This window comes from Mesoplodon densirostris, chromosome 5 (genome assembly GCF_025265405.1).
Source record: "Mesoplodon densirostris isolate mMesDen1 chromosome 5, mMesDen1 primary haplotype, whole genome shotgun sequence".
NCBI lineage: Eukaryota > Metazoa > Chordata > Mammalia > Artiodactyla > Ziphiidae > Mesoplodon > Mesoplodon densirostris.
In genome coordinates, this window is record NC_082665.1 from 10,872,697 (window position 1) to 10,935,662 (window position 62,966).

A 62,966-nucleotide genomic window follows, 5' to 3' on the forward strand; every position below is an offset into this window, starting at 1 on the left:
AGTCCTTGGGGATAATGACTGAATTCAAGAGCTCTCAACAACGAAAACATGCTATTGAAATATCCAATCCAAGAGATGGATGCAAATATAATACAAAAGGCACCTAGTGACAACCATTCCTCTGAAGTCATCATTAAAAATCAAATAGTTGCTTATTGAGTGTTTCAGTATTTGCACTAAATGATTTGAAAACTTCCTGGTAGACAGAGGAGATAAAAGCAAAGGGAAGTGTGTCAAAACAAAGAAGATACAAAGTTTAGTAAGTGAAAAGAGTTTAATGAAGCCTCAGTAGTTTAAAGGAAATTAAATGGAAACTTTTAATCCTAACTGCTTTTTATCTGACATGCTTTAAGGAGTCTTTTAAAACTGATAAGAAACAATGAATAGGAAAAGAAAACCTGCTAAAATCTTTTTAGAATTTACATGATTCTTATTTTACTACAAGAAAGCATTATTGGGTACAAGGTGTGTTTGTGGATGTACATGAACAGTATATATACTTTCCGGATCATGTTGTGCTCTATACAGGTCTTTACAATTCTTCCTGAAAGTTAAAACAGTTCTTTAGAATTCAAAATGCGTAATCATCTGTAAGTTGGCACTTGTTAGGCTCTTGTCAGCATTGATACTGACATGATTTATTGCAGCCCAGTTCCAGCCAGTGTTTGCCAAATTCTTACAACATAAGTCCAGCAATAGGTGGGTAGAGTGCAGGAAAAACAGTGCCATGTTTCTCAGTCGGAGCTCCTGAAATGAGTGAAGTTACAGCTGTTGAATAAATGTCACTCAAAAGCAGTCTCTTGCTTTTTCTTACACAGCGGGCAACTTTCCTTTTGAATTCTCCATTTCTGTCTTCCCTCCATTCTTTTGCAGGATCAACATTAGCAGGTGAGTCTCCATTAGGATCTGGCAGCATAGAAATGACACTAATCATGATGGTTTCCACGGAGTGAATAGGCAGCCAGTGTTCCTCTGGCTTTTCATAGCCATATTTATCTTCCCCTGGCTAGTGAAGAATAGAAATGCATGCATCACCATTTTTGTCAACATTTGGGTGCCAGATTTCTGTAACGAATTTCATTTTAGGAGGCCTAAGGGGATAGTCTTTTGGGAAAGTGAGATAAGCCTGAAAAACATCGCCTTCATAAAATGTATCTGGAGGACCAATAATGACTTTCCATCGATAGAGATCATTGTCATCTATTCAAGTTGCTGAAAAGCCTTCCACTGGATTTTTATTGAGTTCTGCCAGCTGTCTTTGCAGTAGCAGTGAAGACTGCAACTCCGTCAACCTCCCCACCAAGGGCCCGGGCTGGCGTCGGGGCTTCCGAAGGACTGGGGACAGGCTCTGGGGCTGCTGGACCTGGGTGTGCTGAGGAACCCAGGCCCACACGACGGGAGCGCCGAAGGCGACAGAGGCTGGGCTGGGGCAGTGTCTCGCTGCCCGTGGAGTCCGCTTGCTTCTGCTTTCCTCACAGCGCCTCACACCCGGAAGGGGAGGGTGCCCGTGCCGCCGCGGTGCGCATAGGGCAGCATTTTTTTCTCTTAAAGAATATTCTAGATGTTTTTGTGCAGATGAAAAAGTTCACATATTACATGGGTCTGTGCTCTCTTCGTTTATGTACTCAAATGTTCCCTCCCTGCTGTCAATTCTGCACAGAGGAGGCATGGATCATTGCTCTGCAGCTGCACTAACGCTCCTATCTCCACGTCGCTGCACTAACGCTCCTATCTCCATGTCGCTCCATAGTTTGGTAGCCTAGAACCATGGTATGATTTCACTTTATAATGCAACTGGAGCAACTGGAAAGTTCTGAATTAAAGTCTTCAGACCTTTTTTGAGTGCCTACTCTTAAATCACCAGGAAATGCTTCCCACCAGCTATCTATTTTACGTTTGGTAGTGTATATATGTCCATGCCACTCTCTCACTTTGTCACAGCTTACCCTTCCCCCTCCCCACATCCTCAAGTCCATTCTCTAGTAGGTCTGTGTCTTTATTCCTGTCTTACCCCTAGGTTCTTCATGACATTTTTTCCCTTAAATTCCATATATATGTGTTAGCATACGGTATTTGTTTTTCTCTTTCTGACTTACTTCACTCTGTATGACAGACTTTAGGTCCATCCACCTCATTACAAATAGCTCAACTTCATTTCCTTTTATGGCTGAGTAATATTCCATTGTATATATGTGCCACATCTTCTTTATCCATTCATCCAACGATGGACACTTAGGTTGTTTCCATCTCCTGGCTATTGTAAATAGAGCTGCAATGAACATTTTGGTACATGACTCTTTTTGAATTATGGTTTTCTCAGGGTATATGCCCAGTAGTGGGATTGCTGGGTCATATGGTAGTTCTATTTGTAGTTTTTTAAGGAACCTCCATACTGGCTGTACCAATTCACATTCCCACCAGCAGTGCAAGAGTGTTCCCTTTTCTCCACACCCTCTCCAGCATTTATTGTTTCTAGATTTTTTGATGATGGCCATTGTGACTGGTGTGAGATGATATCTCATTGTAGTTTTGATTTGCATTTCTCTAATGATTAGTGATGTTGAGAATTCTTTCATGTGTTTGTTGACAGTCTGTATATCTTCTTTGGAGAAATGTCTATTTAGGTCTTCTGCCCATTTTTGGATTGCGTTGTTTGTTTTTTTGTTATTGAGCTTCATGAGCTGCTTGTAAATTTTAGAGATGAATCCTTTGTCAGTTGCTTCATTTGCAAATATTTTCTCCCATTCTGAGGGCTGTCTTTTGGTCTTGTTTATGGTTTCCTTTGCTGTGCAAAAGCTTTGAAGTTTCATTAGGTCCCATTTGTTTCTTTTTGTTTTTATTTCCATTTCTCTAGGAGATGGGTCAAAAAGGATCTTGCTGTGATTTATGTCATAGAGTGTTCTGCCTATGTTTTCCTCTAAGAGTTTGATAGTGTTTGGCCTTACATTTAGGTCTTTAATCCATTTTGAGCTTATTTTTGTGTATGGTGTCAGGGAGTGATCTAATCTCATACTTTTACATGTCCCTGTCCAGTTTTCCCAGCACCACTTATTGAAGAGGCTGTCCTTTCTCCACTGTACATTCCTGCCTCTTTTATCAAAGATAAAGTGACCATATGTGCGTGGGTTTATCTCTGGGCTTTCTATCCTGTTCCATTGATCTATATTTCTGTTTTTGTGCCAGTACCATACTGTCTTGCTTACTGTAGCTTTGTAGTATAGTCTGAAGTCAGGGAGCCTGATTCCTCCAGCTCTGTTTTTCATTCTCAAGATTGCTTTGACTATTCGGGGTCTTTTGTGTTTTCATACAAATTGTGAAATTTTTTGTTCTAGTTCTCTGAGAGATGCCAGTGGTAGTTTGATAGGGATTGCATTGAAACTGTAGATTGCTTTGGGTAGTATAGTCATTTTCACAATGTTGATTCCTCCAATCCAAGAACATGGTATATTAAGAAAATGGGAATAGGAACACACATATCGATAATTACTTTAAATGTAAATGGATTAAATGCTCCCACCAAAAGATACGGACTGGCTGAATGGATACAAAAACAAAACCCATATGTATGCTGTCTACAAGTGACCCACTTCAGACCTAGAGACACATACAGACTGAAAGTGAGGGGATGGAAAGAGATATTCCTGCAAATGGAAACCAAAAGAAAACTGGAGTAGCAATTCTCATATCAGAAAAAATAGACTTTAAAATAAAGACTATTAGAAGAGACAAAGAAGGTCACTACATAATGATCAAGGGATCGATCCAAGAAGAAGATATAACAATTGTAAATATGTATGCACCCAACATAGGAGCACCTCAATACATAAGGCAAATACTAACAGCCATGAAAGGGGAAATCGACAGTAACACATTCATAGTAGGGGACTTTAACACCCCACTTTCACCAATGGACAGATCATCCAAAATGAAAATAAATAAGGAAACACAAGCTTTATATGATACATTAAACAAGATGGACTTAATTGATATTTATAGGACATTCCATCCAAAAACGATAGAATACACACTTTTCTCAAGTGCTCATGGAACATTCTTCAGGATCATATCTTGGGTCACAAATCAAGCCTTGGTAAATTTAAGAAAATTGAAATTGTATCAGGTATCTTTTCCGACCACAACACTATGAGACTAGATATCAGTTACAGGAAAAGATCTGTAAAAAATACAAACACATGGAGGCTAAACAATACACTACTTAATAACGAAGTGGTCACTGAAGAAATCAAAGAGGAACTCAAAAAATACCTAGAAACAAATGACAGTGGAGAGACGATAACCCAAAACCTATGGTATGCACAAAAAGCAGTTCTAAAAGGGAAGTTTATAGCAATACAATCCTACCTTAAGAAACAGGAAACATCTCAAATAAACAACCTAACCTTGCACCTAATGCAATTAGAGAAAGAAGAACAAAAGATCTCCAAAGTTAGCAGAAGGAAAGAAATCATAAAGATCAGATCAGAAATAAATGAAAAAGAAATGAAGAAAACGATAGCAAAGATCAACAAAACTAAAAGCTGATTCTTTGAGAAGATAAACAAAATTGATAAACCATTAGCCAGACTCATCAAGAAAAAAAGGGAGAAGACTCAAATCAATAGAATTAGAAATGAAAAAGGAGAAGTAACAACTGACACTGCAGAAATACAAAAGATCATGAGAGATTCCTACAAGCAACTCTATGCCAATAAAATGGACAGCCTGGAAGAAATGGACAAATTCTTAGAAATGCACAACCTTCCAAGACTGAATCAGGAAGAAATAGAAAATATGAACAGACCAATCACAAGCACTGAAATTGAAACTGTGATTAAAAATCTTCCAACAAACAAAAGCCCAGGACCAGATGGCTTCACAGGAGAATTCTATCAAACATTTAGAGAAGAGCTAATACCTATCTTTCTCAAACTCTTCCAAAATATAGCAGAGGGAGGAACACTCTCAAACTCATTCTATGAGGCCACCATCACCCTGATACCAAAACCAGACAAAGATGTCACAAAGAGAGAAAACTACAGGCGAATATCACTGATGAACATAGATGCAAAAATCCTCAACAAAATACTAGCAAACGGAATCCAACAGCACATTAAGAGGATCATACACCATGATCAAGTGGGGTTTATTCCAGGAATGCAAGGATTCTTCAATATACACAAATCAATCAATGTGATACCCCATATTAACAAATTGAAGGAGAAAAACCATATGGTCATCTCAATAGATGCAGAGAAAGCTTTCGACAAAATTCAACACCCACTTATGATAAAAACCTTCCAGAAAGTAGGAATAGAGGGAACTTTCCTCAACATAATAAAGGCCATATATGACAAACCCACAGCCAACATCGTCCTGAATGGTGAAAAACTGAAAGCATTTCCACTAAGATCAGGAACAAGACAAGGTTGCTCACTCTCACCACTCTTATTCAACATAGTTTTGGAAGTTTTAGCCACAGCAATCAGAGAAGAAAAGGAAATAAAAGGAATCCAAATCAGAAAAGAAGAAGTAAAACTGTTACTGTTTGCAGATGACATGATACTATACATAGAGAATCCTAAAGATGCTACCAGAAAACTACTAGAGCTAATCAATGAATTCGGTAAAGTAGCAGGATACAAAATTAATGCACAGAAATCTCTGGCATTCCTATACACTAATGATAAAAAATCTGAAAATGAAATCAAGAAAACACTCCCATTTACTATTGCAACAAAAAGAATAAAATATCTAGGAAGAAACCTACCTAAGGAGACAAAAGACCTGTATGCAGAAAATTATAAGACACTGATGAAAGAAATTAAAGATGATACAAATAGATGGAGAGATATACCATGTATCTAGCAATTCTGCATCTATTTTCAGAAGTGATATTGGCTTGTGATTTTCCTTTTTTGTCCTTTTTTATCCGGTTTGGTATGAGTGTTCTAGCTTCATAAAATGAGTCAAGGATTTTTGACTGTCCTTCATATTATATTTCTTCACATGTTTTAGAGTTTTGATTTTTAGGCTCATTTTGAGTGGGTTTTTGTTTTTATTCTTTTCATTTTTCTGCTCACCTGCCTCCACCCCACCCAATGAGCTTTTACCTGATGATCATTTTGTGATAGCTTTCACCTTGACTCTGTGACTTCATTCTGGACCAGTTTTTATAAAGGCAGTTTGGGGTTTCTGTGCCATACTGATTGTGTGGACACCCATGCCATCATGAGGCCAGCATGTGACTAGGCTCAGTTTTTGGCTGGGGCTTGGGTCTCCAGCCCCACATTCCTAGACTCTTATTCTTCTAAAATATTGGTCTGCAGGAAATGGAAAGCCATGGGGCTCCCACCCCAGTTCTTGACTTAAGCAATGTACTTAGTTTCTGTCTGCCATCTTGGGTGTTTGTGTCTTGGGTTTATCCATAGGAGCAAAACTCCCTGCTGATTTTAGACAAAGAGCCCCCTGGGTCAGAGGCTTCCAGGAGTTTTCTTCTGCCACTGTTGAGCCAGATATCTCTTTTTAGCTTTCTATTTTTATACCTTATCTGTCATGGCTTTGTGTTCAGGCTAAAGGATGGATCAAAGCAAGAACTCATTGAGCTGCCTTGTTCAAAACACTCTTCCCTATCTTTCTTATTTTCAATTTACTGCCTTGTCTCACAGGGATTTAAAGAAACTATTTTACTTCATGATGCCAATGCAATGAGTCAGATAGAGCAGGTGTTCCTATCACCCCGAGTGACAAATGAGCAAAACAAGAAACAGAGAGTTCAGGTGCTTTAGTTCAGGTTTAGGGAATAGCTGGTTACCTGCAGAGCCTGTTCCCCCAGAGCCTATCCCAATTTTACTCTTTACTCAACCTTGCCGCCAAGAGAAATAGAACACTGAATGATCACGGCATTCATTAAAGACAATTCCCTTGACCAATTTTTCAATGTTTTTGATACCTTGAGGATTTTGTAATTTCAAGAATAGTATCAGAGGAGAAAATGTCCGATCTGCTGTCACGGCACTGGATTTTAATTTAGATCGTGTCGTTCCCACTTATTCCTCCCATTTACTTTTCTAGAACAAATTTCCATGCTCCAAAGTTCAATTCCATTCAGTTCAATTCAGCAAATGTTCACTGAGGCTCTGTCGTGCTCAGACAGCACCAGGTGGTATGGTCTGGTCCATGACTGGTCCAGAAAGGGGCATCCCCCAAATCACGCACAGATGAGCAACTCGTTTTCCACTCAACAAATATCTAGGAATCTCTTTCCACATGCCGAGCTCCTTGCTGGTCGTAGTAGATGACTGAAAGGCAAGTCCCTTAGTAGAACCTGTCCCTTGGTAGAGCTTACTGCTGGAGGACAGCCGACGTGGTCATTGATTCTGACATGTGAGGCAGAAAATGAAGAGTGGTGAAGTGGACCATGCAAGGATGGATGAAGAGGGCTGGACTGGGCCAGGAGATCAGCCCTGAAACTCTTGTGAGATTCCTGGTAAAAGTCGATACAGACTTGCCTTTGGTAGGGGTTTCAGAAATGAAAAGAAGTCCTGAGATCACTGCTGGGGGTGGAGGACGTAGTCATAGGTGACACCCTGGTGCTGTTGGAACCTGCACAGCGGTCCCCAGCAGAGAGAGAAGATCACTTCTGCCAGAAAGTCTTTGTGTGTGTTGGTGGGGACATGGGGGAGGTTAGCAAAAAAAAAGGATATTTTAGCTCTAATCTGCAAGATGGGTGAATTTGAACATACATTAGATTGGGCGCTCTACAACCTACCCATAGAGGAACTCAATAAAGACTGAGTTGAACTGACTAGTCATCCAGGGAAAAGATTTATTTATTGGGAAAAATTGTAAGGAAAGGGATCCGAGTTTAAACTAGGACACTACTTAGAATAAGGATTCAGTTTGAAAATCAAGATTGTTATCAACCAACAGGGACCTACTGTCTAGCACAGGGGACTATGCTCAGTATTTTGTAATAACCTATAAGGGAAAAGAATCTGAAAACGAATATATAAATATAACTGAATCAGTGTGCTGTACACCTGAAACTAACACGATATTATAAATCAACTTTACTTCAATAAAAATTTTTTAAATAAAATAAACAATTTAAAAAATTAACAAACAAAAGACTGTTATCAAAATCTTTTCACTGTTTACAAATTTTGCACTTAAAAATGAACTTTTTGGCCAACCCAATATTTTGGAATTTGCTTTTCTAAAGATTTCCTTTGAATATTCTTCCTCTCATCCCCTTTTGAGTCATGCTGGACACCACCCCTGATTTCTTCACTTTTTCTTTCAATCCCCGTGGAGGACCTGCAGCAACCCACATGAATCCAGACTTCCAGGCTGAGGTCCTGGTTGAAATAACACAGAAACCATGACAATGGCTGTGGACAGTCCGTTTCTAAAAAAAAGTGACCTTCACACACATTCCCAGAAAGGCTGTCTGCACTGGTTTTAAATTCAGGCTTGCCAATGCATTTCCATTTCAGGCACTTTGGCCACAAGAGTGCTTCTGTGTTATCAGGAATTGGAGGTACACTGAAATAATCTCAGACATGCAAAGAACTGAAGAGATGCTAATCTCACTCCTGCGTCTCCTTGTTCTCTGGCTGAGTAGAACAGCCAGCATATTGTTACCTTCGTGATTTTTAAATCCATAGCATTTAAAAAGATTAGACATATGTCAGTGTAAACTGGACGGATTGAGGGTTTTTGTTTAAACATAAGGACTATGCTTGTATTCAAATGTCAAACAATGCATGTGTAGGTTTAGTGTTCTTTCTTAGCCATAAATAACATTCCAGGCTGTAATTAATTTATCCATGTTCCTATCAGCACAGCATTATTCCAGGACATAAAGGGGTGGAGAGAGGCGGGGGGCGGGGGCAGAAAACAACACTGTTATTTCTTTTGGAAAAGCTTTCTTAATTGGATTTGTGCTCTTTTCATAACAAGGTGAAGGCTGTGGTTATTTGTCAAATGCAAGGGCAGCTGGGATGCCTGAATCCATGGGTCTGTAGCCAGATGCGTCGTCTTCTTTGAATGACTCGAGGGTGACAAAAATTAGTGCAAGTGCCCCTGAGACCTGGGCAGAGGCTGCTTAAATGACTATTTTAATGGACAATCTTGCCATCCACCCACCAGGCAACACTCAGTGGCACCATGCACTGCAGAGCCCCATAGAATTGATGCCACAGAGTTGAATTTGTTTTATGGGAAAGACAGTCCTTGCCCTAAATCAGCAGTTCCTAACACAGCAGCCAAGAATCATCTAGCACATCAGGGGTCCATAAGTCTGCGGAATTGTAGCTAAAATGTTGCACGTGTGTGCATTTGGGGTAAGGGTTGGGGAGAGCCATAGCTTTTCTCAGATTCCCAAAGGAATCCTGAAAAATCCAGAACCATTGCTCTAAAAGGACAAACAGAAGATACACATCTGAAACAGCCAAAAAGCACGTGCAACACAACATCTGAGCAAGGCCAAAACAAGTCAATGAGGAAGTGAGTTCCCAGGTGTGCAAAGTGAAGGAACAGCCAGAGAAAGGGCATTGCAGGAACTTTTTCCTGGAAGGGAAGGGCCTAGAATAAAAGTGACAAACTCAGTCCCTGCAGAACCAGGCAGGGCATTCCGTAAGCAGGGCCTGCTGAGTGTCCTTGTCAGGGAGAATGTGGAGTTTGCATTTTTCTGGAAAGGGGCTGGTGCCCTCAGCTCCTGCCTCTTGTTCTGTCAAATATGGGCATAAGTTTATAAATCCACTGGGTTTTGTGAGAGAAGCCAAAGTCTAGGTATTTAGAATAAGAGCTCTCAATTTTTTTTTTTTTTTTCTTTTTGCGGTATGCGGGCCTCTCACTGTTGTGGCCTCTCCCGTTGAGGAGCACAGGCTCCGGATGCGCAGGCCCAGCGGCCATGGCTCACGGGCCCAGCTGCTCCGCGGCATATGGGATCCTCCCAGACCGGGGCACGAACCCGTATCCCCTGCATCGGCAGGCGGACTCTCAACCACTGCGCCACCAGGGAGGCCCTAGCTCTCAATTTTTTTAATCTAAAAACCAATTCAAAATTAAAGCTAACAGGGACTTCCCTTGTGGTCCAGTGGTTAAGACTCCACACTTCCACTGCAGGGGGCACAGGTTTGATCTCTGGTCAGGGAACTAAGATCCCACATGCCGTGCGGTGCAGCTAGTCTAAGACTAGCATTCCCTAGTCTTAGACCTTTGCTGAAGATCTGGGATTTGAAAAAGTCCTGAGCTCCAGCTGAAGGATTGGAGATTCAATGACCATCATCAACCTCTGGTTTGTTAAGCTGGAAGCAGAGGGCCGACACCATGAACAAGGGCCTGGAGCAGGGGGAAAAGATGGGCAGTGCCCAGGGGATGGAGGTGCCTCGTTTGCTGGTCGGGGAACTCAGAGGGGCAGAGCCCTGGGAAATGAGCTTGGGAACTGGAATGGCCTGTAGGGTCCCAAGCAGGCTGAGAGTGTTTTCTTTTTGGAACAAGATCAGCCCTCGAGGGGGTTTTAGGAGAATGCCAGGAGAATGCCGCGTTTGGGAAGGATGCATCTTGTGTGCAGGACTCCCACCTAAAGAGGAGTCCTGGGAGGAAACTGAAGCTGGCCTCCTGTGACCAAGTGAATCAGGTGGGAGCTGTTGGCTAAGGAAAGGGGACAGAAAAGATGCGAGCATTGAATGGCCAGTAGAGAAGACGCAAACACGTCCAGCCACCTGCGTGGGATGGTGATGGAGCTGGGGCGGCCGTGGGGGGACCACACCCGAGGCAGCGCGGCCGGGCTCTCTTCCATCACTCTGTACCTCCTCACCCGTCACCGGGGCCAGGATGGGGACTTCAATGACCTTCCTCCTCCTTGTCTTTCTCGTGAGGAGGAAGTACTGCAATTTTCGCATACTACGGCACCCAGGTTATGCTCTGTGGCTGCTCCAGAAAAGTTGCTGGCTTTCCAGGTGTTTCTCACCGACAGGTGAGAGCTGCCCTCGAGGGTACCAGAAGCTGTGCCGTAAGGGTCAACAAAAAAGAAGGAAGGGGTCCTAAGGGAAAGGAATGGTCCCCAGGCTAACACAGGGGCATCTGGATGTCAATGGAACAGCAGCCAGAGGAAACGGCAAAGAGCTATCTGCACGATCCTGGGCTCCGTATGTGCGTCCTGGGTGGGTTACAATGAAGACAGTCCTCTCTGGGGACAGGGACTCTGTTTCTCTGGCAGCCTGTGGAAAGGGTTAGAAACTTGAGCAGGATCTCCGAGCTGCGAGTTGAGATTTGAGATCTTCCTAAGGAAGAACGAGAAGCGGCTGGAGCTCTGGCTTTGGATGTCACCTGCATTGAGGGGGGAGCTCGTGGAAGATGACGATAAACCCACCGAGAGGAGCAGGGCCCACATTTGCCATCCCCTCTCCCAAGGGACAGTTCCCAGTGAGGGGACCAAGAGGAATGGAGAAGGTGGAGGAGCCAGAGAAAAAAGGGAAATGACTCGAGGACTTTGTCGCTCTGTTGTTATGCTTGTTTAAGACCAATCACACCTGCACGATGGGCAGAGGCGAGAAGGAAAGAGTAAAAGGAGAAGGAAGAGAAAGAGAAAAGAAGCCATTTCAAGTTCGCCAAAGGCAACAAGATACTCTCGTATCCGTAATTGTGTTTTATCATTACAAACAGGGCATGACAACAACGATATCACTGCAATAAAATAATTCATCACACGTCGGATGGAGAGGACCAGGGAGAGAAAAAAGAATATCACCACTCATTAAGACTCTGTGCTTGCTTCCACTGCAGGGGGCACGGGTTTGATCCCCGGTGGGGGAACTATGATCCCGCATGCCGCAAAAAAAATCACCACTCCCAGAATACTTTACTCTTTTTTTTTTTTTTTTGGCTGCGTTGGGTCTTCGTTGCTGTGTGTGGGCTTTCTCTAGTTGCAGTGAGCAGGGGCTTCTCTTGTTGCAGAGCACGGGCTCTAGGTGCATGGGCTTCAGTAGTTGTGGCATGTGGGCTCCGTAGTTGTGGCTCACGGGCTCTGGAGCACAGGTTCAGTAGTTGTGGTGCACGGGCTTAGGTGCTCCACGGCATGTGGGATCTTCCCTGACCAGAGCTCGAACTGGTGTCCCCTGCATTGGCAGGCAGATTCTTAACCACTGCACCACCAAGGAAGTCCCTACTTTACCTTTTTGAAGATACTTCCAAGCACACAGTCTGCACAGTAACTGGGTGACAGGTGGGCAGACATCGACCGCCCCATCCCCTGACAGGGGGGTCTCTGCAGTTGTTCTGGAGCACACTGTCCATGCATGTTTACCTGGCCCATGGATTATTACTGAAAGCGTAGCACATAAATTCTACAGGACAAACATTTTTGCTTCAATGATCCATTTTTTCCTTCCTGGTGGAATCCTTTTGTGGAAAGGTGAGCAAAAAGATACTAAATACATACAGCATGACCTTGAGGGGGTAGAATGCAGAGAATTTTCAGATAAAGTTTATGTCTTTTTTCCTAAATATTAGAGAATATAGTTATTGCAAAAAAAGGAAAGGAAAACATAGAATCTATAAATAAGAAAATAAATACCATGTAAGCCCATCACTAGCACACAGAATTAACATCATGATGTGTTTTCTTACAGTCTTTTGAAATAATGCATAGCATCTTGTATGTACAATTTAGGGGTTTGCATTTTTCACTTAACATTACAAACTATTTGTAAACATTATCTTAATGACCACATAAAACATTCCAGTATGTAGAATAATATTCTATCATATGTAACATAATGTAACCACTTTTCTATTTTGAGACATTTAGATTCTAGTTATTTTAAGTAAAACTACAAAGAACTTTTCTATGCATAAAGCTTTTTTACAGTTCAGATCCCCTCCATAGAATAGATTTCACACAGTATAAGTACACATCAAGGCTATGGACACTTTAGAACTTTCCAGAGTGGCTGTGTGGGTTTAGACTAGCACCCGTAGTGCAAGGGAGTGCCAGCTCTGCCTGTGCTAGCTGGGCTGTGTCCTAAAGTGCCACATCCAATGGACCCCCTCCCACGCCTTCAGTGACCTCCTCCCCAAGAGAGCCCCCAGGCAGAGGCTCAAGCAGAAGTGACTGGCCCAGGAAGACTAGGAGGGTCTGAGAAAATGTCTTCTATCTCTAGGTCAGGAATCTAATTTCTCTGTTCCCTGCCTGCAGACCGCAAGCCCGGACCTTATTCCCCAACGCTTTCACTGTCGTTTGGGAATTGCCCGTCTCACGCTCGCCAACCCCCTACCCCTCCCCAAGCTGGTAGGCAGCTGCTGTGAAATTTGCCTGGAGGTTCCTGGGGCCAAGGCTCAGTTTGCTCCTGGCGGCCTGAAAGGCTGTTCCCACTGCCCCAGGAACTTCGGAGCTGGGGTGCCAACGCATGGGTGGCTCCAACCACCGACACCTGCGCACGGGGACCCCTGTCTGTCTGGTCCACAGCTGCACCCCCAGCTCAGAACGGGACACCTGTCAGTAGGTGCTCAATAAATGCTTGCCGATAGTTGCATGGCCACTGCTGGGGTTCAGGACGCAGCTAAAAGGAGTCTGCTGTGGTTTTGAGCTGATCTGAAGTTCTTGTTTGGAGATGTGTGAAGGAGTGTTTGGCGAGTGCTTGGCCGACAGTGGGGTTCTCCGGGACGGACTTCTTTTGGCCCCTGCGGCTTCTTGCCTGCCCGTCCCGGACTCCTCAGGAAGGTGTATCTGGCTGGCTGGCTGGCTGGCAGTTCTTAGACAGACTCTCTGCCGGCTCTGCGCTTACCCCGGGTGACAGAGCGCTTGCTGGAGACGCAGGGTGCGGAGGATCCGGGGGGCCCCGGGATAGCCTGGGGTGGCCCGGGGGCCGCGGGCTCGGCGGGGACGCGCGGGGACTGGGCGGGGCGCCCTGTGGCTCCGGAGGCCCCGCCCGCCCCGCCGCGCACTTGCCCGCGGAGCGCGCCGCCTGGGGCGCGGCTGTCGGTGCCCTGCGCTTGGCTGCCCTGGACCCCGCTGCGCTCCCGGCTCTCTCCGCGCCCCAGACCTGGTAAGTCAAGGGCTCCTGGCTCCCGGCTCCTCGCCCGGCGCGCGATGCCCCAGGCCGGCGACCCTGAGCGGGCTCCAGGCACCCAGTCTCAGCCCCTGGGCCACAGCGGGCGCCCCCAGGCAGGAGGCGCCGCGACCCCCTTAGTGGGAGACAGAATCGGTGGCTCGGCCTCACGCCTCCTTTCCCTCTGCCTTCTACACTTCTAGAACGCATGCCTAGAAAATCATCTCACCACCAAACAACGACAACATTTTCCCATTATTATTAAATTACAGTCGTTCCTGGAGAAAATTGGGAAAATACTTAAAAGCATCCAAAGAAAACTAAAACCGCCCATGATCCCAGCCCTCCGCTTGGTTTCAAAGACCTCCAGATGGGGCAATATTTGCAAACACACCCGGCCTCAAAGGGAATCTTCTGTGGCTTTTTTTGGACCAGAAAAGTCTCTTGGGCCTTGGCATCTCCCCAGGGAAAAGGCAGGGGACACGCAGAACGTTACTGGTATCTGATCTTGACTGTAGTAACTGGGGGAAATGTGGAACTTTTAGAAGAAAGTGGACCCAGTAGCAGTCACGTGTTATGTGCTGAGTATATCACGTTACTCGGCCCCGCCCCATCCCCGCCCCCTGCCCCCTACCCTCCATTTTTCAGACTGCTATATGTGAGCTGTTTGAGTCCACTTTTAAGTTAAGAAGGAGCTTCCAGCTCCATTGAGGAAGGGCCTTGTCAATAACCACGTTGTCACGTATGGTCACCATGGCGGGGAACTTTGCTGTGATCACACCGTTGCTTTAATTCATGTGATGAGTGAATCGCCAGAAGGCGCTGTTGACTCTGCTCTATGGGTTTCTAACCAGGGGGCAAAACCCCTCCGCTTGCTCGGCTCGGTTTCATGCTGCTCATCCGAGATGAGCTGAGGACGGGTCTGAGGAAGGCATTCTCAGCTTCCAGAATATTCAGGTATGTCTTGCTTTTGACAGGTTATTCAAAAGTGGATTGTTTTGAAAATAAAAGTACCCCTTGAAGACATCAGAGGGATTCACTCCTGTCACCTTAAGTCTCTGAAGGCAGAGCCGGTGAGACAGTTTCTGTGTGGTTCGGGCTTTCCAGTAGTTGAGGGGGACATTTATTCACTCATGCATCCGTGCATGCACTCCTGCATCTGTGAATATTGGCTGTGCTCCTGCCACATGCCAGACACTGTTCTAGTCTTCGGGATACATGGGAACAACACAGGCAAAGATCCCTGCCCTCAAAAGCTTACATTTTCATAGGGAAGACAACCAATAGACAATGAACAGAATAAATAAGAAAAACTATACTAGGTGCAGGTGATCAAGTACTATGGATAAACAGGAGAGCAAGATAAGAGTTACGGGAATTGGGGAGAATGGGTGAAAATTATGCTGTATTATTGACAATTATTGATGACTTTAAACCTTTTTAGGAATAAGGTGGGTTGCAGATATAGGTAGTTATTAATATAGTTATACATAACTATATTAATAATATAAAATTTAATATACAAAATAAAGAATGCCAATAAAATAAATATACATAAAAATAATGTAAATTTTATTATATCAAAACAGACTACATTGAAAGAGGTTTTCATTTGCTTACACCAAGCTCTTTCCAGAGTGTATTCTACTTTGTTGATCATTTGCTCTCACATTCACATTGTAGTTGTATTAAATTTAATACTTTGCATGCCCACTGAATTCAGCAAACCCATATGGACTCATTCTGGGGGCTGGAGTGAGGGCAAGGTGAACGATACAGTCTCTGATCCTCCTGAGCTCCTGAAAATGCATAGACGAGCCTACAAATGATTACAACACAGCTTAGAATCTGAGCGGTACGGACTGGGCACTATGAGGGCTCAAAGCAGGGGATGGGACATCTGGAAGGGGCTTCACAGGTTAGCATAGGAGTGCGCTTTTGGAGGACCAGTAGAATTTTGGCAGGCAGACATGGTGGTCATGACTCTCTTGCAGAGAGAGCAGCAAAAGCAAGAAACAGGAAAGTTGTGGGCTTGTTTCATGCCCCCCGAGTCATCCCATCATCCCCAGTTTTCAGATGAGGAAACTGGGGCTCCCCAAATTCATTTAACTTGCTGAGGGTGAGATTCTTCCTTCTATGTGACTTCAGCTCCCTTCCCAGAGTCTGGGAATCCTGCTGCCATCCATTCTCCATGCCAGAATGCTCATCCTTTTTCCAATGTTGAGTTTGACCAGGTCCCTCTCATCAGCTCCCTGGTTCACATTTCCACCTTCACACCCCAGAGCTCCTCTCTGCCACCCCCAGAGAGGTCTGGGATGCTCTTAGCCCTGTGACCAGACTCAAGAACCACACCACACATCCAGCAGGGAAGCGGCAGAAAGCCCTTTACAGATCTTTGAGGACAGTCAGATGTGGTGCCTCTGTATAGGTTTCATCCTGACTGTTTGAGAACTTGGCCACCTTAGTGATTCCTCTCCCAGGAGAGAGGAAGGTGAGAAGCTCAAGACAAAGCCAGCTGACTGCCTGGAAGAGTCCGGGCCCCTCTTTGCTTCTTTGCTGCTAGGAGGTAAATATATCTCCAGAATTTGGACATCGTGTTTCGACAAAGATGAAGACAGTTGACAGTTATTTCCAGGGAAAATTGGCTCACAGAATTCTTGACTCAGTAAGATCGATCATATTCCCCCAAAGTCAGCTTATCCATAATTGTTTCTACCCTAATTCTGCTTCCTGAAACAAAAAATGAGGATTTCAAAACCGGATGCTCTTTCGAGGAAATGCTGACAAGAATGGCAGGAATGTCATCCCCATCCCACCTAGATAAGCAAGCTACGGTACCGGTACCGTCTGGGAGCCGCGAGGAGTAGCTAGGACTGAGCCAGGGCTGGGACTCGGATCCCTGACGTTCCTCTTTCCCTGACTTGCCCCCAGAATCTGTCCCTCTCAGTAGACAGCTTGGAGTCAGCCATGAAAGCCTTGCCCTTTAAGTAAATACGTAAGAAAGAATGAGAGGTGCGGTACTAGGAAATCTGTTCTAAAAGCCGGTTAGTGGTGCTGATATGAGACGGATCTGGAACTCCTGGGAGAAAGGCAGAAGGGGCGGTGTGTGCCGGGAACAGCGTGACATCACCTACTTCCCCCTCTCCCCTGGGTGCAGTTGGAGCGTTCGCAGGATCCCGGGGTGCTGGAGGCCCGCTTGCTGTCCATTTGCAGCTCAGCTCGGCTGTCCACAGTCCCGAATCCTGAGTGATTCTCAGTAGACCAGCAGCTCTGGGACTCAGCTTTGATGGAAAAAAATTGCACTAACCTTCGTTGGGGGGCAGTGTCTATGCCTCCTGCAGAGTCTCAAACACAGGCAGAAGCAGAAACTTCTAGACCCCCACCCCACTTCCTTCTTTCTGGGTCCAATAAGGCCAGTTTGAGAATGTTTATAGCACAGGCTGAGCATCAAACTGGTTGTGTTTGGAGCTGGACCTCCCTGGTCCCTGCTGCTTCTTCCTCCTCCAGCCCCCTATTCCCTGTGCGAGCTACAAAAAGCTGTGGTTCTCGCCAGTGGGGCAGAGGGGTCTTCTGATGGCATATGTAGGTCAGAAGCCAGTTCCCAATTAGGTAGACTCAGTTTTACCTGATACAAGTAGCTGGCTCCTTGGTCCCTTTGAGCTTAAATACAGATCTGCCTTCTCTCTGCAGGGTCCTGAGAACTCCTTTTTCTATGCTAATAAAATGTGAGTCCATGGCTAAAAGTTAAAGTTTAGATGTATTTTTGATCAGAGACGTGACCTTGGGCAAGTCAGCTCACCTCTGTGGAAACCAGTTTTCTATGAAGTTAAGACTGTTGGATCAGCTGGTCTCCAAATCCATTTGAGTCCAACAGTCCTAACTGTGGCCACTAGACAGTGCTTTGGCATTATAATGGATGTGAACTTGGGACATAAACCCACAGCTGTTGTGCAGATTGGGTTCTGTGTTGTTTACACCATGCTGATTATTAGAGGACATTGCCAAACTCATTTTGTGACTCAATACACAAAAACACCACGTGACCCAGCATGCAGGCCTTGAGGGCACAGAAGGCATTTAGCAAAAGCGATACAATAAATTAAGTGTGAAGTCAGCAAAAGATTTTTCGTTAAAAATGTAGAGTTTTTATTTGAAAGGCAGTTAAGTAACTTGGCTTTTCTGGTCCAGCATAAAGTTACGACAGGCTTATCATAATGTTGAGGTGCCAACGTGAGTTAGGACAGGGACAGCTGAGGTCATGGTGATGACTTGAGAATTTCTTTCCGCAACTCCTGTTCAGATTTTCTCAGGGACATGCAAGACCGAAAAAGAAAATCTGAAAAACAAAGATTGGAAAATTATGCTATGACCTTATTATTTCTCTTCTTATATAATTCTTTCGGGTACTCTGCAGCACAAAAGACTGATTGGTTGATTTCCTAAGGGCCCACATCATAGCTCAGTGGTTCTCAATCTTGACTGCAAAGTAGGATCACCTGAGAAGCTTTGAAAAGTCCCAATGCCAGACAGGAACCCAGACCAAGGTCTGTCTTCCTCTTCTTATAAGGCCACCATCCTATCAGATTAGGGCCTTACCTTTATGACCTCATCTAAGTTAATTACCTCTGAAAGACCCTACCTCCAGGTTCAACTGCATGAGGGGTTAGGGCTTGAACATATGACTTGGTGGGGAGCACAATTTGGCCCATAGCGTATAAATTAAAAGGCACACGTACGACACAGTTTGTGTATTAAGGGAACTCGTTCTGGTGATCACCTATGGAGGTAGGGACTGGGAGTGGGGAATAGAAATAAAAGTGAATCAATTTATCCCTTGATCAGTCAAGGGAGGGCATTATGCTGATCCCAGGTGGCACACACCGTGACCGAGTACTCCTCCATTATACTCTGGTAGGGCACCCCTCTCACTGAGATTTTTAAAAACTGTGTGGGGGGTGTGTGTGTGTTGGGGTGGGGGGGTTTGGGCCAATACATATTTTTTGATTTCAGGTTGCACTTTTCTTTTAGAAAGTTTTCCTGGAAAGTTCACTCTCCCGCAGTGAAACCTTGACTCCCAGGATGATCCTGTCTAACGCCACGGCTGTGACACCCTTGCTGACCAAGCTGTGGCAGGGGACAGTTCAACCGGGCAACAATACATCCAACCTGGCCCGCAGGTCCGTGGGCCATGATGACGGCAAGCTGGCGGCACTCTATATCCTCATGGTGCTTGGCTTTTTCGGCTTCTTCACCCTGGGCATCATGCTAAGCTACATCCGCTCCAAGAAACTGGAGCACTCCCATGACCCGTACAATGTGTACATCGAGTCTGACACCTGGCAGGAGCAGGACAAGGCATACTTCCAGGCCCGGATTCTGGAGAGCTGCAGGGCGTGTTATGTCATTGAAAACCAGCTGGCTGTAGAACGACCCAGTGCATACCTTCCGAGATGAAGCTGTCATCCTGACCCCGAGACTGGTCAGAATTGGACAAAGCCTCCCTGATGATCTGATTTTTCCAATTACATGTTCCTTATATTCTTTACTGCATGAATATAATTCGGGTTTTTTTTTCTATCATAAGGGGTGAAAGGTGGATTAATAACACTATATTTCTAAAATCATTTTCCTTCTATAATAGGCTGTGAGCCATTCCCCAGTATGTGCCTTGTTAATTGCAGCAAAATCCCTAAGATCATGGCCTCTGAGAATAAGAGCTGTCTTTCCCTGACTTCCTTGCAGCTAGCGAGGTCCTGTGTATGAAGTTATGGCCAGTTAAAGTGGGAATGATGAGGGCAATTTCCCAGTGAGCCTTGAAAAGGAAAGGATGCGTCCTCCAATCCCCTCTCTCCCTTCCCCGTGGCTGGGACATGGATCAGGTGGTGAGCCAGTTTGGACTCTGGAAAAGGACAGTGTATTCACAGATGGCAGAGAAATAAGAGTCTGGGTCCCTGGGCCATGGCATGGGGCAGGGTCTGGTCAATCACCAGCTCAGACTTTAGAGGAAAGGGAAACTAACTCCGATCTTCCTTGGGGCAGGGTCTGGTCAATCACCAGCTCAGACTTTAGAGGAAAGGGAAACTAACTCCGATCTTCCTTGGGCCAGTGTGATTTTGGTTTTTGTTAAAGTAACAGAATCAATATCCTAACGAATACGCCTTCCTTATGGGACTGAGACCAAAGGCATCATGTTTCCATATTTGTTGCAAGCACACTTCCCCACTTGCTACGGGACAAGACTTTGCCCTTTTCACTCCTACCCTCACCATGGTGGCTCTATCCTTCCCTTCCTCTCCTGCCTCGTCTTCCTCCCCATGCCCACCCTTCACACACACACATCCCAAACACACGCTCCTACCCACAGGCACGCACGTGCACACAGAAACACAGAAACACACACGGATGCACAAGGACACACACACACACTACCTACTCACATAGCGCAGTTGAGATGCAGAAGGAAAAAACTCCTGCTTCAGAATGTGTACCAAGGGGAAGGTACTCAGTTTTCATGGCAGGAGGGAGGGTTGCATCCACCACCTCAAGAGCTCAGGCGAAGGCGTGGGTGTGGGCAAGGGGCAACACATGGGACTGAGGTGGCAAGGCCTTTTGAGGTAACATGCCCATCGTGGTTGAATTGTGACCCCCCTCCAAAAGGGGTCCTTTTGGTTGAATTGTGACCCCCTCTCTTAGCTCTTCAAGTCCTAACCTGTGTATGTGACCTTATCTGGAAATAAGGTCTTTGCAGATGTGATCAAGGAAGGTAAGGTCATTGGAGCGGGCCGTAATCCAATGTGACTGACATCCATATAAGAAGAGGGAAATTTGGGCAGAGATAGGAGTGATGCAGCTGCAAACCAAGGACCACCAAGGATTGAGGGCCACCACTGGAAGCTGGGAGAGGAAAGGAAGGATTCTCCCGGACAGCTTTCAGAGGAAGCAGGGCCCCAAGACCCCGTGATTTCAGACTTCTGGCCTCCAGAATGGGAAGACAGGGGTTTCTCTTGCTCAAAGCCACTCAGGCTGGGCTAGTTTGTTCCAGCAGCCATGGGAAGCTCACACAGCGCCTCTGCCCTGACCACCCCTCCAGAGACAGCACTTTCCTCCTGGCCCTTCTCCTCACAAGACAGAGATTCCCTTGGAAACTTCCCTCCCAACTGAGAGCTGGGCAAGGGATTCAGGGGTGGAGGCAGACAGTACCAGGGACTTGCTCACGGCAGTGGAAGGAGCCTCGTGAGCATGGCCTGGCCTGAGGGACTCAGAGGACGTGTGACCTGGGTCTCAGCCTTCTTCCCTGGCTGCCCTTGGTCACCTGCGCCGTCCTGAACACTCGCCTGCCTAGGCATTCCTTAAGAGGGTGGAATACTTAAATAAAACATACTTGTTAGAAACCTGCACATAATATAAATTAGAAGCAACACGTAAGTATCGCTGGCCATCCTCCAATAGGCGAATGGGGCCCAGTCCTTGCTTCATGTAATAGACAGCGATTCCTTTGTGAGCTTGGGGGCAGGGCTCCCAATGGGACATCTCTTGGGCAGAAGCCTGGCAGAGTTACTACAGTCCTCGAGACCAGTGGTTATTTGCGTCAGAGTCCTTTGAAAATCTAATGAAAGCTATGATCCCCCCAACTCGCACACAGACACATTTTACCCACAATCTTGGGGGTTCTTGGGCCCCTAGAAGCCCACCTATGACTGCTGGCATCTCCTGGCTGCGTGTGACTTCCCTGCTGTGACAGACACAGCTGGCCCCTAGTGAAGGAAAGCAGGCTGGGCCCGAGAGTTTGGAGAGGGACCCAGAGCGCACGTGGTCCACAGCGTGATTCACAGCGGCAGGCAGACTTGGGTATTCCAGGCACACAGACTAGTTCTTTATCACTGGTTCCCTTCCCCGCTGAGGTTCTTGCCCCTTTTAAGGCAGAGGGAAATCCCATGAGCTTTAGTCCTCCCTGTCGTTGAAGCACCAGGCATTCAGCTCACTTCCCCACACCCCTCAAACCTCTTATAAGCCACACATGTTCAAATGCTTGTTACCATATTTAAAATTTTGGGTGAGCATTCGTAGAATGCTTGCTAGGAGCCAGGCACTGTTCTAAGCCCTTTCAAACTAGAATCTCAGTGTTTTGTGCACAATATTTTATGTGTTCATTGAATAGGACAACATGCCTTTTGAGGTATTAAAAACATCTTTTTAAAAAACTAGAGTCTTTTATCATGATGTGTAGTGTGTGTTTTGTTAATATCACTATGATCCTTTTAGAAATTGGATGTGCGTTCTCGGGGGGCTCCGGAATAAGGAAGTATGATTGCCCGTGGATAAACTCTGCCATAGACACCCCTGATCCTACAAGTAGAAAACAAGGGAGCAAAGCCCCAGGTGGAGCTGCAGGCAGACTGCCGAGCGCCCCCTCCCCTATTACCCAAGCCTCCTGCTGAGGGGGTGGGAGGCTGCCACTGCTGCTGAATCCCAGACGTCCTCAGCCAGCCAGCAGCTTGGACAGACTCTTGATGGACTTGTGAGATTTTACTAGAAGTTGGAAATCTGGATATTTATTTGATTTTTTTTTAAAGTTTTTGGCCTCACCCCACGACATGTGGGATCTTAGTTCCCCAACCAGGGTTCGAACCCACGCCTCCTGCATTGGAAGGCAAAGTCTTAACCACTGGACCACCGGGGAAGTCTGGATATTTTTTAAAATCTCCTGATTTTTGAATGTGGACAACTAATTCAATTTATTTTTTTAAATGTGTGGGCCAAACAAGCTATGACCTTGAACTGAATTCTGCTCAAAGACCACTGGTTTACAACCTCTGCTTTAAGGAGAAAAAATAGCTCCGGGCCAGCCCCAGGCCACACTTGATAGAAACCAGAGCCAGGGAGGGCAACCTGCATCTGAAGGACTGCCCGGGGCTTCCCTGGTGGCGCAGTGGTTGAGAGTCCACCTGCCGATGCACGGGACACGGGTTCGAGCCCTGGTCTGGGAAGATCCCACATGCCGTGGAGCGGTTAGGCCCGTGAGGCATGGCCGCTGAGTCTGCGCGTCCGGAGCCTGTGCTCCGCAACGGGAGAGGCCACAACAGTGAGAGGCCCGTGTACCGCAAAAAATAAATAAATAAATAAATAAAATGAAGGACTGCCCGCCATGGTGGTAGAGGCAGGTAGAATCAGTGGCAGCAACCCCCGAGGTGTGGGCCTGGCCAGTGGACCCTCAGATCCCAGCCCTCTGATAGGATGCTGCATCGGGCTGTCTTTACCTGGCACCTCGCATTCAGATGCCAGGCCCCTCACCCTCTGTCACTATAGAAGAGGGCATTACAGCTCCAATTTTGCTCTGCAGATTCTTGGAACCAGTTGTGGAGTCCGCCCTGGAGAGGTGGATCCACTCTATGAGCAGACAAACTAGGCTTGTCTACAAGACTGAGGGCTGACCGTGGACTGGGGTACACTAGCCAATACGAAGAATGGCATGGCACCTCACGTCTCCTGGAGGCACGCAGCCTGGCTAGGCGAATGGCTCCAGATTAGATAGTCCCCACGTGCAATTCACCAGACAGCTGGCCTTGGAGAGCAAGCTCCCTGAGGTTTAACTAGACCGTGGCTGTCACTTAAACTGCTGAGGAAACTGAGGGTCAGCGAGGTTCAAGGACACACCCAAGGTCATCGCTTGCCTGACGGAGGAAGCCGGCAGGAGGTGTGCTTCCCTAACGTCTGCCCTCACTGACAATTCAGGGGTCCCTGGGGGTCTGTGAGGTGGGGAATGAATGACGGGGCTCTGGTTTTATTCTTTTATGCACACTAACTCGACTTGATCATGCTTTTTTTTTTTTTTTTGCAGTACGCGGGCCTCTCACTGCTGTGGCCTCTCCCGTTGCGGAGGACAGGCTCCGGATGTGCAGGCTCAGCGGCCATGGCTCATGGGCCCAGCCGCTCCGCGGCATGTGGGTTCTTCCCGGACCGGGGCACGAACCCGTGTCCCCTGCATCGGCAGGCGGACTCTCAACCACTGTGCCACCAGGGAAGCCCGACTTGATCATTCTTTACGGGATGTCATTTAGTAATATCAGACAATTTATTCTCCAAAAGGGTCCTCCTGGTTCCCTCCCTTTCTAGGCCCTTTAATGGCGATTGTTGTTCTCCTTTTTAGCCCTTGTTTGTTTAACCTTTTGGTTTAGTTTGTGTCTTTTAGGCTCCAACAGTTTGAAGTAGGGCTCATGATGGCTCAAGGAATTCAGCCAGTTCCAGAGGAGAGTGGCCCAAGTCCCTACAGGTCGTTGGAACAGTCAGTGAGGGACTTCTATACCTCTAGGATAGGCTAGGGTCTGTGGCCCCCATCCAGCAGGAAGAAGTTTCAGAAGAAGAGAACTTCAGCCCCTCACCCCTTAAGAATAAGGGTGTAGGGTCTCTCAGGGGGGAATGAGACAGGCTGGGACCTGGGACCCTTTGCTGCAGTGCTGCAGTACTTGCACCTGGACACACCTCTCCTCAGGCAACAAAATACAAAGAAACTGTATGAGCTAAGTATAACTGCATGCATGCACAGTTAGGGCAAATTCTGGACAAAAGATATACAAAGAGACCAAAAAACTCAACTGTCAATTTTGAAGAGCCCACAAGCAGGGGGTCCAGGGCACTGTGCATACCTCCTGCCTGCAACACCATCTCAGGGGTGGGCAAAGCACCTAAGCCACCACTCCGCCCCGACCCCTGGACACACGCTTATTCTCACCCTATATATGGAACAAGCTCGCCTCACCTCAGCGAGCAAGCAAGCAAGGGAACCTATTGTTTGTTCTCTCTCCCCCTTGCTGCAGCAGGGACCCCATAAAGCCTTGCCTGAAAAAAAAAAGTATCCTAATACCGTCTGCACTGTATACCTAGAGGTCTGCTTAGAGAGACAGAAGGTAGTCCAGCATCTGAGCTGGGCCATTTAAAAAAAAAGGCAAACTGAGCCAAAAAGAAGCCAATTGCAAATTCTGATAATATGGCTTGAAATATTGTCTTTGCCCTGGCTCTGAACTTCAGTTTCCCCTCAGGATACTATGGTAATTCGACAGTAGCCATAACAAGAATTAGAAATAAGCTGACAGGCAGAGAAAACTGTTATGGATTCCACAATCTCTGAATCTCCAGACAAGCCTGTGTGTGACTTGTGTGTTAATGTGTGTGACTCTCTCCAGAGGATGCCCGATCTTAAATCCACATCAGTAGATGGCTTCTCTATGGGCACATACATACTAAAAAAAAAAAAAATGAGAAGTAAATACTAAATCAGATTAAGGGAGATAGCCAAAGGCTATGAGAGCTTGAGGACAAAAGAAATGTACAGAAAGCTAAGGATGGATTGAGAAGTGGTGGTAAATTCTTTAACTGATTCACAAACAAATATAAATACAAATACAGAAAGGAGTCAGGGACTTAAAACAATTGGCCCCTCAGTTTCCTCGGTGTGTCTGCTTAAGGTCAATAAAGCCAGGTGTCTTAGATATTTCCAGAAATACGGGGTTTTGTCTTCCAGTCTCCAGGGGCAGAGGAAGGCGCCCTGGGTGTGGCTGCCCCCTGGTGGTCAGGTTGAGAATTTCCAATGCACATGGAGCCCTGAGCACCTGGAGCCAGGTGGGTGCCTGCTTGGGGCCGGTGAGTTTCTCCGGGTGGGTTTCAGACATTCTCTGGAGGCTAAACTTCTACTCGCTCATCAGGTTCAGCAGGACAGAGCCCACCATGGTCATCAATACGAAACAGGAGGGAGAGAGAGAAACAGGCATCTGGAGGGGCCTTGGGAGGCACCTCCTCCGAGCAGGGACCCTGGGGGCTCAGAATTCTTAGGAAGCTGCTAGGACCCCTTCTCCCTTCCTCTGTGCTGGAACCTGCCCACCCTCTTTCTAGGAATCTCTTCCTCATCCTTTCCAGCCATTGGGAAACCATCTCTCACCCAGACCTCAGCCCCTTTCCATTCCAGGCTTGTGACCACTCATGCTCTCATGGAAGAGGCTCAGCAAATTTGGGGTGACAGTAACCTAAGAGACCCCGTTCAGATATTGTCACAGGGAGGAGGAATGGGAAAAGTGGTTGCTTGTCTAGGGCTCCCCCCATGGGTGTTGTTTTTTTAATTTATTTATTTCATTTATTTATTTTTGGTTGTGTTGGGTCTTCATTGCTGCGTGCAGGCTTTCTCTAGTTGTGATGAGCGGGGGCTACTCTTCATTGCGGTGCATGGGCTTCTCATTGCAGTGACTTCTCTTGTTGTGGAGCATGGGCTCTAGGCACGCGGGCTTCACTAGTTGTGGCTCGTGGGCTCTAGAGTGCAGGCTCAGTAGTTGTGGCACGTGGGCTCAGTAGTTGTGGCACGTGGGCTCAGTAGTTGTGGCTCACGGGCTCAGTAGTTGTGGCTCATGGGCTCTAGAGCGCAGGCTCAGTAGTTGTGGCATGTGGGATCAGTAGTTGTGGTTCACAGACTCTAGAGCACAGGCTCAGTAGTTGTGGCTCACGGGCTTAGTTGCTCCACGGCATGTGGGATCTTCCTGGACCAGGGCTCGAACCCGTGTCCCCTGCATTGGCAGGCGGATTCTTAACCACTGCACCACCAGGGAAGCCCCCGCCCCCCACTGGGTGTTGTTCCTCTCACACCAGACAGGCGCCAGAAGCAGGCTCCTCTCAGACTACAATGACCCAGTGCAGTGGGAGGGAGTGTGAGGTGGGAGGATGGGGGCTGGACTCAGCCCCGGGGGCGGGAAGTCTTCCCCCAGGACGAGGAGGGGGCTCTGGGCTAACTTGGCAATGAGTGACCTTAAGGTAGCATGAGGAATGGAGAATGTGGCTTCTTTGCAGAAAACCCGGGAGATCCATAGAAAAGAACCCAGGTTTCCTAACTGGTTTTTAAACATAGCTTTTCTGTGAGAATTCAGTGGGCGATCATATTAGTTTCCTGTGGCTGCCATAAACGATGACCACAAAATTGGTGGCTTGAAACGACAGAAAGGTATCCTCTCATGGTCCTAGAGGCCAGAGTCCAAAGTCTGGGTGTCAGCAGGGTCTTGCTCCCTCTGGGGCTCTGGGGGAGGACCCTTCCCACCTCTTGCAGCTCCTGGTGGCTCCTTGGCTTGTGGTCATGTCACTCCAACCGCTGTCTCTGTCTCACTTGGTCTTCTGCTCTGTGTGTGTGTCGTCTCCTCTTCTTATAAGGACATCAGCCATCAGATTTAGGACACCACCCCAGTTGCTCCTGTAAACCCAGTTGTGATTTTTCTCAAGTGATGTTTTCACTGCATATTCTCATCCTTCAACCACGGACTTTATCACTGACTTTGTGGCTGATCAGTCAGGGTCCAGTCAGGAAAAGAGAAACCTCACTGTTTTGGCAGAGAAATTAATAGGAAGAATTGCTTAAGCAGGTGTTAAAGAACTGAAAAGGCGAAAATGGGAAAACAGGCAGAGAAAACTTGGAGGTCCTAATGGCAGACAGCAGCCAGCAAACAGAAAGACAGGAAAAGGTTGAGGGTCTTGTTACCCTGTCTCTTCTTTGAAGCTGATTGCCCTGCAAATCCTCCCACAGGCTGCCTGAAGCAGGGAATTGGAGGGAAGGTTGTTTATTTGGGGCTAAAATGTAAACTAACCCATGGGGGCTACTCCTTGGATGTCAGAAGCTGCCTTCCAAGGTTCCATGCTGGACACATGCTAGGTCAAAGCTTCTTGCCTGTTTTACTTTAAAGAGTGGCCTTTCTGATATTTGTGGCAAAAAGAAAAGAAAAGAAAAACTCCAAAGTTTCAGCTATTAAGCAAGTCCTCAAGAGCTGGCAAGACTGAACCCCTCCTTGTCAGGGATGTGTGAATTCAGGGAGCAGCTGAGGGCATGCACATGCGGGCTAATGCTGCATCAAAGGAGGAAAAGAGAGAGAAAGAAAAACATCACCACATAGTCAAGTCAAAGGGAAGGAGGGAGGCCCACGCAGTGCCAAGGAGGACACGAGGGAGAAGGTGCATTTTCCCTGTGCCCACGTGTTCACAGGACCTTTAGGAGAAATTGAAACAGGTGTGGAAATTTTGTTTTTTGATGAGCCAGAGGAGGATGAGAACATTTGATGGCTGCATTTTTCAAGCTGATTTCTTGGATCAAAGACTTTGGGGCCTTATAGAGCACTGAGGCATTCAGGGTGTCACTCCCCCCCAGCTCATAAAGGTCACAAGATGTCAGGACACACTGAACTTGGGAAAGGCTCAAAGTGGATGTACTAACAGGGCAAACCACAGCCATTGACCCCATGCATGTCCCACTGCTGGATAGCGCTCAACTCTGTCGGACAGCAGACCACAAAACTCACATCACCAGTAAGGTACAGAATCATTGCGTTTTGGAGACAGGAGGAACGTTCTAGACTAGGGTTTGGCCAACTATGGCCCACAGACCAAACCTGGCCAACCACCTATTTTTTTTTGTTTGGTTTTGGTTTTGGTTTTGGTGTTTTTTTGTTTGTTTGTTTGTTTTGGCCATGCCGCAGGGCTTGCTGGATCTTAGTTCCTCAACCAGGGATTGAAGCCAGGCCATGGCAGTGAAAGCGCTGAGTCCTAACCACTGGACTGTCAGGGAATTCCCCTGTTTTTGTAAATAAAGTTTTATTGTAATACAACCACACATTTATTTACATATTGTGTAAGGGTGCATTCCTGCTACAGAGGCAGAGTTGTGTTCTTGGGACAGAGATCATATTGAATCACAAATCCAAAAATATTGACTATTTAGCCCTTTATGGGAAAAAAGGAGGCTGACCCCTGTTCTAGAACGATCCTGAATTTTTTGATGACTTGGCCATACTTGGTAACGTTGGCACCATAGGGATCAGGGGATGCACATTCTAGAGCATGCATGTACAGGAGCCACAGGTGAGAGGCAGGTAGGCACTCTCTGGGGTCACACGGAGGCAGGACCGGTTCTTCCAAGTTTTGTCTGTTAAGCATGGAATACCAGAATTGGATTTTTTTAAAAAAATCAATGACTATTGAGTTATATACTTTACAATTTTTTTTAATGCTTTTGTGTGCATTATGTGTGAAATCCACGTATCTAACCATTGTTCTAGAAAACAGAGCAGCTCCCCCGTGTGGCTGTCTCATCAGCGCCCTCTATTGAAAACCCTTGAGCTGGTCACCCAGGAAATCCGTCTGGGGCAGCTCCCTGCGGATGGCCTGCTTGTAATAGCAGCCTCTCGCCACAGGGTGGCAGAGCATCCATGGGTACCTCGGAGCCCTGCCCCGCAAGAATCCCGGAGTCCAGAGTCTTCAGGGACCTCTTGGAGAGAGAACGTCTAGTGGTGGTAACATCAGGACAGCCTACACTGAACTACTGAATCAGTAATTACCGGGGGCACAGAATCAGAGGGAGAATGAATTACTGAATTTCAAAGGGCTTTTGCAATAAAGTCAGGGCAAGCTGCACATACATAGTTTTCACATCTCTTGTGAGGCAGGCTATTTCTCTTACACAAGGGAACATTTCTACAAGAAGATGCAAATCAGGGACAGAGATGGACGTCTAGGGGATTCGATTTAAGATGTTTGGAAGCAAGACTTTCACACATACTAGCATAGAAACAGCTGATTCCATGTAAAGAGTTGATGTGCTCATTGCAAACCCCTCACTCTTAAAAAAATAGATTTGCCTTTTCAATAGGTAACAGACACATAGTAAAAAACAAACAAACAAATCATTTAAAAGGAAACTGCCCAGAGGACAATAAAAGGATTCTTAGGTCTCTTTTTAGAAATATTCTTTGCATATACAAGAATATACAGCTTTTATATACAAATGGTGGACAAAACAATCTACATCATGCTTATTTTTTCCTACTTGTCAAGATTTTGAAGATTGTTCCTCTTCAGTACACAGACATCTGCCTCATTCCTTTTAATGCTTGACTAGGATCCCATCGCGTGGATTTCCGTATTGTCCTTACCAGTCCTCTCCTGATGGACACTTAGATGGTTTCCAATCTCCTGCTTGCAATGACCAGACTTGTACATATGTCCTGGAAATATGCTCACATCACACTGAAGTCCCCCACATTCCCAGCAGATGACTGAGTGGTCAGAAGGCATGTGTGCTATAAAAGTTTGATAATCCCAATTATTCTCAATAATAAAAACTGACTTCTATGAGCTGTCACTGTGTGTCAGACACTGTTCAGACTGTTATGTATACTGTGGCGAACACATTGTGGGTGGATAGACCCACTTTGCAAATGATCTTTACTTGTCTACCAGTAGTAAATGAGATCTCTTTATAATTCTGATTTGCATCTATACTGTTATGGGTGAGAATATTTTTTCTGTTTAAAAGACACTGTTACTTCTTTTTCTTTTCTTTTTTTAAATCTTTTTTTTTCTTGGACTTCTTTTTCTGTGACTAGCTGTCTATGTGCTTTGACCATGTTTCTGTTGAATAGCTGACCTGTTTTATTTAATATTTAAAAACTTTTAAATATTAACAAATTTGACACTTTACCATATGTGTTGCTAATGCTTCCCCCAAGTTTATCATTTATTTATCACTTGTCTCGATTGATAGTATTTTGCTTTTGCCTGAAGGGTTTTTTTTTAAATAAATTTATTTATTTATTTATTTATTGGCTGCGTTGGGTCTTCGTTGCTGTGCGCGCGCTTTCTCTAGTTGCGGCGAGTGGGGGCTACTCTTTGTTGTGGTGTGCGGGCTTCTCATTGCGGTGGCTTCTCTTGTTGCGGAGCACGGGCTCTAGGCACGCAGGCTTCAATAGTTGTGGCTCGCAGGCTCTAGAGCGCGGGCTCAGTAGTTATGGCGCACAGCCTTAGTTGCTCCGTGGCATGTGGGATCTTCCCAGACCATGGCTCAAACCTGTGTCCCCTGCATTGGCAGGCGGATTCTTAAGCACTGTGCCACCAGGGAAGTCCCCATGAAGGCATTTTTAATTCTTATGTAGTTGGATTGATCAGTCTTGTCTTTTGTGACTTCTGACTTTTGTGTCATGTTTGGAAAGACTGCCACAATCTGAGACTATAAAAATAACTCTCCCATGTTTGCTCTAGTTCTTTTATAGCTTTATTTTTAAAAATTATAATTTAGCTCCATCTGGAATTTATTTTGGCATAGCAAAGTAGAGATCCAATTTAACTCTTTCCCAGATGTTTACCCAGTTGTCCCATGCATTTATTAGATAACCAGTCTTTTCTACACTGATTTGAAACATTCTCTTTATTTTATACTATTTTCCTGAATGTTTTTGAATCTATTTCTGGAATTTATTCTGTTCTACTGGTCTGTCTGCCTGTTTATATGCTGTAATCAAGCTCTTTTAATTTCTGTGGCTTTACAATATGTTTTAACATCTTGCAGGGATATTTCATTACTTTTTTTTCCTATAATTTTCTTGGCTATTCTTGCATGTTCAATTTTACATATAAATTTTAGACTCAACTTGTCTGTGTGAATTTGAATGGAGCAAGGCTCTCAAAGTCTTTGTCTAAATAAGAAATTTAGCAAATTTATTTACCTCACGCTTCTGGTGAAAGAGGAGGGAAGCCAAACAAAGAAAGTTAACAAAGATATTTCCTTTGAGGAAACAGTTATCAATTTATATCTCTGCCAGAGTCAACATAATTAAGTAAAACAACCAGTTTGAATAATAGCTTTGGGGGAAGTCAAGTTTACTTTTCTCAGAGGCAACATTGAAAATCCTGGGGATTCGCCTATTCATTTGTTGGAATAATACCTGCACGGATGGGTGTTTATGATGAAGGATGCTGTCTGCTGCTCTCTGCAGCTGCAGGGAAAGAAGGACCATTTTCTCCTTTGATTTTGCTGTGATTTTTTCAAGCCTAAAAGTTGGAATTCTATTCGTTGAAACTGAAAGAAATATGGACCTGAAAACACGAAATATATCATTGGAAAGGAAAAGACAAGAATAAGGTCATTAACAAATGGAGTAAGGGCTCTGAAAACTTGGCATTCAGTGTAGTTTGGAAAACAAAACAAAACAAGAACAACAAAAACCCAAAAACCTCTGTTGATCTTTTGTTGGGATTGTACTAAATCTATAGATGAATTTGGAAGGAATTATCATCTTTACACAAGTGAGTCTGTCTAAGAATATGAAATATTTGCATTTAGTCAAATCTTCCTTTTTGCCCCTCTTTTTAAAGATTTTCTCTATGTGAATCATATGCATTTATTGTACTCATAGGTGTCTTATCTTTTTTGGTTCCAATTGTAAGTAGAATCTTGTTTTCAATTATATTTACATAGTTATTGCTGTTAATATGGATTCTTGGATATTGATTTTTTTTAGTATTTATGTTGTACCCACTCAGCTTACTGAATTATCCTACTAATAGTTCACTAATAGTTTTGCAGTTGATTCTCTTTATTTTTCCAATTATCCTACTAATAGTTTGCTAATAGTTTTGCAGTTGATTCTCTTTATTTTTCTAATCATACAGTCAATGATAACTTTTGCCTTCTCTTTTCCAGTTTTAGTACCTCTTGTCTAATTGAATCGAATAATTCCTCCAGTATAACATTAAATGACAGTGGTGATAATGGGTGATTGTGTCTTTTCTTTCTTTATTTTCCTTCCAGTTTTATTTAGCTATAATTGACATACAGTACCATACAAGGTTAAGGTGTACAGAATAACTAATGATTTGCCTTACTTACATCATGAAATGATTACCACATAAGGTTATGGAAAATCCATCATCTTACATAGATACAAAATAAAAGAAAAAAATAATTTTTCCTCTGGATGAGAACTCTTAGGATTTACTCTCTTAACTTTTATATGTAACATGTATCAGTGTTAATTACATTTATCATGTTGTACATTAACTTCCTAGTACTTATTTATCTTATAACTGGAATTTTGTACCTCTTGACTGCCTTCACCCAATTTGCCTGTCCCCCACCTCTGGTAATCACAAATCTGATCTCCTTTTCTATGAGTCTGTTTGTTGTTGAAGTATAATTGGCCTATAACTATGTTAGTTCTTGGTCTACAACATTGTGATTCAATATCTCTATATATTTCAAAATGATCACCAGGATAAATCTAGTTACAGTCTATCAACATACAAATATATTACTTATTGTTGACTGTATTCCCCACACTGTGTATTTCATACCCATGATTCATTTATTTTTTAACAGTAAATTTGGACCTCTTAGTCTCCCTCACCTATTTCTCTCATCCCCTCACCTTCCTCCCCTCTGGCAACCACTTGTTTATTCTCTGTATTTATGACTCTGATTCTGTTTTGTTATGTTTGTTCATTTGTTTTGTTTTTTAGATTCCACATATATCATACAGTAATATTTTAATATTAATATTTGATTTAATATTTGATTTATTTTCTACATAAATCATACAGTATTTTACTTTCTCCAACTTATTTTACTTAGCATAATAGCCTCTAGGTCCATCCATGTTGTCACAAATAGAAAGATTTTGTCCTTTTTATGGCAGAGTAATATTCCTCTGTGTTTGTGTGTGTGTGTGTGTGTGTGTGTGTGTGTATCACATCTTCTTTATCCATTCATCTATTAATGGGCACTTAGGTTGCTTCCATATCTTGGCTATTGTAAACAATGCTATAATGAACACAGAAGTGCATATATCTTTTCAAATTAATGTTTTTGTTTTCTTTGGATAAATATCCAGGAGTGGAATTGCTGGATTGTATTGTAGTTCTATTTTTAAGTTTTTGAGGAACCTCCATACTGTTTTCCACAGTGGCTGCACCAATTTCCTTCCCATCAGCAGGGTACAAGGGTTTCCTTTTCTCCACACCCTTGCCAACAATTATCTGTTGTCTTTTTGTTAACAGCCATTCTGACAGGTGTGGGGTGATTGTGTCTTATTCCTGACGGTATTGATGTCCTTCTAGTGTCTCACCATTAAGCGTAAGTCCAGTTTCTGACTTCAGATATATTTAATTTAGCATATTAGAGAAATATCTATCTTCTTATTTATCAAGATTTTAAAAATCAGGATGGAATTGAAATTGAACAAATACCTATCTATCATCTATAAAGATGAACACATTTGACTATTCTTGTGGTAAATCACGTTAATGGATTCCTAATATTAAACAATTCTTTCATAATTGGCATGTCTGCATTTGTTTGTGGTGTATTATTCTTTTAGTGTACTATTGGGGTCTATTGACTAATATTGTATTTAGAATACTTACGCCTTCATCCAGAAGTGAAGCTTGTCTGTGGTTACCTTTTATCATGGTGGTTTTATAGGGCTAGGTTATCACCGATGTAGTGGCTTCATCAGAAAAATTCGGAAGATTTTTCCTTTCTCCATGCTCTAGAGCTGATTAAAAGCAGCCTTCTTTATCAGTAAAGGTTTAGTAGGATTCACCTGTAAAATCCGCAGAACCAGATTCTTCTCTGGGTGGATGACTCTTTCACAAGTTTTTCAGCAACTTCTATGGTAACCGATATTTTCTGATTTTTAAAATCTCTTTTGGGATCAGTTTTGGTCATCTATATTTTCCTAGAAAATCATTAGTTTGGTCAAAGTTTTCAAATTTATTTGCACAGAATTGAGCAGGTGAAATGAGGAATCATTTCTTTGATTTTCTCTATATCTATTGCTATTCCATTCACAATTCTTATTTTGTATATTTGTTCTTTGTCCTTTATTTCTTTATTAGGGTAGCTAATGGTTTATCCATTTCCTTCCTCCCTTCCCTCCCTCCCTCTCTCTCTCTTTCTCCCCCGCTTCCTTCCTTCCTTCCTCCCTCTCTCTCTCCCTTTTACTTTCTTTCTTTTTCTTTCTTTCTTTCTTTCTTTCTTTCTTTCTTTCTTTCTTTCTTTCTTTCTTTCTTTCTTTCTTTCTTTCTTTCTTTCTTCAAGGAAGCAAGTCTTAGATGTATTATTAGCATTATCTATTTTCTGGCTTCTAAATTCTGCTCTTATCCTTTTTAATAAACCACTCCCCACCCCCACTTTCTTTAGAATTATTTTGTTTTCCTTTTTCTAACATCTGGAATTAGGTGTTTAATTTACAATTTTAAAGCAGCCTTATTGAGATATAATTTACATACCATAGAATCTACCCATTGTAAGGGTACAGTTTGATGATGTTTAGTAAATTTATACAATTGTGAACCATTACCACAATCCAGTTTCAGAATATTTCCATCAGTCTAAAAAGTTCCCTTGCTTCTGTTTGAATCAATTCCTATTCCCACCTCTGGCTCCAGGTAACCACTGATCTGCTTTCCGTCTCTGTAATTTTGCCTTTTCTAGAAATTTTATATAGATGGAACATTACAATGTGTGGTCCTGTGGGTCTTGTTTCTTTCACTCAGAATAATACTTTTGAGGTTCATGCATGTTTATTGCTGAACAGTGTTCCTTCATAAGGATATACCACATTTTGGTTTTCCATTCACCTGATGATGGACGTTTGGACTATTTCCAATTTGGAGCTATTATGAAAGGTACTGATATGAATATTTATGTATATTATGTTTATGTATAAATATTTATGAATATTTAGTCTTTGTGTGGACATATATTTTTGTTTGCCTTGTGTAGATACCTAGGAGTGAAACTGCAAAGTCATGTAGTAGGTATATATTTAGTTTTTTAAGAAATTGTCAAACTGTTTTCCAGAGTAGTTGTACCATTATCATTCTCACCAGCAATGTATGAGAGTTCCTGTTTCTCCACATCCTTGCCAACATTCAGTATGGTCCACTTTTTAAATTATAGCCGTTTTAGTAGGTGTATAGTGATACATCACTGTGGTTTTGATTTTCATTTCCCTAACGACTAATGGCGTTGAGCATCTTTTCATGTGCTTATCATCGATTTGGGTACCTTCTTTGGTGAAATGTCTGTTCAAATCTCTTTCTGACTTTTTATTGAGTTGTTTGTCCTCTTATTATTAAATTGTAAGACTTTTTCATATATTCTGGATGCAAGTCCTTTATCAGACACTTGACGTGCAAATATCGTTTACCAGTCTGTTGTCTTTTCATTTTCTTAATAGTGTTTTTTTTGTTTTGTTTTGTTTTGTTTTTGAGATACGCGGGCCTCTCACCGTTGTGGCCTCTCCCGTTGTGGAGCACAGGCTCCGGATGAGCAGGCTCAGCGGCCATGGCTCACGGGCCCAGCCGCTCTGCAGCATGCGGGATCTTCCCAGACCAGGGCACAAACCCATGTCCCCTGCATCGGCAGGCGGACTCTCAACCACTGCACCACCAGGGAAGCCCTAATAGTGTTTTTTGAAGATCAAAAGTTTTGCATTTTGGTGAAGTCCATTTTATCAGTTTTTTTCTTTCATGAATAGTGCTTTTAAAGTTATATCTAAGAAATCTTTGCTAAATTCAACATCACAATGATTTTCTTCTATGTATTTGTCTAGAAGTTTTATAGTTTTAAATCTTACATTAAGGTTAAGCTAAATGATCCATCCTGAGTTAGTGTTTGTGTATAGCGTAAGGTAAGTGTCTTAGTTCACTTTTAAAATATGAATATCTGATTGTTCCACAGCCATTTGAAAAGACTGGACTTTCCCTATTTTTTGGTAAATCTATTTTTATTTTTTCTTCTTTACTAATGTTAGCCATATTGTATAGATTCAGATATGCACTGTTTTAATTAATTTTCTAGATATCATTTTACTTTTAGTCTTGATTTTCATTTTAACTAAGAATTTTCTGAGCCCTAATTTCCAGTAGCAAGACTTATATTTTTCAATTTTTAAAATTAATTTCTGTTCATAATAATTGTTAGTAGAGAAGATTTCTATTTTAAAAAAATGTCCTTAAGTGTCCTTTACAGCCAAATCTATGATTTTTGTGTATGTGAAAATTTAATGGTTCTTGGAAAAAAAAACCCTGTATTCTGTATTTTCAGGACATAGAGTTATATATATATATATATAGATATATAGATAGATATATATATAGATATATATATAGATATATATATATATATAATTAGTTCTGCTTTATTAAATATATCAGTTATGTATTTTGATTTCTATAACTTTACTTAAAATATCTTGTTTATTTTTTCTATTATGGGCCAAGAGGTAAATTTAAATTGCCTGCTTCTATATTTTTCCTGTCATCTTTTATTTTCAGTAAGTTTTGCTTTATGAATTTTGATGCTGTATTATCTGGTGCATAGATACTCATGATGTTATATGATCAGAGTAGATTATTAAGTGCCTCCTTTTACTTTATTTAATGTTTTATGTATTGAGTTCAACGTACATGATATTAACATGGATATTTCTGCTTTCTTTATGTTTGTATTTACTTTGTGTCTGTGCCCATTCTTTTTCTTTTGATATAATTAAGTGATTTAGATTAATTAATAATTGTAAGCTGACTTAGAACATGCCTGGCACATAGTAAGTGCTAATTAAGAGTTTGCTGAAAATAAAAACAAACAAAGTCCTTCTGCATTTCCTGAATGCAACGTATAATTGGCTATTGTTTGTGTTGATTTTTTTTTTTTTTTTTTTTTTTTGCGGTATGCGGGCCTCTCACTGTTGTGGCCTCCCCCGTTGCGGAGCACAGGCTCCGGACGCGCAGGCTCCGGACGCGCAGGCTCAGCGGCCATGGCTCACGGGCCCAGCCGCTCCGCGGCATATGGGATCCTCCCAGACCGGGGCACGAACCCGTATCCCCTGCATCGGCAGGCGGACTCTCAACCACTTGCGCCACCAAGGAGGCCCTGTGTTGATTTTTTTCATCTGCAATATATAGATAGGACAAATTTATTTAGTCTTGGTTTATTATCTGGTTTTAGATCATGCTTTTTGTTTTTTCTTTTTTATAAATTTTATTTATTTATTTATTTATTTATTTATTGCTGCACTGGGTCTTCGTTGCTGAGTGCGGGCTTTCTAGTTGCAGCAAGCGGGGGCTACTCTTTGTTGCGTTGTGTGGGCTTCTCATCACGGTGGCTTCTCTTGTTGCAGAGCAAGGGCTCTAGGCGCACGGGCTTCAGTAGCTGTAGCACATGGGCTCAGCAGTTCTGGCTCGCAGGTCTAGAGCATAGCCTCAGTAGCTGGGGCACATGGGCTTAGTTGCTCCATGGCATGCAGGACTTCCCTGACCAGGGCTCAAACCCATGTCCCCTGCATTAGCAGGCAGATTCTTAACCACTGTGCTACCAGGGAAGCCCGCTTTTTGTTTTCAATGCTTTTTATTTTTCATTTTTCTTATTTGTTGTATTTTCTTTGCTTTGCATGTGTGCACCTTCTGACAATTTGAAATCTTTATAATCTGCTTCTTCCAGTAGGATTTTTTTTATTAATGTGAAATTCACATAACATAAAATTAACCTTTTAAAGTGTACAATTCAGTGGCATCTAGTACATTCACAATATTGTGCAACCATCACCTCTATCTAGTTTCAAGGCATTTTCATCATCCCAAAGAAAATTTCATACCCGTTAAACATTATTACCCATTCCTCCTTCTCCTAGCCTCTGGCAACCACTAATCTGCTTTTTATCTTTATGAATTTACCTTTTCTGGACATGGAATCATACAATATGTGACCTTTTATATGTCTGACTTATTTCCCTTAGCATAATGTTTTCGAGATTTTTCCATGATCTAGCATGCACCAGTACTTTATTATTTTTTAAACATCTTTATTGGAGTATAATTGCTTTACAATGTTGTGTTAGTTTCTGCTGTATAACAAAGTGAATCTGCTACATGCATACATATATCCCCATATCTCCTCCCTCTTGCATCTCCCTCCCACCGTCCCTATCCCACCCCTCTAGGTGGTTGCAAAGCACCTAGGTGATCTCCTTGTGCTAAGCGGCTGCTTCCCACTAGCTATCTATTCTACATTTGGTAGTGTATATATGTCAGTGTTACTCTCTCACTTCATCCCAGCTTACCCTTCCCCCTCCCTGTGTCCTCAGGTCCATTCTCTACGTCTGTGTCTTTATTCCTGTCCTGCCCCTAGGTTCATCAGAACCATTTTTTTTAGATTCCATATATATGTGTTAGCATACAGTATTTGTCTTCTCTTTCTGACTTACTTCACTCTGTATGACAGACTCTATGTCCATTCACCTCACTACAAATAACTGAGCTTCATTTCTTTCTATGGCTGAGTAATATTCCATTGTATATATGTGCTACACCTTCTTTATCCATTCATCTGTTGACGGACACTTAGGTTGCTTCCATGTCCTGGCTATTGTAAACAGTGCTGCAATGAACATTGTGGTACATGACTCTTTTCGAATTATTGTTTTCTCAGGGTATATGCCCAGTACTGGGTTGCTGGGTTTTATGGTAGTTCTATTTTTAGTTTTTTAAGGAACCTCCTTAAGGAACCTACTGTTCTCCATAGTGGCTGTATCAATTTACATTCCCATAAACAGTGCAAGTGGGTTCCTTTTTCTCCACACCCTCTCCAACATTTCTTGTTTGTAGATTTTTTGATGATAACCATTCTGACCAGTGTGAGGTGATATCTCATTGTAGTTTTGATTTGCATTTCTCTAATGATTAGTGATGTTGAGCATCCTTTCATGTGTTTGTTGGCAATCTGTATATCTTCTTCGGAGAAGTGTCGTTTTAGTTCTTCTGCCCACTTTTGGATTGTTTTTTTTTAACATCTTTATTGGAGTATAATGGCTTTACAATGGTGTGTTAGTTTCTGCTTTATAACAAAGTGAATCAGCTATACATATATCCCCATATCTCCTCCTTCTTGCATCTCCCTCCCACCCTCCCTATCCCACCCCTCTTTGTTTGTTTTTTTGATATTGAGCTGCATGAGCTGCTTGTATACTTTGGAGATTAATCCTTTGTCAGTTGTTTCACTTGCAAATATTTTCTCCCATTCTGAGGGTTGTCTTTTTGTCTTCTTCATGGTTTACTTTGCTGTGCAAAAGATTTAAGTTTCATTAGGTCCCATTTGTTTATTTTTGTTTTTATTTCCTTTTCTCTAGGAGGTGGGTCAAAAAGGATCTTGCTGTGATTTATGTCATAGGGTGTTCTGCTTTTGTTTTCCTCTAAGAGTTTTATAGTGTCTGGCCTTACATTTAGGTCTTTAATCCATTTTGAGTTTATTTTTGTGTATGGTGTTATGAAGTGTTCTAATTTCATTCTTTTACATGTAGCTGTGCAGTTTTCCCAGCACCACTTATTGAAGAGGCTGTCTTTTCTCCATTGTATACTCTTGCCTCCTTTATTAAAGATAAGGTGACCATATGTTTGTGGGTTTATCTCTGGGCTTTCTATCCTGTCCCATTGATCCATATTTCTGTTTTTGTGCCAGTACCATACTGTCTTGATTACTGTAGCTCTGTAGTATAGTCTATTAGTGCTTTATTCCTCTTTAAGACTAAATAATATTACATTGTATATAGAGACCACATTTTGTTTATCCGTTCATCCACTGGTGGACATATGGGTTGTTTCCACCTTTTGGCTATTTGAGTCATGCTGCTGTATGCATTCATGTATGAGTGTTTGTTATATACATAGGAGTGGAGTTGGTGGATAGCATGGTAATTTTATGATTCACTTTTTGAGGAACCAACACACTCTTTTCTACAGTGGATGTGGATGCAGCATCTTACATTCTTACTAGCAGTGTTTAAGGGTTCCAATTTCTCCATATTCTCACCAACACATGATCATTTCCTTTTTTTTTTTCTTGTGAAGTTATATCTCATTGTGGCTTCAATTTGCATTTCTTTAATTACTAATGCTGTTGAGCATCTTTTCGTGTGCCTGTTGGCCATTTGTTCCACTGGTTATTTTAAACATACTTTTTATAATGTGGTTAATCCTGTTTCTTGAACAATATCCATTAATTATCTAATATAGATAAGAATAAAATTAGAATACTACTAATTGTCCTGCCTATCCTGACCACCTTTTCTGATGATATTTTCTAAAGAAGTTTCTCCTCCTCTACCTCTTTGTTCCCTATTTCAGCATCTTATTTCTTTCCTTTATGGCTTGAAGTCCAGTTTTTATTAGTTTATTGTTTGTTTATATATTTTTTCTCTCTTCCCACTAGATATAAACTCCTTGAGGGCCGGGAATCTGTCTTGTCATCATTGTACCTCCAGCATTTACCTAGTACAGTGTCTGACTGGCATATAGTAGGTCCTTAATAAATATTTTTTGAATGTATGTTTGAATGAATGGAACAAAACTTGTCCAATTTTATAAACAATGACTCCCTATATGATAATCATGATAATGATAGATACAAGTACTTATATTTATATCCAACTATATTAGTGTCCAAGCACCATGTCAATAAATTGCCACTGACTTTGTGGCAGAAATTAATCTCTCACAATTCTGGGGGCCAGAAATCCAAAATCAAGGTATCAGCAGGGCCACACATGCTTTGGAGGGCTCAAGAGAGGAATTCTTTCTCCTTGCTTCCAGCTTCTAGCTGCTACAAGCATTCCTTTGCTTGTGGCAGCATCACTCAAATCTCTGCTCTGCCCTCACACAGCCTTCTTCCCTGTGTCTTTGTGTGTCTTCTCCTTTCCTGTCTCTTATCAGGATACTCACCATTGGATTTGCAATCTACTTTAATCCAGGATGATTGAGATCCTTACCTAAATTTCATCCACAAAGGCCATTATTCCAAATAAGGTCACATGCTGAAATTCCAGGTGAACCTATCTTTTGAGGGAACACTGTCTTAGTCTGTTTGGGCTGCCATAACAAAATACCATAGTCTGGGTGGTTTAAACAACAGAAACGTATTTGTCAAAGTTGGGGGCTGGTAAGTCTAAGATCAAGGTGCCAGCAGATTCAGTGTCTGGTAAGAGCTCTCTTCCTGGCTTGCAGGTGTCTGCCTTCCTGATGTGTCCTCACATGGTGGAGAGAAAAGGAGGAAGCAAGCTCTCTGGTGTCTTTTCTTATAAGGGCACTCATCCTATCATGAGGCCCCCACCCTCATGACCTCATCTAGACCAAATTACCCCCCAAAGCCTGACCTCAAAAAACTATCACACTGGGGGTTAAGGGCTTCAACAAATGAATTTTGAGCAGACACAATTCAGTTCATAGCAAACATCATTCAACCTACTGCATGAGCTAATCAAGCTCTGTTCTTTCTGAATGTCCCTTGAATCCATGACTTCTCTCCAGCATTACTCCCACTACCCTCTTGCCTGGATTAAGCCCACAGCTGCCTGACTGGTTTCTCTGCCTCCAGTCCTGTCCCTCTTCAACCCATGCTCTACAATGCAGTTCTGTGTGATCTAGGACAGGTGACTTTTGTCTTTTTCTGAGCATGTGCTGTAGACTGGTTTAATTACTGGACCCCATCCCAATTCTGACTGCCCACAGTAGATGCCTAACTCAGTCTGGCCAATCAGAGCCATTCCCTGGGATATCCCTGGCTAGACAGGGAGAAAAGTACCCCCTTTCCCATCTGGTGGTGAAACTATTTGGGTGTAAGTCTGAGCACCACATGCCACAATACATGGAGAGAGGCTGAGAAGGAAGACAGAAATGGACCTTCCTCCCTGCATTAGCCCCGTAAGCCAGCTCTATCCCGCCCTCTCTCTTGCTTGCTTGAACCCATAAAATCTCCCTTTCTTCTAACTCTTGTTTAAATTTGGCTCTGCATCCCAGAGCACGGGATCCATCATTACAGACAAGACTCATGGGACATAATAGTAACACACCTTTGTGCTCCCACTTCTTTAATTCTGCTCTGTGGGCTCTACACAGTGTGGGGGTTGATCTCCCCTGCCCTATAGTCAGGTTGGGGAATCTGAATTTGGTAATTATGATCATGCAGTCTCATGTCATAATCAAAATTCTGAGCTCGATCTCAGGTTGAAGCTCCCCCGTCTCCAGCTCAGGCTGCAGGGGCAGGAGAACTGCAGGGGGACAGTGGGGGCAGCCTTCTTCCTTCCATCACTGCTTTTCTGCTTCTACTCCCGCCTTGTTACTGTGGTGTCTGACCTCCCAAGGGCTGAAGCAAGGGAACCAGAGAGGGAGCAGAACAGTCTTATTTGTCAGTTCTGTGGTGTGAACTAGCAACAGGCAGGTGTTTAGAGCTAATGCCTTCTCTTGTGGGTTCAGTTTTTCAGTCTTTGAAGACTTGCTCATCCTCATCTGACAGACTATGCAAGGTCAGTGTTCAACAGCGGCCCCATGTGGCAGCTGGAGGCAACAGCAGCAGAGGATTATTCAGACTAGTCCTCTGGGCTTGGCTGAGGAAGCCAGGCTTCCCTCCTTCCCTACTCTGGACAAAGTTCCTGGGAGTCCTGGTCAACCTGAGAGGAGGTCTTAAGAAGGAAATAAATATAAGATTTCCTATGAATCAGACAACCAAGGGCTCAAGTAATTAATTGGGAGAAGAAATGAGGTGTGACTGTATTTGCCCCTTGGAGTCCTTCATGTCATCACAATTTATTATCCTTTGTTTACAGCAGAAGTTCAGGTCAGGGAAGTGACTTGACCACAGTCCCTCAATTAATAAGGGAGAAAGCCCCAACTAGAACCTGGGTCCTCCAATTCCAAAGGCTCTGAGCTTTCCTCTGTAACTCCTTGGAGACAGCAGAGAAGAGTAATGTCCCTAAGTGCTAGAAGATGACAATGAAGGTGAAAGGAAGGTCAGGAGTGACATATAAGTGAGAGACTTTTTAAAATATGCAAAACATCTTTTAAAAGTCCTCTGGGAGGTTGTACCCCCTGCAAAGGCAGAAACACCTGCAATCTGTGTTCTTGGCCGTACGACTCCTGGACATCAGCTTTAATGTCCTTTCACAGTGCAGAGTGTCAGACTTGGTTGGTGGGGTCTTCCTCCCACACCCAGAAAATACTTCTTAGAAAGAAGGTCACATGTGGATATAGGCATTTATTTATTGACATTTTAAAAATACCATTTCTGGCCCCATGAAATGCAAAAGCATTTGTTTCTTTTCTTTTTTTCTCTGTTTTGGAATGTCAAATCCATATCACTGCTACCTTGGTTCCCAATTTAGTCATTCTCTAAGCTGACTGGTTCTTTAGTAACAAAAAAAGCCATGGCCCCCTGGGAGAGTTCAGGTTCTAAAGTCAAAGGAGCCAGAGGGTATTGGGGTCCTTCCTCCCAGAGGAAGGAGGATATTTGCCCCAGCTCAGTCAACTATTTACTGGGTGAGTGGCTTTCCTTGACTGCCTTGAGGTTGATATTTGTCTAGACTGAACCAGAAGCCCAGAGGAGACATACATAAGTGGGAAGGAAATTCTTGGCCCATGTGGTGGTACATTTTGCTGTTATGTAAGCATTCGGGAATGACAAATAGTTGGCATCACCCACACTGCTTAAGAAGGCAGGCAGCTGCCCAGCCCCTGTGACTACAATCTTGACCATCCCCACCCCAGGCACAGGGCACTTTTCCTTAGATGGTATCATGTGGCCACAGCCATGACAGAATATAGAACCCTTTTTAAAAACAGCATTTGTATTTTTCTAGATAAACCTGCAACTTTATTTTCCATCGCCTATCAGGGCTTTCCATGTTAAACAGCAAGATGAGGTCTGCAATAAAGTAGAACATACAGGGGCTTCCCTGGTGGCGCAGTGGTTGGGAGTCCACCTGACGATGCAGGGGACGTGGGTTCATGCCCCGGTCCGGGAGGATCCCACGTGCCGCAGAGCGGCTGAGCCCGTGGGCCATGGCCGTTGAGCCTGCACGTCCGGAGCCTGTGCTCCACAGCGGGAGGGGCCCACGTACCGCAAAAAAAAAAAAAAAAAGAGAAAACAAAGTAGAACATACATGCAGAAAAGTGAACACAATTCTAGGACGTGCCCCGAGTTGAACAAAGCCCTGAAACGGGACATGACCAACACCCTAGAGCCACCCCCCCCACCCACCGCCTCCTCTAGTCACCCTCAGCTGTAAGGTACCTATTACTTTGACTTGTAACATAACAGTTTAATTTTGGCCAACAGGGAGGGTTTCAAGGTCATGGATATGTCTCAGCAATGACAGTCTACAAGTCAACCTGTAGGACAAGCAGTCCGGAGAATTCATGGGACTCTGGGTCCAGCTTGAAGGTGACATTTGCGGTGTGGAAGAAGAAGTCCTTTGGCACCTACAAGCTGTATGACATTGGGTAAGTCTCTTCTCTGAGCCTGAAAGGCGTTCCCCTCTTTAACTGAGAACGATACTCCCGCCTTGCAGGAATTCTAAGAGGCGGAATCCAGGAGGAAAACACCTGGCACAGAGCTATTTCCTAATGTCAGTGCTCCCTGGGTGGTATGGATGAGACCAAAGGCCACCTTTCCTTACACCTCCCCTACTTTTCTGAAGCTTATCCTTCCAACGTCCCACACTGACATCCTGTGGAACTGAATGCCGAAAACTTCTGACTTCACAGATGACATACGCTCCAAAGCCTGCACCTCTTGGGCGCCAGCTGCCCAGGCATGTTCTCCCTCTCCCGAGGCGGCCAGTGCTGGCAGCCTTCCTGTTCAGACACCCTCACAAGGAGCAGCTCTTCCCTACACCCCAGGCTTCCTCCCTGTCTCCCTGGGACCAGAGGATATTGACCCTGCTTCTCCTCCACCTTGCAGGGGAGGAAACTGCAGGAGGGGTGGGGACTTGCCCAGGGTTACACAACAAGGACAAATTGGGAACTAGAGCCCTGACTCCCCGCCCTCCTCACTGTCATTTGCCTCCCTTTAAAAATTTTTTTTATTTATTGGCTGCATTGGGTCTTCGTTGCAGTGTGCGCGCTTCTCGTTGCGGCGGCCTCTCCTGTTGCAGAGCATGGGCTTTAGAGCGCAGGCTCAGTAGTTGTGGCTCACGGGCTTAGCTGCTCCGCAGCATGCGGGATCTTCCCAGACCAGGGCTTGAACCCATGTCCCCTGCATTGGCAGGCGGCTTCTTAACCACTGCGCCACCAGGGAAGTTCCCATTTGCCCTTTATCATGAAGGATCTCCAACCTGCCCCTTCTCACCTCTCACAGTGGGTGTTGGGAATCCCTGTCTCTGTGGCAGAGCCAGAGGTACCAGGGTCCAGCCATCCAACAGCAAGAGATAGCAAGAGCCTAGATAGAGCTTTGACAAAGATTTACATTTAATGAATGGGTGTGTTTAACGCGGCTAAACTTCTTTATATTCATAAAGAATATACAGTGAGCATTCTCCCTCCCATACCTGCCCTCCATCAACCCAGTTCTGGCCTCCCCAGGTTCCTCTTGCTCTTACTTTCTCGGGCATCCTTTAAGGGGCTCTTCAATGTCTACACGAGCAAAATCAGATCTGGATGATTTCCCCCCCTACTTTCTTACATAGATGGTAACATACTCTCTTCTTTGCTGTTTCCATTTAACAAAACATCTTGGAGATCTTTACACGTCAGTACACAAATAGCTTCCTCATTGTTGCATAGCCGGGTAGTATTCCATTGTGTACCTATATTATATTATTGAAATACAATCCACATCCCATGAATGAGATTCATTTTTACCTCAAGGATGCTAGTGCTATAGAGTTCACTGTCGTACACAGTCTGTTTTCTATTTGTTAGGAAAACTACAGCATCATTGCATAATTCTTGATGGTAATAAATTTGAATAATCAGATTTCTTATGAAAAAATTCACCCACTAAAAGTCTATGATTCAATGGATTTTAGTATGTTCACAAATATCACCAAATCAATTGCAGAACACTTTAATCATTCCCCCAATAAGCCCTGTATCCCTTAGTTATCACCCCTTAGTCCCCTACCCCAACCTTAGACAACCACTAATCTACTTTCTGCCTTTACAGACTTGTCTATTCTTGACCTTTCATACGAATGGAATCATACAACATGTTGTTCTTTGTAACTGGTTTCTTTCACTTAGCATAATGCTTCCAAGGTTCATCTATGTTGTAGCACCTATCAGTACTTTATTCCTTTTTATTTCCAAATAATATTCCATTATATGGATAGACCACATTTTACTTATCTGTTCATCAGTTGATGGACATTTGGATAGCTTCCACTTTTTTGCTATTATGAATCATGTTGCCATGAACATTCACGTACAAGTCTTTGTCTAGATATTTGCTTGCATTTCTCCTGGGTATATACCCAGGAGTGGAATTCCTGAATCATATGGCCTATTTTAAAATTTACTTATCTAGTCCCTCATTGATGGAAATTTGATCAAATTACATCTTAAAAGCCAACAAGCCTCATGAGTTAGGCAGGTCAGGGCCACATTAGTGAGAATTCAGAGAACAGAACCGGCCCAAGTCTTCCGACCTTTTCTCCCGGCATTCCCTTTTCTCCCGGACTCTTCTTCTCACCCGTTCTAGTTAAATCTGCTTTGATTCCAACGTGGCCTGTGACTCAGGGGTGTGGGAAAGAGAAGCCCCGTTCCTCACAGCCTGACCCATGAGCCCATCGCCCACTTATCCCTGAGGGGGACCCAACTCCCTCAGCTGTGTCCTCCTGCACAGGCTCCTTCCTTTCTGGGTTTCCTCATCCAGGACAGTCCTAGAGGAAGCTGGTGACTGACTCTTGACCATGGAGTTTCCTGGCCCTGTGACAACGGGTCTCTGCCACACCTGACAATCAGCCACACCTGCAACAGGTGCAGAACAGGGAATTTCAGGAACCCTCCAGGCTGTAAGCCAGCCTCAGAGAGCTTCCTGCCACCACTGTCCTGGATGGGACCTGCAAGAGCTGGAGGCTCCTTGGTACCAGCATGTTTTTAAACAACTCGTGTGCTTTGGATCTTCTCAGCAAGCCAAAGCCAGGAAGTGCTTTCTATTCTGAGCCAACAGGTGACAGATTGACTTCGATCCTCTGATTAATTGAAGGAGACAAAATGAGTCCAATTTCTCTCTGCTCAGTTTCTACTTGGTGCTGCCCTAAGATTCTTTGGGTGTCTCGTTGCTATCTGCTCTTGAAACTCAGTGCAGCCTGACTCCAGTAGGACTGTGATCATTTGCAAAAAGAAGTTATTCTCTTTCAATGGCAACTGCTTATACTTGCCTCTTTAAGAGTCAAGGAAAAGACCACCTCATGGAACGTGAGTATTCTGCTCTGACTCAAGGATGAGCAGTTCTAGAATTTCTTATATATGTCACATTATTAATTTATAAGTGCAAAACAGCACAGATGAAAAGCTTTGTCTCTTCTATAGGATACAGAAGATACCGTCTAACTTATACATTTAAAAAGAAAGGTAAAGAACAATGTACTGCAATAATTAAAATACTGAGTTTCTTTCATGTGGAAAATGGACTGGCTTTCAAATAATTTAATGTTCTGTAGTACTTAGTTGGGTATATTTTATATGTATTTGAACATATTACATCATTCTATAACAATCCACAGAAAGGTCTATAAGTTTATACATGCGTTCCAGGTTTAAACAAGTTCTCTTGCCCTAATTAAAGTTTGTGATGTTCTTGTTGGATTGATTTGTTTTTCAATAATTATGGGAACATTTTCCCTTTCCTTATTTAAGTTCTCAAACTATTCTATCAACAGCGGTAAAAAATTCCTGATCACTGTACTGTTTCTTATGAGTGACAAATTTTATATAATGAAATCTGTTTATTTGGGCTGTGTCACATGTGGTTTGTACAGTTATTTTTAAATGGTTTCTCCCTTAATCTCAAAGTAATAGATTATTCATTCATTCGACAATTAACTATAATAAAACTACTGGTCTCTCTGAGTCTTGCATTAGCAAAATGAATTAACAACAAGTGAATATCAAATAGAAAGCACTTATGGAGCACCTTTGGTCTACCCAGCAGGTGATGGGATTTATCCTATGACATGTCTGGCTACATCTGTGTTTACATAGAGCAAGAAATGAGAATTTGAACCTATAAAACAGCTGGAAAATGTCTCACAGTACTACTTCTCTGACTTTTATCATTTCATTTTCACTGGCTCTCCTAGTAGAGAAAACAGTTTTGAGTTAAACAGCAATTAAGATCTTAATCTTCTGGTCTTGGAAGGGCACACAGTGTCTTTACCCAGGGGCATTTCACCAAGGAGACCAGGAAAGTGCCCACTTGTACTCTTCCATTTTTAAATTAATTTCTTTTTGAAAATAAATACACATGGTACAAAATGTACAAAAGGGCATCTGTGAAAAGTACATTCCCTCCTCCCAGTTCTCTTCCCCATGAGCAACCTCAGGTACCAATTTCTGCATATTCTCCCAGAGATATTTTACACGTATATAAGCTTCAAGCAAATACCATACCCTCCTTTATACATAGGATCGTATCAGCTATATCACTATACACTTTTTTATTTGTTAAGATTTAGTACCAAGAAAATTCTTTGTTACTTTTTATGGTTGCAGAGTATTCCACTGCATGGATGTTCCAAAATGGATTAAACCATCTCCCAATTGATACTATTCAGGCTGTTCTTAAGCATTAGTCATCACAAGCAATGCTGCAATGACTAATCTTAAACATGCATTGTTTTGGACATGTTCCAGCATATTTTTAGGATAAATTCCTACAGGTAGAATCGCTATGTCAAAGGTACATGCATTTGTACTATCAATAGACCTTGTCAATCTGCCTTCCATATTGGTTGTATAAATTTACACTCTCACCAGCAATTAAGCAAGGTCCTGACAACCCTGCAGACATATCCAGTGTATTCTGAGACATCATGAGTTTGCAAACCTGATAGATAACAAAATGTTATCTTGCTGCAGTTTTAATTTGCATTTCTCCTATTATGAGTGATACTGAGAAGCTTTTCTTATGTTCAAGGTCCATTTCTTTTTCCGACCTAATTGTCCATATCCTTTGTATATTTTCTACTGGGGTTTTCGACTTTTTCTTATAGAACTGAAGCTTATTAAGAAGTTTAGTGGCATAAATTGCCATTTTTCTCTGGTTTGTCATTTGTCTTCTGGTTTTATAGTATGGAATCACTTTAAAATTTTCAATGTAGTTGAATTTAGCATTTTCTTTCTTTCTTCTTTTTTTTTCCACCTCTGAATTTTTGTGTTTTGCTTAGAAAGGGATATCCCACTCTGAGATGATAAGAGGGAAAAAATCTACCATGCTATTTTCTAGTACTTTATTTCTTTTTTTAATGTTAAAACCTTTGATTTATCTGGACTGTTTTGGGGCATGAGGTGAGAGATGTGAACTCACTGCTGTCTTGTTTTAATGCTACTTATTGAATAATCCATCTTTTCCTTCCTGATCAGAAATACCCCTTTATTATCTACCAAATTCCAATTCCAACTCTACTGATGTTGTTACTCTGTTCCTTGGTCTTCCTATGTATTATGTCACACTGTTTTAGCTATTGTAGTTTTATAGGGATACTTTTTAGGGAAAGCTGTACTTGGTTCTGAAGAGCCCCTCATGCCCTTTGCAGAGCCCAGTAAGCCCCACCTGGGCTGTGGGCAAATAAAGCACTCATTCATTCAAAAAATAGTAAACATTTCTCTGGCTGGCTTGGTTTAAATTTCTGGCTAAACTAATTTCCACTCATCACTCTTTCAGAGTTTTCCTAATTAGGAAAACTTTTTCAGTATGCAGACTTTGTCTATTTCACAAAGAAATCCTACTGATCTTTTAATTGCAATTATGTTAGTTTTATAGATGATCTTAGGGACAATTGACATCTTTATGATGTTGCATTTCCTATTCAAGAATTTGGTGTTCTGAACTCTCTTGATTGTTAAAAATATACTGACATGGAGTTACTCAGTTTTCCTGGGTCTCCCCCATGTATACATGTTATTAAACTTTTGTGTGATTTTCTCTTGTCTAAAAGGAATAATTGACATGTATGTTGTTAGGCTTCTGCCCATTGAACAGAGAAAGCCTCGTTCAGCAGTCCCATTTTCCCAGTGATGTAAAGACACTGCTACACTGCTATTGGCTTGGCCAGGCAAACTTTAGTCCAGAATGCTGGGTCTCATCTGGACCTCTCTGTTTCTCAGGGGATCAGGGAGCCCCCAACCAGACCCAGGCCAGCCCTGTCCTGGGGCACCTGCTGAGGGACCACTTGGAGGGAAGGAACAGCACCAACTCCACCAGGGCCCTGAAGCTTCCAGATGGGACCAGTGCCGCCTGGTATATCCTCACCATCATTGGCATCTACGGAGTGATTTTCCTCTTCCGACTGGCCAGCAACATCCTCAGAAAGAATGATAAATCCTTGGAAGATATTTATTACTCAAATTTGACCTCTGAACTTAAGAAGAAAGGGCTCCAGAGCAAGGCAGCCAAATGCTCTTCACTGCCCGCTAGCAACAGAGCTGTCCTGCAGCCCAACCAGGCCAGCCTGGGGATAATGTGTGGAAACAGCAGCCCCACACCAAAATCCAAGGAATCCCTTGAAAGTCTAGGCAAGCAGGCCTCCGTAGAAAAGGCCCAAACTTCTTGCTTTGGGGAGCGGCTTTGGATTTAACTGGAACCTTGAAAGAGGAGTCGAGCCCTTGAGTGGGGCTGGAAGAGCATCACTGAGCCACTGGTGGAGGGGGGTGTGACCAAAAGCCAGCATCCTGTTTCCTTCTCAGGCTTTCTGGTGCTTTGAGATGAGCAGGGCTAGTGGCTTCCAGCCCAACTCAACCTTCACGGGAAAAGCCTGTGCTCCAGGAAAGGGCATGGGACATCCAGTGATCTTAGAGTAATCTGGGAAACTCTTGGTGTATATGTGAAGGTGGCCTCTTGTCATGGAAAGAAGGCTGAATTTGGAGTCAAATCCCTTGGATGAATATTCAACTTCTAGAGGGCCACGTGAACTTTGAGTGGCTCGTGGCTCATCTGGAACATGTGAGGGTTGGGATATATGGTCCCAGAGGGCCATTCATTCTAAAAACTCTGACTGGAATATCGAACCAAAGTTGTCAATATCAACATCTTCATTTTCAGAAGTTCTTCATTTTCACTGAGAGGGTGGGGACCATTGAAAAAAAGCGTTAGTTTTGGAGTCAGAAGAATCAGACTCTAGTCTGAGTTTGACTATTGACCACTTTGTTGTCCTTGCACACATCACTTCACCCCTCTGGACCTTAGTTTCCTTACAGATAAAGTGAGGATAGTGATGCCAGTTTTCTGCCAATCTTACAAAGTAGATAAGAGCTAATGAGATCATGCATACACATGTATTTTGGAAAGTAAAATAAATATGTAAATATAAGCCCTGTTGTGGTGGTGGTGATAATGGTTGATGGTGGTGGTGGTGGTGATTGATGTTGATGGTGGTGATGGTAGTATTGGTGGTGGTTGATGGTTGGTGTTGATGATGGTGGTGTTGGTGGTTGATGGTTGATGTTGATGGTGTTGGTGTTGGTTGATGTTGATGTTGGTGGTGTTAGTTGATGTTGATGGTGGTGGTAGTGGTGGTTGATGTTGATGGTGGTGGTGGTGGTTGATGCTGAAGGTGGTGGTGGTGGTGGTTGATGTTGATGTTGGTGGTGGTTGATGTTGATATTGTTGGTGGTGGTTGATGTTGGTGGTGGTGGTGGTTGATGTTGATGGTGGTGGTGGTGGTGGTTGATGTTGATGTTGTTGTTGGTGGTTGATGTTGATGTTGTTGTTGGTATTGGTGTTGGTGGTGGTTGATGTTGATGGTGGTGGTGGTGGTTGATGTTGATGGTGGTGGTGGTGGTTGATGTTGATGTTGGTGGTGGTGGTTGATGTTGATGATGGTGGTGGTGATGCTATTGTGGATCAGGAAATGACTAGTCTACTGGTAATAGCTATAAGTAATGGCTGTATTACCTTATTCTACAGAAGAACCCATCTGCATAACAGTTGATGTCCTGTTCTCTGAGTCAAGTCCATGAAATTCAAGTTGTATATGTAGACAAAGCAGTCACTTTTAATTTTTAGACATCAAACGATTCATTCAAATGTTTTACAAATATCTGTTACTTATATTCTTGTCTCTGCTTCAAAAAGAAATAAGATCTTGGGCTTCCCTGGTGGTGCAGTGGTTAAGAATCCGCCTGCCAATTCAGGGGACGTGGGTTCAAGCCCTGGCCTGGGAGGATCCCACATGCCGCGGAGCAACTAAGACCGTGCGCCACAACTACTGGGCCTGTGCCCTAGAGCCCATGTGCCACGACTACTGAAGCCCGCACACCTAGAGCCCATGCTCCGCAACAAGAGAAGCCACTGCAATGAGAAGCCTGCCACCACAACTAAGAGTAGCCCCGGCTCGCCCCAACTAGAGAAAGCCTGCATGCAGCAACGAAGACCTAACGCAGCTAAAAAAAAAAAAAAAAGGATGTGGTATGTGTTTGTGTGTGTGTAAAAAAAAAAAAAAGAGAGAGAGAGAGAAATAGCATCTTGCCTACCAGACTGATTAATTTAGAGAGGTTGTGATTAGCTGAATTTCTACAAGTGGCTTTCAGTAGGCAAAGAGAAAAATATATTTTATACCAACTTCTGTGAAGTTTATCTAGTTTTGCTTTTGGAGGGGTCCCCTGGACTACAAATAAAATGTATTTCCCTGTCTTCAGACAGTGGTCAGCAGCCAGCCCCAATGATTTAATAAAGGTTAGAATTAAATGCCAAGCTTTTTTTTTTTTGAGAGGATGAGATAGACTTCCAACTATTTTTCTTTTTTTCATATTTTCCACATCATCATCTCACAGGCTCTCCAGCAAAAGTGTTGGTTTGTTTATATAGTTTGGGCTGGGCTTCATCCATATATTTGAGATGCTAACAGGGCAGGATAAAACAGTAGACACAAAGATAGATAAAAATGTAATCCACAGTGAATAGGAATGCAGAATGCACTAAAATGGAAGCAAAACATCAGAACTTAAGTGAATTTGAAGATAAAATACATACTCTCTTGTTGGTTGCTTCTTCATTATGCATTTTTTTCTTCCTTAATCCAACACTCCCTAATTTGCATTTGGAAATCCATATGGCTCTAAGAAAGCTGAAACTACTCCCAGTGCAAGGCTGAAATAAGAGACCTAGGTTAATCTAATCAGTGTATCCTATCTCCAGCTTCACTGACTGAGGCCAAGCTGGACCCATGACCTAAGTAAGCCTTAGAGTGACAAGAAGGACTTCCATGGGGAATTCTGGAACACAGATGCCCTCTCTTGTGCTGGATGGTGTTAAACACAGATCTGAGTCTGGAATTGCTGGAGCCATTTTTTCACCAGGAGAAAAGCCAATTTGAGGGCAAAAGCCAACATAAAGAGGAGAACTGAGAAAATTACAGAGGCCAGAGTCCTGATCAGACTGTGCCCAAAGCCTTAATTTCCCACTGGAATGTTTTAGTTTATGGGCCAATAAATTCCCTTTATTAAGTCCTTTGGAGGTAGGCTTTCTGTCTCCCTCAACCAAAAATATCCTCAATGATACCACTGGAGAAATAATTTCCTGAAGGAAGTGGGCCTTGGAGTGGAATTTGATAAAAAAGCAATGTGACGTGGTAAGGTGGGATCATTTCTTTCAGAAAGATTTTTATATTTATAGGATTTTGTGTTTATAGGAAAAACAGAGATTTGGTATGCTTCTGTCAGCTCAATAGTCACTTGCAAGATTTCTCATAACTTGACCTCTCAAAGAGCATTCAGTGAGATTTTGTTCCATTTAATCCCTAACCCCTGACTCTTATTGTGGAAACTCCTTAGAGGGCTTGCCATGTTAGATATGAGGTCAGGACTGGCTCCAAACATATTTCCTAAGGAGCAAAAGCCACTGTCTTCCCACTGACATCCAGACACAGTTCATGGGATCCAAGGACATTTTCCCTGCTTGATCCAACTTTACCCACTTTCTGGGGGGCTGGGCCAAGAGTTTGCCAGGGAGATGTGTTCTTGGGTGGGAATTAGATCGGTGTAGGCTCCATTATAAGCTAGACTGGTGGGAAAGAACTTCAGGTATTAAGACTATTTTGTGCAAAATCCCTTAAATCTAAAATGTTTAGGCTCACAGCAATTAATCACTGTCTGGGCAAAACCTAAGTAGCTGGACTAGGAGGGAGAGGTCCCAGCACCACAGTGGTGTGTGTTCAAGTCAGTGACTGTGGAAGAGATTTGCATGTTTCACCAACCCTGGTGGAGACAGGAACAGAGCAAACTGAGTCCCAGATTCAGACACTTTTTCTTTCTTTGTCCTATAGTAAGTTTTCTCCAAGATTAGCAGATCAGGTCAGATGAAGGCCTTCCTCTGAAATGAGAATTATTTAAAATCAACGTAGAGGGAATTCCCTGGTGGCACAGTGGTTAAGAATCCGCCTGCCAATGCAGGGGGACACAGGTTCGATCCCTGGTTCTGGAAGATCCCACATGCTGCAGAGCAACTAAGCCCGTGTGCCACAAGTACTGAGCCTGTGCTCTAGAGCCCGCGAGCCACAACTATTGAGCCCACGTGTTGCAACTACTGAAGCCCGCATGGCTAGAGCCCATGCTCTGCAACAAGAGAAGCCACTGTAATGAGAAGCCCGTGCACCGCAACTAAGAGTAGCCCCGGCTCGCTGCAACTAGAGAAAGCCTGTGTGCAGCAACGAAGACCCAACCAGCCAAAAATTTAAAAAATTAACATTAAAATCAATGTAGAATGGATTTGGTTCACTGTCTCCAAGAATGGCTTCCTCTGGGATTTGTGGTTGATGGTACCAGGGTTTTTACCAAATCAAATGAAGGTTACCACAGCTTTCCTGGGTGATCAGAACACGTCTCTTCTAAATAAGTCTAATCAGCTCTGCTGCATTATGATTTGCCAGGTGTGATATAATTACAACAAGATTTTAAAAGAGGATTTTAAAAAAGAATTTAGAGGGTAAACATTTGTTAGTATTTACCCAGCTTTTCGTAGAGTGGCAGGTGGCTCTGATTCTCAGAACTGATTCTGATTGTCTAGACTTCGACCAGAGCAGAAGAATGTCGACTCACCCTTCAATTAAAGTTAGACTTTCTTCTCCTGGCAAAATTGAAACCAACTCTAGCTAACCCATGAAAAAAAATGGGGTGGCAGGGGTAGGATCTTGGAGAAGGCAACTGAGCTAGCTCACAGAATCTAAATGGCAGCAGCTTATCCAGGCGTCAGGAAGGAGAGCGGTCAGTTTGCTCAAGCCCCTCACTCAGTGCCCTCAGCTGGGGAACCTTCTTTCTAGGGTCCTCCCAGAAGATGGCTCAGCTCCCATGCTGTCTCTTTGTGCCTCTACTCACGTTTCAGATGTCAGAGGAGAGCATTGCATTGGATCAGGTATAGTAGGTGCCCACCCCTTGGACCAATCACTGAGCGTGGGCCCAGGGAATGGAGAGCTCTGACTGGCTGAGGCTGGGTCATGTGCTCCCTTATGTGACCTGAGGGCACTAAGTCTAGGAAGAAAATGCCAATAAAAAGCACTGTTGCTCAGACATCACCCTCTGTGGAACTTTCTTGACTCCTAAGGCAGACTTGTTTGCTCCTCCAGGGCTGCCATAGCACTCGGTAAACACTTGGATGGGTCAAAGAGAAAATTTTATTTAACAGAATTTCTCCAAGGATGAGAACTGCATTTGTTTACCAAGTATTTGGTAGAGGAAGTGAGACCCCAGAGGCTCCTGAATATGGATGAAACTATTCTACAGGAGACCAGGAGAAGAATTTGCTTCTCAAGAGAGGCGGAGGGAGGAAAAGACGGAGGTGTGATTAAGGGATCTAGCTTGATGGCAGAACACACTGAGAAATGTCTCCAATGACTCGCCCACCACCAGTCCCACCAGCTCTGATCTACAATGTTAGGAAACTCATGAAACAAACGCTTGAAGTGAGTGGTCTGGGAGACCGTGAAGGGACTGGGTGATGTGTCAAGTCTGTGGCAGGTAGAGTTGAAGCAGCAGGAGGACATAGGATGCTGGGGACAGGAACGCTTTAGTTCCAGTTTAGTTTTAGCTAAACTATCAAGAAGTAACAAAAGTCATGGAGAAGCTGGTACCAAATTTAACCAAATCCCTGTAGAGTGGGTATGGGGAAGAGGGAGGGTGGGGTGAGTGCTTGAGGGGGTCACCTGAAAACTTGGTTCATCTATTAGAGAACTTATCACATAAGACTACAAATACTGGTCTGCAGTCTGTCCCCCACTGACGCATGAGAATATGATTTTAAAAATAAGGACAACATCTTATTAATTTTGACATCACTCACTCCTTGCAAACACACAATAAGTATTTGCTGAATGAGTGAATGTTGCAAGTGTGTCAACTTAGTTATTTACAATGGGTGCTATTCCATTTGGGACAGTAGGTACTAACAATTTTCTCTAGGCACTTTCTTCTGGCGGAAATGTCCAGTCCTCAGACAAAATATAATGAGCATGGAATTTGCACAGGGGACTGGTTGTCCTTAAGGTCTGCTTCCAGCAAGCAAAGGGAGTTGGATTATTACTGTTTATAATCTCTATGTTTACAAAGTACACTTATCTTTCTGTCTCATTTCAGTCCTTATAACAACCATGGGAGGTGGGCCAGTTCCTGGTTTTGGCCCTGATGGCTCCCTTTCCACCCATAGGCCTGACTCACTAGTCTGTCTTCAAGCCAGCTCAGATATCCTCTCCTCCAGAAAGCCTTCTCCCCTTGCCCAGTCTCCTACAGATGTGCCAAAAAAAATTAGCAAAATTCGTTTAAAAATAATAACAGCTAAAATAAAAGGACTTGGTGTGTACCAGGTACTAAATGTTCTACACGTATTATCTCACGTGCCTGTTACCCATTCTCTGCATCCCCAGGTCCTATGCTGCCTCTATGCTAACACGCACCAATGAAGCTAGAGATAAACCATGCAGTCATTTGAACAGAGGAAGCTTCATATAAAGAATCATTAAATGACAATAGGGAAGAAACTATGAAGATGTAAAGAGAACTCTAAAGCATATCCAAGGTCTGAGGGAGAGTGCCCAGGGAAGGACAAACTTGGAAGGGGGTCCCCTCCCTAAGGCTGAGGTGCAGACCTCGTTGGAGAAGATATGGCTGCAGCCACTGGGTGGTGGAGTGGTTCACAGGGTTGCCTGGGCCACAGTCTCTGGGCAGCAGTTAACAATTTCCCTGGCCCAGCAGAGCCAAGGTTGATGAATGGGTGCATAAAGAGAATTGAGGTATAGGCAGCCCACTCACGGGCAGGGTACCACATAGTCTGTTGTGCACTGCACCACGATGGGAAGGCTGCAGAAAACAACTGCCCAGGACAGAGGCCAGCACAGGCTAGTGGACAGCCAGTGGGGGAGTTAGGCCATTGGTAGCATGCTTATGGCCTGAAAGTTTGTACTCCCACCCCCAAATTCATATGTTGCAGCCCTAATCCCCAATGTGATGGTATTAGGAAATAGGGCCTTCGGGGGGTGATTAAGTTTAGATGAGGTCATGAGGGTGGGGCCCCTACCATGGGATTAGTGTCCTTATAGGAAGAAAGACACAGGCCATGAACTCTTCATAAAAGAAGCATGTATAAAGTGTGGGTGATTCGGGACAATGTGTTACAACAGAACTGCAAAAGTGATCAATAAACCTCAGGTCAGAGCAGAAAAAGAAATTTATGTCATACACCATCAGTGTTAGCAATATAATTTGACACACTGGAAAATTTAATGAAGTGAAACCAACCAGTTGATGAGCCTCCAATAAAAGTCATAATTGTCAAATTAAGCCACATCATTTCCATGACATAGATTTCTGTGTTGCTCTCATGTGTGCACAAATCCTGAAGTTCTTTGGAGAATATTATTATTGTAATTATTATTTGCTGGGGAGATGCTGAGCTGTCTGCCCCCGAGTCGTATTCCTCCTGGGTTGTTTGAAACCCTGATTGCCTCATGCCTTCTGCCCTAAGCTACCACCAATCCCAGATAAGCACTTTCATGCATTTGTCTCTTTATCATCAGGAAGTGCAGAGGGGAGCCTCTCTAAGCCAGGCAGGGCCATTTACCCCACACCCCCTGCCTTGTAAACCCACTTAGTACAAGTTATATTAGGAAGTTTAATTAGCAGAAAACAAACAAGTGGGGGGGGTCCCAGCTGGAGCCCAGGGGACATCAGGTCCCCTGCTGGGGTCAGATGTGTCTGAACAAGTGTCAGCGGGGCTCTTTGCATGAAGGACAGAGGACAGACCTCCTCCTGGGGAAAGAGAGATGAGAGAAGTAAGGTTGGGCCCCTCTCAGGTCCTGACGGCCCAGAAGTCCTGGCAAGAGCCCCAAGATTTACTGGGGGCTGCTTATGTCACGAGCACTCCCTGAACCACACAGTGGCTGGGGGAGTGGGATGTGCTGATTGGCTTAAGTTTGGAGCAGGAGTTGACATGGCTTCCTCCAAAAGAACCTGAGCTTCATGGGAGACAGGTGAACACTGGAACCGAACTCAGGGCACTGTCGGGGAGTGGGGTGGGGGGGTGGTCGGGAAAATGGAAGCAGGGAGGCAAACATGTGTCCATTAAAGGTGCCGTAGGAAGAGAAGAAAACTAACATTTAATGAACACTACCAAACGCTGGGTGCCTTGATGTATACTAGCTGGGTGATCCCTTTTATAAACACCACGAGGTGCATGCTATCCGGGAATTGAGGTGCAGAGAGGCTAAGAAACCTGTATATTGTCAAACAGCAGGCAACAAGTTCAAAGCTAGGTCCATGTGATATTTCTGTGAATTATTTGTCCAAAATATACCTTTATTTTCATCCAAGGTGAGGAATGAGAAGGCTACTGGTTTGGGCTAGGTTCATTTCTCTCTCATGCCCCCTGCACAAGGTGGGTTGGCTGGGGCTCTGCTCTATGTCATTACTGTCCTCGCTCTGAGACCCAGGTTTCTGGAGCAGCCACTGTCTGAAACATCTCTGGTCTTGGTGTTGAAGGGAAGAGTTCCAGAGAGTCGCACCTGGATAGTTAAATGCTCCAGCCTGGAAGAGACGCACATCACACCTGCCTACCACTGCCCATGGTCCTCCCAACCACAAGGGGGTGGGGGAAGTGCCATCCTACCCTGTGCCTGGAAGGCCAGAGCCAAACAATCCAGGAAGAGTACCAATGGCTACTACAGAATTGAACCAGATCCCAGGTTCTCAAACCATGTGCTAAGGACTGAATGTTTGTGTCCCCCGCCAAGTTCATATGTTGAAATCCTAACCTCCAATGTGATGCATTGGGAGGTGAGGCCTTTGGGAGGTAATGAGATCATAAGGGTGGGGCCCCCACAATGGGGTTAGTGCCCTTAGGAGAAGTGACCTGAGGGCTTGCCTCCTACAATTTCTGCCCTCTTCATGTGAGGAAACCTTGAGTAAGTGACTGTCTGAGGGCCCAGGGAGTGGGCCCTCACCAGACACTGTATCTACTGGGTCTACAGGCACCTTGATCTTGGACTTCCCAGACCCCAGAGCTGTGAGAGATAAATGTCTGTTATTTTTAAGCCCCATCTGTGGTAACTTGTTATAGCAGCACAAAGGGACTAAGACTCCTTTTTCCACGGAGGTTCCTCGGGTCTCCATAGGAGTGAGGAAAGGCCAGTCCCATTCCCTACATTCTATCCTTTTCATTCATATAAAACTCAACCCTTTCTACATTAAAAAGTAGTCTATAAATTTTATGTGAGGAAAAAAATTTGTTCTGTTCCCTTTAAAACTAATTCTGGGGTCCCTGCCAGCTCTACACCCATAGGTCCCCACCAGGCTCTGATCAGGCCTTGCTCTCAAAAGGGGGTTTCAACTTGGCCTCACCTTAGAATCACATAGAAGTCTGTAAAAAGCTTGATGATGCCTGGGCCTCGCCCCAGACCAATTCCATCAGAACCTCTGAGCTCGGGGCCCAGGCATAAGCAAAGCTCCTCTGACAGTTCCTCAGTGCTGTTCCAAGCAGTGTCAGGAAGCAGCTGAAGCACTGAGGGCTGGTCCTTGTCTTCCAGGTGAAGGCGGGAGGAGAAGCTGGGGGTGGGAGAATTGCCTCCGTTAAACGAGGCAAGAAGAGAGCTGAGGAAGGTTGAAGAGAATTTGGTGATTACCCTGATGGTTCCAGCTCCTTCCCAGCAGCGGGGAGCTGGGGATGATGTGGCCCATGAGCCGTGGGAGGAGTGCCCAACGGGGGGCTGTCACGCTGGGCCGGGCCTGAGGAAGGAGGCTTCTCTGAGCACTGCTGCTCGGCTGCTGAGAACACAGGAAGTGAGTCCAGAGCTGCACCTCCTCCCACAGGTCTAGGTGTTCAAAATTCACACACACGACACCGTCCACACACACTCACATGCAGACACACACATTCACACACACAACTGCACACAACACACATGCACAGCATCCCACACACATATACACACACACTCACGAATGTGCACACACATACACACTCACATGTGTAAATCTACCCCACATATACACCTCACACACACACATACTTCCACATATGTATACACACTCTCCACACACACACACTCTTACATCCACACTCACATGCATCTTTTTTGTTTCACAGGAAAGAGAAAGATCACATTTTGGGGTGAATGAAACTCCTCCCTTGCCTGGCCCAATTCTCTCATCCTACATGTGACGAAAAGCAGCTGTGAGGAGGGTCAAGGCGTGTGAGAAGCGCCCCCTTGGTTCTGGTCAACTCTCCTTAGCTCTAGAAAGTACATTAGGATTTTTTTTTGTGTGTGTGGAAAAAAGGTGACTGGGGATTCTTCTCCTGGTTGGCAAAGAGAAGGGGTACTTTTGTCCTCTCTCCCCAAGCGACTTGTCTCCCAAGCGGGGTGATAATCATTCCAGCTCCATGGGTCGCCGTGAGGATTAACCAAGATGCTTCATGTTGAGGGACCAGTGCTGTTTCCAGCACTAAGTGCTCTAGAACAATATCATCACCCCCAGTCACCGACAGAGCAGGGGCTTCGTGACCTCACTTGACAGACATGTCTCATTGGGGGTGACACTCCAACAGCGGGTTGTGGGACAATGAAAAGTCCGATACACACGTGTACACACACACACACACACACACACACACACACACACACTCAGTGGTGGATCGTCTGCTGAGCAGTGAATTTGGGTTTCTTCCCAGCAGTTTTTCCTTCCTGCCCTGCCCTTTGTAGGGGGTGCTGGGCTCTGTGCTCGTTGACCTGGAGCAGATTCAGGATGCCAGGCCGAAAGCCTGAGGGCAGGCCCTCTTCCCCTGTAGCTGAGATTGTGCTACTTGTCCTGCAGAAGGTAGGGGAGGACAGGGCTGCCTAGAGGAGAGAATGGGGGCAGAGCTGTACCCAAGCCTTGGGCTGGACAGAGCCTCTTGGGTTGGAGGAACTGCGAGGTCCTCAGCCTATTCACTCTTGGTCCCCCTGGAGTTGGCTGGGTCTCCTGGGGCAGTGGTCTTGGGCACACACCTCAGTGGGCCGGATCCTAGCCTTGAGGTTGTTAGCCCCAGCAGGACTGCAGTGCCTAGGTGCCGGGACCACAGGGTTGGATGCAGGCACATCCGCATGTGCCCACAGTGAGCAGCGGGGAGGGGTGGCCTCAGCATCCTGCCAACACTCTGGCCTTGAGGGTGGGGTAAGGAGCCCCTACAACGCCCGAGTCCAGTGTGATTGATTTATATCAATAAGAGGCTGTCTTACAGAGTGAAGAAAGTCAGAAAGAAAAACAGATATCGTATATTAATGCATATATGTGGAACCTAGAAAAATGGTACAGATGAACCAGTTTGCAGGGCAGAAATAGAGACGCAGATGTAGAGAACAAACGTACGGACACCAAGGGGGGAAAGTGGCAGGGGGTGGTGGTGGGATGAATTGGGAGATTGGGATTGACATATATACACTAATATGTATAAAATAGATAACTAATAAGAACCTGCTGTATAAAAAAATTAAATTAAATTCAACAATAAAATAAGCATAATGTTTCCTGCACAACCAAGTTTGTGGAATAAGACTCAAAGTAGCACATGTAAACACACATCTGTGTATATGTGCGGCAACTCTTTCAGTTTATGGGATT

At 44.0% G+C, this 62,966-nt stretch overlaps 2 protein-coding genes and 1 pseudogene across 2 annotated transcripts; 2 read left to right on the forward strand and 1 right to left on the reverse strand.

The window, feature by feature from the left end:
- Window positions 1–676: 676 nt before the first annotated feature.
- LOC132490394 (ubiquitin-conjugating enzyme E2 Z-like) lies at window positions 677–17,261 on the reverse strand (annotated as a pseudogene).
- Window positions 17,262–19,133: 1,872 nt separating this feature from the next.
- KCNE1 (potassium voltage-gated channel subfamily E regulatory subunit 1) lies at window positions 19,134–19,508 on the forward strand. The gene has a single exon (XM_060098772.1). The coding sequence runs from the start codon at window positions 19,134–19,136 to the stop codon at window positions 19,506–19,508; it is 375 nt and encodes a 124-aa protein (XP_059954755.1).
- A 3,691-nt stretch (window positions 19,509–23,199) lies between these two features.
- On the forward strand, window positions 23,200–51,469 carry SMIM34 (small integral membrane protein 34). The gene is made up of 2 exons (XM_060098773.1): window positions 23,200–23,242; window positions 51,000–51,469. Exons 1-2 carry the CDS (start codon window positions 23,200–23,202, stop codon window positions 51,467–51,469), a joined length of 513 nt encoding a protein of 170 aa, XP_059954756.1.
- The last annotated feature ends 11,497 nt before the right edge of the window (window positions 51,470–62,966 follow it).

Excerpts from the sequence above, each read along its gene's own strand:
- KCNE1 (XM_060098772.1), top strand. The coding sequence starts at position 19,134 with ATGATCCTGTCTAACGCCACGGCTGTGACACCCTTGCTGACCAAGCTG.
- SMIM34 (XM_060098773.1), top strand. The coding sequence starts at position 23,200 with ATGGTGGTAGAGGCAGGTAGAATCAGTGGCAGCAACCCCCGAG. Across the intron at positions 23,243-50,999 it reads CAGTGGCAGCAACCCCCGAG|GGGATCAGGGAGCCCCCAAC; the intron begins GTGTGGGCCTGG and ends TCTGTTTCTCAG.